Source organism: Centruroides vittatus, unplaced genomic scaffold (assembly GCF_030686945.1).
Source record: "Centruroides vittatus isolate TY-2023 unplaced genomic scaffold, ASM3068694v2 scaffold_324, whole genome shotgun sequence".
Lineage (NCBI taxonomy): Eukaryota > Metazoa > Arthropoda > Arachnida > Scorpiones > Buthidae > Centruroides > Centruroides vittatus.
In genome coordinates, this window is record NW_027122701.1 from 2,011,098 (window position 1) to 2,074,211 (window position 63,114).

The 63,114-nt window shown below is 28.6% G+C and overlaps 1 protein-coding gene across 5 annotated transcripts; it reads left to right on the forward strand.

Moving 5' to 3' along the window:
• Window positions 1-11,123: 11,123 nt before the first annotated feature.
• On the forward strand, window positions 11,124-50,266 carry LOC136988293 (cell adhesion molecule Dscam1-like). Of its 5 annotated transcripts, none has more exons than XR_010882749.1 (24): window positions 11,124-11,311; window positions 11,378-11,695; window positions 20,857-21,015; window positions 22,220-22,381; window positions 22,508-22,795; window positions 24,589-24,858; window positions 24,962-25,369; window positions 29,714-29,872; window positions 29,954-30,232; window positions 30,375-30,494; window positions 30,865-31,038; window positions 32,099-32,246; window positions 43,937-44,085; window positions 44,148-44,282; window positions 44,366-44,521; window positions 44,596-44,666; window positions 44,735-44,972; window positions 48,162-48,260; window positions 48,336-48,521; window positions 48,595-48,888; window positions 48,962-49,126; window positions 49,194-49,327; window positions 49,685-49,842; window positions 50,126-50,232. XR_010882749.1 is itself a non-coding variant. In XM_067286179.1 (24 exons), the coding sequence occupies exons 1-24, from the start codon at window positions 11,263-11,265 to the stop codon at window positions 50,204-50,206; spliced, it is 4,416 nt and encodes a 1,471-aa protein (XP_067142280.1). In that variant the 5' UTR covers window positions 11,124-11,262; the 3' UTR covers window positions 50,207-50,266. The 5 variants fall into 5 exon arrangements, 4 of the variants coding, with proteins under 4 accessions (XP_067142280.1, XP_067142281.1, XP_067142282.1 ...); XM_067286179.1 differs by having other exon boundaries at window positions 49,194-49,343; window positions 50,126-50,266; XM_067286180.1 differs by having other exon boundaries at window positions 49,194-49,343; window positions 49,685-49,838; window positions 50,126-50,245.
• The last annotated feature ends 12,848 nt before the right edge of the window (window positions 50,267-63,114 follow it).

Consider the following 63,114-nt stretch of genomic DNA (forward strand, 5'->3'; position numbering starts at 1 on the left):
ATTCTAATTTCTCTACACGGACATTATTTTTCGGTTAAGCTTGTTTCGTGCTGCTCGTCAATTTTATTGGCATATTATTACATCATTATTTCTGACTTGTGTAACTAAAATATCGATCCGAAAATTTTTCACATGCTACATTTAAATACATTGTCAACATAACAAAAATATCTTTAATCGTTTTCGAGTATGGCAGACATAAAAAGAATGCTAAATATTTAATATAAATTTTACCGTTTTACCATTAATCAATTACAGCAGGCTCTCGCTAATTCGTCCATTCCTTGCACAGAGGGGTCCAGATTAGCGGGAGTGCCGGATTATTGAAAGTGTATAGGTGTAAAGCTTGACTAAAGACAATGTGTGACGTAACCTGTCGCCCTTCGACACTGTTTTTTTGAAACTGTACTCTGTAATTGTAAAATTATATACTGTAAAGTGATACAGTAATTGTATGCGTAATTCTTCGTTAAATTTAATGTTACAAGTTTACTGTAACATTGTATGTATTTAAAACAAAGAAAACAAGAGACAAACATATGGAGTATGCCGGATAATTGAGAGGACGAATTAGAAAAGGCGCTCAGTATCTTAAAGAAAATTGACCGTATTATATATGTAAAGTAAATATAAATTTTGAAAGAATATGTAAGCAACGGTCGAGTCAAGAGAAAAAAAAAGAGCAGGAACGGTCTGTCTGTTGTATACAGCACGCATTCTGATATTGTTTTCTACAACTTTTATGATCTAATATTCGAAGTGGCACTTTTATTCTGTAGGTTTTTGAGTTTTCGATCGTGAATGCACCTTTGATAAAAAGGATGCCACGCCTGATCTGCTATATAAATAACTTCTATTTATGATCCTTTTTAACTGTGAATAATTATATTATCCAACAAAGAATTTGTTTAGCCAACAAACAGAAAATATCTTATATAATATAGCACTTAATTTTAATAACTGTCCTGTCTAAACATGATATAAATAATGATTTTTCCGATAATAATTATTGTATATCTTAAATATAATTAACTATCTCATCCATTTCCATCAATTTCTTTGGTTAAATGTTGTTATAGATAGACTGTTATTAATTTTATACGTTATTAAATAATTCGTAAACACATGAAATGATTTAATTCATTAAATTAACAAATACAACAAACATCATAATTTATTACGTATTTTTATCTAATTAATTTATTTCATTTATTATGTAAATCTGAATTTTTAAAATCATGCTTAAAAAGTTTAATTTATTCTGGTCAAATGTGGAAATTTTTATCTATTAATTAAACGAATACAAACAAATTGTCTTTTATAAAATGAATGAAAGAATGGATTATGCAGCTATTGACTGTTGCTGTTATTCAGATAAAATATGCAATGTAATATATAAGATTTTGCTTTCAGATTCAATCAAATAGACTTTATTTATTCATGAATATTAATATTACTGAGAACTTACTTCGCTCTTGCTTGTTTGTCTCTCCATAGAGTGACTTAATTAAAATAGCAATTTAATTACAAAAGATATCTTCGCCATTCTGTTTAGAACGATAATTGTTACAGTTACTTTAATAAACTGCACAATACATTTTCGTTCCCCCCTCTATATATATATATAAAAAAGAAATAGAATTTTATTGCCCAGTCATAGACTTTTGAATTATATTTTTGAAGGAACATCAGCATTGTTGTGTTTTTCTCCTTTTCTCTTATTCTCTTTCTCTTATATAATGTATAGTATATTCGTTGGACTGTATCGTCCGATATATATATGATTTTTTTAAACTTAGCTTTTCCCTAGAAGGGGATGATGGATTGGATATTCTAAGTTCGCGAATTCGACATAGTCCATAAATCTTAACGTAGTTGTTTCTCGGAGAAAAAAAAAATATATAAAAAAATAGAAAGTAAGTTGATACGGAAATTCGTAAAGAAGATACGAAAGTGCGAATTCAGAAGTCAAAACGTTATCTATAATATTCTTATATCTCGATATGAATACAGAAATATCTACACGAAAATAATTCATGGAATATATCGATGTGATAATCAGAAATATTTCTTTTATCTCATTCTTTTCAGTTTTCGTGCAATAACAATATCCAGATGGCATTTCTCTTTAGAGATGATATATTGAAATATCTGCTCTATCACCAGGAGTCATTTTATAGCAAAGCAATAGGGAACAATCAGAATATAAAGATTATAAAGTTTGTATCAAGTGTACTTAAGGGAAAGAATATGACCATTTATTCACCGACAAGAAAAATAAAAAAAAAAACTTTTCAAATTTGGCCTAGCAGATTCTTATTGTTCTTTTACAATAGAAAGCAATTTTTCCAGTTCTATACTTTGGTTTTTTTTATATTTTTTTTTATTCTTCTGTAATGTCGAGAGCACTCCAATTGTAGATATGTTGGCACACACCTTGAGGGAATCTGCAACTTAGCCACTAGTCCAGATATTTGATATTATCAAAGGAGGACTTCCTTCTCTGCTTCTCCGAATGTATTAGCCGAAGGGGATGAGTTCGGACGCAGAAATGCTTAAACTTGCTGAATATAAACGCCAGTGCAGTTATTTGCCATCCGGCATATCTGGAAGACAGCGGATCCGGAAAAATAACTTTTTGAATTGTAGTTACTAAGAGCGAATTTTATACGTTTCTGAAAACTTTTTAGTTAGTTCCTATCTCATAAAATATGTTCAATCAATAAAATCTTTTAATATTTAACTACATTACACTTTCGCTATTTCGGCCTTTAATAAACCGGCCTCTCACTTATCTGGCATACGTACCCCATTATAGTATGTTTGTTTTCCATTCACGCTTTTTAAATACGTAAAGTAAATTTGTAACATTAAATTTAATGAAGAGTTAAACTTACAATTACTGTATCACTGTACTGTACATTATTTCATAACAAATACAGTACAGTACAAGGCCACGTCAGTCATTGTCTTTCGGCCCAAACACTCTCGGTAATCCGACAATCTTGCCAGTACAGTACGTTCAAGGAATAGTCGGATTGGCAAGAGTCTAGTGTACTTCGTTAGGGGTGTATTAATTTTAACCTTTCAAACTAATTCCTTTACACATTCATCAAATATCTCTACTTAGTTATATATTTTCAAACTTTTAACGTGGTTCATTTATCTTTCATTCTTAATTTGTTTTAACTTAAAACTTGACATGAGTGTGTTCTCCTAAATTTTGTATCCTCTCATTTTCAATTTACTGTATCTCACAAGCTATACGTAGCCATGGCAACATTATACTTTGATATCTCAGGTTCAACGATACTGCATATTGTAATGGCTAGAGAATTCAGTTAACTATCAAGATGAAAATTCACTTTTCAATATTATCTAATCGATTTTCCATTAATATTCATAATGTCAAAATTAGTTACAATTGTGACATTACTATCATCTTTCAAATCCTTTATTATTTACAATATTTTAAATTTCAATTTGCATTAAATTACGCAAATAATTGATTATTACACTTTAAACGAGTAAAGTTTTACTTAACGCAGGCCCCGTGTAACTACACAAAGTCCACGAAAGCAATAAACTATTAAATTTCTAAATTAACGTTATATAACGTTCTATTAAATTAACGTTATATAAATTGGAATAAAATGATGTGATAATTATGTAAACATTATTGAAAAATATTGCTTAATATTTATTATTTATAATATACAATTTTATGTAAATATGGTAACAACGTTATAAATAACAATTTTACATGCATTAACTTTGTTTAAATAGAAAAATAGGTTTCGGTTGAACGAACTCTTGCCATTTGTACAGCCTATTGAAAAATATTTTGCTATTAATTTAGGAGGAGAATTTCTTTTATAAAGGTAACAAAAAGCAGTAGATTCTTTTAAAAATTGCCTTTAGAAGGCCCTTAATACTTTTCTTATGGAGTTATAATTGTTGGAAGTGTCTGAAAAGCATTTCTCGTACTGAAGCACAAATAGAGATGTATAGCTTTTCTTACTTTTTTATTCTTATCAAACTATACTATTCTCACATAAAATGGAAATTTGTAGTTTTGTTTCATACTCAGAATCCGAAAAGCATTCAGGCATCAATGACAAAAGAGCTTCCTTTCAGTTAGTCGAACGAATATACTAGCTTCCCCAATATTCTCTGATGTCTACGGTTGTCGAATCTGGCATCAGTCAAATTTATCACTTGACTCATTTGCTACAGAATGATTTCTTGTTCTCTCGAGATGCACCTTTACCATTTGTCTGATATTCTCTCTGTACTCCAGGCCATTCTCTTTCTCCCCCTTTTTTTCCTTTGGCCCTGCTTTTTATATCATCATTGTCATCTTCACGGAAAAAAAATCTCTTCTTCATCTAGCATCCTCCGTGGAAATATCCGAAAGGAAGATGTAATTATGATAAAAATAATTAATCAATTCGTTTATCGAACCGTATAATTAAAATTAATTATATAATATCATTAAAAAGTTAGCCACGTTGCAGATACTAATTAGTAATAACCAAAATCGTTTCGCACGCTCTATCAATGAAGGAAAATTAACATTTGTATCGCTTATTTTAATTTTGTTTATGTTAAATTTTGTAAACAAATAAAGAACCACGTGAAAAGAAACGAAAGATATTTTTTTAAAAATTAGTTTAATTAAAAGAGTGTCGACAATACAAGCTTTTAAATAGAGAATTTGGCAAAAGGAATAAACGTTAACTTTATTGAGACTGGCTGAAGTGTGAAAATAGTAATCGCACGCTGTTTGAATATTAATGGTCTGACGTCATTGCGAAAGTCCATCACGTATTTCCTGGATCAATAATCCACTGGAATATATTCTTGAACCGATAAATTCTGAATTTACAACTCCAATATCGTGTTTTAAATATATCAAGAGAATATAAAAATTAAATTTTTATTTACGGAATACGATAGTTATATTGTAATTATATAAAACTTTCGTAAACAATCATCGAGGAAAATGTTAATAAGACTTTCTTTGATGGGAAAAAAAAGAAATTTGTTTTCGAGTTAACAAATTGTTTTGCTTGATCTTTATGAAAGAAAATACATATATTTATCCTATATATAAATTGCTTACGAGACTAGAAAGTTCAATTAAAGAGAACAAGTCAAAGGAGATTTAAATAGATTTGTTTTCTAAAGAATTACTGATACAAATGTCTGTTAAAATAAAATACTTTTATATTTTTAAAAATTTTAAATTAAACTTGAAAGCTTTATATAATGAAAGTAAAAATAAATCTTAAATTAAATTATAAATTTATATAATTAAGTTCATTTTAAATTAAAATTTATCTTTTTATAATGACTTATTTATCTCTCATTGGTGAATAATAAATGCAAAAATTTTTATTTTTAGAATTTATAAATAGATTTTTTTATTATTACATTTATAATTTTCCAGAGAATTAACGTTTAATTTTGTTTTATATATCATTATATATGGTAATTATTCATAATTATGCATAAACATTACGTCGAAAATGTCGAAGTTCAATCCATATTTGTACTGTACGAATAAGCAAAACTTCATACGTAAACTTAATTAAAACAACTCGAAAATTTTAATAACAAAATTAATTTTAGTAAAAATTAAATACAGTTACTTAACTATAAATATCTTCTATTTTACAATAAATAAATTAATAAGGTTCAGTACAATTAATTTTAACCAAACCAATTTTTTTCTTTTTCCAACAAGAGCATATAATACTGTTAATTTATTATGTATACCGCATAATTCACCAGTGTATACCTAAGCGAATATTAAAGATTGAATAGTTTAGAAATTAAATATTTTAAACAATGTCCTGTGCTAATTGAATATTTAAAGCTGAATGTTTTAAAGGAGAGAGAAAGAGAAGAAAATCGATTTTTAACCATGCTTAAAGATTGAGGAACAGGGCAGAACGGTTAATGATTAAATTTAAAACGAGTGAAGTTTTGGTACGATTCAATCGATCCATTTAACTTACTCCATAATTGTTTTTCCGCCAATCAATTTCTAGTCAGAAAAAGAGTGATGTTGCTCTGACAGGTTGTGATTTACCGTAGTCTCAACCAGAAGAGGAGATCCAGTGACATGTGATTAAACCAGGAGAATGAAAGACGGTGATTTTCTGATCTGGTTACATCAAATTGTTCTCAATATGTACAGCGTTATATTGGTGCCCCTTACGTTTTATTAAGAGTTACATCCCAGGTTTTTTATGTTTTATTAGTTAATAACTATTAAAACATAAAAAACTAGGGTTTAACGCTTAAAAAGGGGGGAATCATTATAACGCTGTATATGTTATTCAATTTTTTTTTTGTTTTAATAATTATTAAGAAAATTATCTTTTAAAATTCTGTATTAAACTTCTTCGAAATTAAAATTTTTCTAATTCGAATAAATTTACTTTTGTATAAAAAATAAATACATATAAAGCTTATTAATAAATTAACACGTTGAAGCAGATATATTAAATTATTATTTATAGAGGCGTAAAAGTAAATTTAATTACTTTTAGGCTTGGTTCTACAAATAATTTTTTATGTGTAATATATATATATATATATAACTGGTTTGCTTAATGGTGGAAAAGTTTGTTTTACAAGAATTTGTTTTAATCGTCAATGTAACGAAGAAAATGGTGTGTTTTTCTACAATAGTAAAACTTTTATCTTGGAAATTCGACACTATATGTGCGTTGAAAGAAGTCTTCAGCATCTATGCAGATCGCCTACATTATTAATTTGCATAAAATCATGCCATCCATATTGACAAACTGATCTTTCTTTTTCTACTCTCCATTTCTTTCTTATCGCTATCATTACAGGTAATGCACTTTCGAAATTTAAATTCCCAGTTGAATATTATATCAGAAACGAGATTAAACATTGATCTAAATTAGAGAAACCTTAGACGAGAGAATTGTTGCATTCAATGTTATTATTCTCTCTAAATTATTTATTTAAATTGACTTTAAATCTATTCAGAAAAATATTTTAAAACGTTATTAATGTTTAATTTATTGTAAAATTTTAAACGACCGCTTTCTTAATAAATTATTAACTTTAATTCTTTTATTTTTTTCTTACTAATTGAGAATAAACTGTTATTTTATTTATTATTTTTTGCTTTCTTTTACATATAAAATTTCTCGTTATTTTAGTTTTAATAACAGACTAATCTTTTAAAAGATGGATAATGAGTAAGACAATCATTAAATAATTAATTTTTAAAAAGTGAAAAGCAGTTTATTTTCGAATTTATATATATATAAATTAAAGGATAACTTTATATAAAGTATAAATTAATAACAGTCTAAGAAAACTTGCATTGGTCTAAGCTTATTTTATAATTTACAATGATTAATTATATAAAGTATTTGGAGTGGTTTACCAGAAGAATAAACAAAGTAGAAATATATAAAAGCTGAAGATGATTCTTGCATAAGAGAATGAATTATATATTTACACATGTTAAGATTTTATCATTAAATATAAAGAAATGGAAGAAAATCCCGACGTGCACATTTAACATTTAATTATTCAAGCCGTTTTCATTACTAGATTTTATTTATAAATATTTTTACATTAGTATTTTGCTAAGTCCTTGGTGGCACTGATATTCGAGAAAAAGTCTGGAGAGGGCCAGTTATTGAGAAAGCCATTAATGGTGGCAGCGACGATTTTTCTCACCAAACTATCGATTGACAGACTTCAGTTCTATTCAAGCCAGAAAGAATAGGAGAACGATTAAGTTAGGAAGAGGTATGTACAGGCTGAAAATGAGGGGAAAAGAATGCGAAGTTTGACAGAAGACGATCATTATTAAATAGAGTCGAGGACATCGTCCTGCTTGATATCTACTTAAGGTGCTAAATTTAAACTATGGTGGATCGTATTTATCCCTTATATATTCTTCGTTTGCATGCAATGAAATATTCATATTTGTGAATAGTCTTTTCCCCCCTTAAATGCTAGCTCAATTTTACAAATCTTTAAAAGATACGGGATTAGGAGTGAGAGAAAATTTTCTTTTACAAAGTATAAAAGAAAAATCCATTTCGCATTTAAACAGGGAGAATTTCCATGAAGAAAATTCGATTGAAAGAAACAATATAAAACATTGAAGTAACACATCATTAGTAAGACGACGAGTTTCAGATGTGCACACGTTTTAAATGACGCAGACAATCATTTCTAAACATTTGGCAAACTGACAAAACATTGCCTACTAATGATGATAGTTTTTCAGGGCAATAATAAAACTTCTGAACATTCTATCTGTCATGACTGACACTTCTGAGTCGAAAACACCTGAAATTTATGAAGGAGAAGTGACGTATTTTTAAAATAATGAGCGTGATATTATTCTCATTTTTTAAAATTTAACTATCGATTTTTTAAAATTGTATGCTAGAACTTTTAGAACTCCTCTTAAATAAAAATATTATTAATTTGAAAAGTCTTGAAAATAAAATCGAATGGTTCAGTTCATAATTTTAATCAGATTTAATAAGCTCCTTTTTTTAAATGTCTAAATCGCCTGGATGCTTATATATTTCGCAATATACAAATTTAATTAATTTAAATCTAGAATTTTAATACTAATCGAGTTTACTATTAAGAAGTTTTATTATTTTTTTATTTATTTCGCTGTTAAATAAAAACTTTAATTAAACGTGGTTTATAAAGTTTATGAACTTCATCGATTTCTTTAATTAGTTTTATTATTATAAAATTATGAAAAGTATCTTATAATTTAATTAGAACCAATATATTTATTACAGATTTTTGTACATTCATGGAAAAATAATTAATTATAATGATAATTAATTTATTTTCTTTTTAATGGCGGGACTTAAAAAATTCTTTTAAATTAAAATACAGTTTTTATGAAATCTTATTCATTAACGTGTATTTAATACAGAAAAATCTACATGGGAAGTAATATTACATTCGAGAAAACTGTTATTGTTTGCTAAAAATTATAAACTAATAGCGGTAAGAAAAAGCATTTGGCTTCTGAGAGCAGAATGTGATCAGGAAAAGGCAGCTTTACAGGCTGGCGAATTCTTTGGATTTTTGCTTAGTTGATCAATTTCATCGAGTTTCTCATTAATATTCATAAACAATTCCATACTTGAAGAAGTTTTATACTTTTGTAACGTCCACTTATTACCCTCAAACGAAGAAAATTAAATTTGTATCCCGATCATTGAACTAAAGCTTGAAGTTATGCTTCGTTCCTCTAGATCTAGATGAAAAGAAAGCCGTTTGTCATTACCTTAAAGTAATTTCATTATAAATTAATGAGACAAAAATAAAACAAATTTTAATAACTAGTTAATGAGCGATAATATATATTTATATATAAAATTTTTGATACTAAGTGAGTGTAAAAATTGATCCTTAAGCTTTAAAATTGTGTCATAAATTCAACAACTTATTTTTAAAAACAATTAAAAATTTAAAAATAAATTAGAACAGAATTTCAGTCTTTTTATGAATATATTTACAGCCGTTTTATTATTAAAACATTCGTTTAATGCTTGTGTGAAAAACATTTAAGATAGTATCGACTCATCTGAGTGTGCGGAGCAATAGATCGTATCGTAATGCAAATATGAGTTTAAAAATAACTAAATTCTTACAATTTTCGTAAGCGATGCTGCACAATACTGGAATAAATGGCAATAAAAATCTATTTTACATAATTACTTTTTCTGTATTAGCAGTTTTATGCCGATTTACTATGTGTGGAGAAGTTTAATAAACGTAGTTTGAGCATTAATAGTAGTTAAGGTAATTAAAATATTTAAATGATTATCGAGTTTAACAATTTACGGGGTTAAATGCGGAGAAAACGGGATTTTCGTGTTTGTCAAAATTTTAATTTTCGTTTTGTTTAACAGAAAAATTCAAGCTGAAAGCAGTAATCTGAGGTATGCAAGTTTAACTTCTCTTTAAAAGTCAGGAAAGAGACTAGTAAATTTCTTCTCAACATTTTAACGACTTGTGGGAAGGAAGGAGAAGTGGTGGAAGAATTTGTAGCAGGTCTCCATCGAATTACAAATTAGGAAACTCAACATTCACTTATCCTTTTGCTAGACACACATTGTAAGTTTAGCAGAATCAGCAAAGCATCGTGTCACCGTTACTCGCAACTAACGCATGAAAATTCAACTTCACATTACGGAAACGAGTAAGATAATGGATGTCAGAGGTTAGTCCTGTTCCTCTCATTATGATGTGCATATCTGGCGGACACAAACTCTCGCACATTAAGTGGATAATGGTTTGTGTAAACAAATATCGATAAGAATGAGCTGGCTAAAATTTTATTATTTCAGTGACGACAGGATGAGGTCCTGTAAAAGTAGGAAAAAAATGTAAAGTAATAAACGAAGGAAAAGTTATCGAAAAAATGGCTTTTATAAATTAATTTTAAAAATAAATTTGATTCAATTACATGTTAACAAGGATATCTTCTTACATAAATACTTAAACAAACACAACTGTTCATCAAGTAAATATTTCCAACCAACTTCAATTTGTATCTTCTCTAAGAATATAAAATACTCTTTGTATGTAAAGTGTTTCACGCAATTCCCAGGGCAGACAGCAGGTGTTGCTAGAGATGAAATGGCGGCATGCACGAAAGGCTAAATCCTAAAGTAATTCCTGAAATTGTAAACGGAATTGACGCTTTTCTTCCTAAGAAAAAAAAATTCCTTTTCTTATTTCACAATTTCAATTAACTTATCGCACGTCTAAAAGAAAAAAGGAGAAAAATACATATATGTATGTATTTGTATGCAAGTGTTCTTCTATTTTTAATATTTAAAATCGAAATAAATTTATTCATGAGAGAGCGATAGCACCAAATATAAAAATGATATATTCTTTTCTTTACTAAAATGCTTTCGTTATAGTTATAAGAGCAGATAGAAATCGATAATAAAGTTAGTTATTAATAAAAATCCTATAGATTTAGTCCACAAGAAGTGCAGAATGGCCGCGAACAGCGTCTCTAGCGGACGTAAACTAAATTGCCTCGCTCACAGTTTTAAGCAGCCTTAGCATGCAATTGCATGTCAGTTAGACTGGAGCAGTCGGTTGTGCGGCCGCCAGACAGAGCAGAGACTGTCAAGGATAGCGTGCGGTCATGTCCCGGAATTCGTCATTATAAATCAAACCATGTAACCAGAGTAAAATACTCAGATGTCCGGATACGTACTACCAGTTCTAATCCTGTTGCACCGCTTCTCAGGTGAGTTTCTTTTGGCGTAATCCGTATCTACCTCTATCAAACTATCGCTAATGGGACGAATTATAGTTCCGGAAGGTTTAATTCTCGAAGGACCAACTTTTGTGGAAGAGCCGCCGGGACACGTGGGTTTTATCAACACCCAAGGCACTGAGATACGATGTAGAGCCCAAGGTTTACCTGCACCGTCAGTTCAGTGGTTGTTGCAGGATAGCAGACCCGTGTCTCCTGTGCCTCAATTGTTAGAAGTCAAGGAAGACGGCACTTTGGTTTTTCTTCCCTTTCTAACAGAGGATTATAGATCAGAAATCCATGATACTATATATCGCTGCACCGCCAGAAACGTCATAGGAGTTGTTAGTAGCAGAGAAGTCAGGCTAAGAGCAGGTACGTTTGATTAATGTACTTCTTTCTTTAAATTTTAATTATTTTTGTTATAAATTTTAACTTTCTAAGTTTAAACTTAGTTTAATATTATTCATGACTCGTAACTTAAAGTATTTATTTTGTGTCCACGATATTCCCAAAACTCATGAATATCGTATTCATGATGTATAAATATTTATGTGGTTGAAAAATATATTTTTAAAATTTTTAAATTTAGCTAAAGAAAGTTTAAACTTCTAGGAATAAAAATTAAATTAAATGATTCGCATGTAAATACATTTCGTTAAATATTTTAATATGGAAGATTGAATGGCGCAGGATTATTGAAAAATTAATGAATAGCCAATTTCCTGTATTTAATATCTTTAAAAAATGATTAAATAACATTTAAAATATCAATTTTTTTATTGGAAAAATGTTTTGTAATATATAAAAGACACACACAGGAAACTTTAACACAAGTTTTATTCTTTGTAGTTAACTTTCAGTCATTTTTCTTCGTCGCATCAAGTTAAAAATGCTCTCAAACTCGATGAAACATAATACTAAAATAATGTCAAATTATTCCAAATCTTCGACTTTATCAATTATCGATCGACAATGTTTTACTTGTTGACGAAAGCCACAAAGCCACTTCAAACATCTGTCATCCAATTTCATAGATTTTAATCATAGTTTTCTAGAAAAATTTAAATATTAAATCTGTATATCTACAATATTTTTTATTACTACTACTATAAATATTTATTAAATCACAAATTAAGTAATCGTTTAAATCAATATTTATTTAAAAATTTAATAAATAAATAAATATATATATATACATACATACAGATACACTCCAGTCTTTATCAATAATGAGATTTTGCTGAAAGTTTATAATTTTCTTAGTTTGATTGATTCACTCTCGAGTTGGGATAGTCAGAGACTCGCTAGAACAAATTATTGGCTGATGTGCAATATATGTATTTAATGGGAGCACTTTCGCAGATATTAAGAAAAAAGAATAAAAGAGAGGAAAAAATGCAAGTGAGGCTACAAGAATCCATTTAGCGTGAGATTTTATTTAATACATAAATTAACATAAATGCTAAATGCTGGATGGTTGAGTTGGGATGTGCAAGAGTGAGTCGTGTCTTCGAAAATGGCATAAATGTAAAACATCATTTAATTACGCCTAGCTAGTGGAGGAGTGGTATGGCAGCGACAAACGTTTTGTCTTCTTATCGATTAGTTGTGACACCTAACAGCTGCCGGACGTGCATACAGATTGAAGGTGTCACAGGAAACTTGTCACAACTCTTGTAAATGCGAACGTATCGACCGTAAAGATCACAAGAGACGGAGAAGCTCGTTAACGTTTTGTTTTCAGTTGGCAAATGTCTAACTAAATTCGAGTCGATGGTTGAATTTTGTCATGTATTTCGGGACTGTGTTTTATTGATTCTCGTTCTGCATTTTTCCGTTAGTGTTTCGATTTTACTTTCGCTCTCCCTCGGGGCATAATAGCCTCATCAGGCAATATATGTAGCTCCGTCAACACTCCAGCTACGCTATGATAAAGATAGAAGTGCACGGTAACGATAAGTCTGAACACGATGGGATAGCAATAACATTGCGAAATATAGATAGCCCCGGTGTGTTTTTGTAAAAGCTGTATCACAGTCCGAAATTTTCTGAATAAAATGTGGGATTTTATGGATATCGATCATAAAATGTCAAACATCTGTTCTATGCATCCTTATCTCGATACTCACAGCTGAAGATGCCACAGAACTGTTACAACATGATGAAACATTCAAAACCAATTGAAAAACCAAAAACACTCTAAATATATTTACTCGGTCGCGAATTTAACAAACTTCTCCGTTTGTTTTTCAAATTATTTTTCGATATTTTACCCCGCGGTTGTTAGAGGATCGCGACAAAAAAAAAGAAAAAAAGAAACTGTTAATTTCTCATCGGATGTTAATTATAAACTTTTTGTTTACGCCTTTTAGTCTCCAGGCAATAAGCTGTAAACTCTACTTTCAACTTCCTTCAGAGAAGCTGATGGAGCAAAGTAATTAAAATATGGCCTCTTAATCTGAGAAGAGAACGCGCAAATTTTACTTAATGACACAAATTACACGTTTAGATACGTTTTAAAAATATATTTTAAAACTGTTTTTAAATAAGTAGAACAGTTTTTGTTTATATCCAAGATTTAATAAAAATAAATAAAAAACATCGTAATCACCACATCATACTCGAGAAATAATAGTCGTGTACTATTTAAAAAATAAGTTAAAAAAGAAAATGTTATTTAAAGAAAAAGAACCATAGTAAAGTTTCTAGATTAACAACAAACTGCTCCACGAGATGCCAAATTTTCAAAGAAACAGAAAACCATAAACATTATCTTCTAGTTTAATTCAAAAATTAATCCTTTTAAATCTAATGGAAAATGGTGTTTCGGGTGATATTTTCAAACACTAATTGACTTTTTTTTATGTAATTTTCTGGAATTAATTTGAAGGAAAGAAAAATTTTAAACATTAAAGTAGTTTAAATTTGCTACATTTTTAAAAACACGTAAACATTTTTTTTAATTCCCTCTCTAATTCATAATCAATTGGAAATACGGCAAATAAGAAATTATTTACGCTTAAAATTTATGTTGTTAAGAGGGAGACGACAGAATGATATTTTCATTCAAAATATTCGTAAAATAATAAATGAAGGAAAAGTATGCAGAAAGGACATCAATTATGTTAAAATAAACGCGAGCAAAATGTAAAAATGATATATTGAAATCATTATTAAAACTTGGAATTTCGCTTCTTGTAGACGGCATAAATTTAATCAAGGACACATGCAATATTTTCCGATTCTTATACTTTCCGTCTAGCCAAATATTAAGGATATTTATTCTATAAACTTCGAAGTCATCTAAATTCCAAATTTATACAGGTAAAAGCCTCGAGAGATGGAAACTCTTTAAAAAATTTTTGAATATTTTTTTTTTTTTTCAAATTTACATCACGGTGTAACTCTGATATTTACAGCAATATATATATATATATATATACCTTATACTTTTTGAATTTAGAAGAAGTTTAATTATATCGTTCCACTTAAAACATCTGACATTCGCTGCAGCTGTGTCACAAAGAAAGAAAGAGCGAGCTATAAAAAAAGCAAATTACCCAGACAGATACTAAGAGATTATCAACATTCTTTCGATCATCTACTTCACTCAGACACCCATTACTTCTTTGTAAGTTGTTCAGCAAAATCGGAAATCAATGATACTCCAAAAGCTGCCAGCCATGTTAATTAATTATTGATGCATATTTGAACAAGGGAGTGCGTTAAAGCACAGTTTCGACCTATCAAGTAAATTCTTCAAGATGTATCTTTAAGATTAATAATAACAAGCGAGGAGAAAAAATTAAAGGAAGAAAATAAAATCCCTAACTTATCCATCGTCGATATTGCTTTGAACAGAGGAACGGGGAGAGAAGATGTGTTGTCATCGATAGAGAGCTGGTAACTCGTAATGGCATCTAGAATGACAGAAATCACAGTCCATGACTCGACATTACTCTTTCATTATTCATTATGTCAGTGAAGCAAATGTTGTGTTTTCACACTTGGCTCATACATAAATTCATGTTGGGAGAAAGTGAAGTTTTGTAATTACTGTTGTCTACAATTCGTCTGATCGATTAGAAGCCACGAATGTTAGTCAATAATAGACAGATGCTAGGTAAACATGTACTTAGTACAGCCAAATTGTATGTATAGGAAATTGCTTAGATTGGCTTGTTATAAGCAATTCATTACACGAAATAAATTATGATAAGAATTTAAAACTTATTTCTCCCTTCAGCGAACAAAAATGCTCTTTTTATTTAATTAAACTAGAATATTTCGCATAAGTTATCTTCCGAGATGTATAATTTTAACAGATTTCTGTAGCAGCTTTCAAGTTTTATATCGGAAAATTGCTTTGGCGTTCTAAGATTGAATTTTGCTTTTCGACATTGAGGTCAGTGGCAGTTTGACTGACAACAGACTACGTAAGCATTTGACAGATGCCGTACTGAATATTTGAAAACTGTAAAAAAACAGGTCTTTAGAAAGCTGCAAAAAATAGAATAAATAAAAAGTTAGATTTAAAAACCGAATAAAAAATTAGTGAAGACAAATAGAATAATAAGAAAATGTTAATTTACTGGAGATGATCATTTGTAACATGATTATTCAATAAACGAGTGTTTATTCCTCTGCTCAGTTTCTAAGAAATCCTAGCAACATGTGGTTGTTTGATTTTATAGCGTAACTATTCCATATTTACTATGGCCATAAAAGAACCATCTCGACAATTGAATCGTGCCAAGTTAGTCAACAAGTCTCTTAATCAAAATGAAAAAGTAAAAATCGAAAAGTTAAAGAATAAAGAAGTGAGCAAAGTGCTGACTTAGACTTAAGTAGAAATACATCTGCAATGATTCATTTCGATAATGTGCTAAATATACAAACGAAAATGATAAACAGGCGTACGGGCGCGCGTTCAATACTATGATGTTAATTACTCAAAATTGAGAATCAGAAAGTATTATGCTAATAATAGAAAGATTATAACGAAGTGATAAAATTAAAAATAATTGCTTAAAAAAGGAAAGAAATGAGTATCTTTATTACAAAAGTAATTCCCATGAGTGGGATTAAATATTCAGTTTGTCGTGCAACAAATGTGTTGGAATGAGACACCAATCTTCATCCACGTCATCTAACCCCCCTCAGAATTTGCCGAACCTTTCCTATGGGGAATGGCACGGCCATAGACATTAATGTGCTGTCAAGAAACATTATTGCGCTTGTCCTTTAATGAAATTTCCTAGGGAAAATGCGACACTCACGCTGAGAGATCTCATTCACCACGCGTCATATATACCTCGTACCAAATATAATTATAAACCAGCTTAATTACTTGTCTTGTTATTGGGAGAATGTCACACTGGCATTCCTTGTTAATTTCTAGCAGAAGCAAGACGTGGCGAAGTTAAAGAATGTCGACTAATTGTTAATTTATGCGTTTTATTATATGTTTTGATCTTTATATATATATTAAAACTTATATTTATATATTTATATACATCCTCGGATTATATTTAAATACTTTAAGATGATATTTCAGTTGAAGGAAATTTATAAAGTTTTCCAAAATCCTCAAATATGCTGAAGCAAGCAGAGTTTGTGAAAAGATTTCCAACTATTTTGCTCTTTTTGACATTTTTGACATTTGCTAGATGTATATTAAATGAAGCGCGGAAGAAACGTCATTTTCCAAGGCTGAATTTTCATCTACTTTTATTCGTCTATAATAATAGTAATAATTAAAGAATAACAAAAATACATTATTTTAATGGTATTTAGTTATTTAAAATTTGTTCGAGACGATCGATATTAAGGTACTCTTCTAGATAATAGAACTACTTTTATTTTAGAGATGCATTTGTCGATAAATTGATATTGAAAAATTCGATACTTAGTATTATGAAATTCTTCCGTTTCGTCTCTCAGCATTTCATATTATTGAAATTTCTCTATTTATTACTTGTTATTTAGTATTATTACATTCCTCGTTTTATGCCATCCATAATATTCAATATTGCTGCAATGTCTTCTATTACTAATGTCTTAATATTTAATATTATGAAACGAGCCATTCACCAAAATATATATATATTCAGTACTGTGAAAATTTATGTTTTTTTGCCTTCTTTTTTTTAAAAAAAAATTGCTACTATCAAAAATTAATCAGTACTTTCAAAACGTTGCTTAATTTTTTTCCACATCAATCAATTTTGTTTAGAAAGTAAAATAAAATGTTTACGCTCTATTTAAGCAAGTTTACTATAAAAAAATCAAAAGAATATCTATCGTATTAATAAAAAAATAATTAAAATGATAACTATTTTCTTCCATTTTATTTTTGGGCTCCCATTAATGGCCGAATGGATAAAACCACTGAATACTGATCGAAGGTTCGCACCTTACCAATGGAGCGTGCAATTTTCCGGTTTTTTTCGCGTGTCTAACACCTAATTAGGGACCAGTTTACCATAGAAAATCCTCCCTTGGCAGATCGCCCAAGTGTTGCGTTTGTCTTATTCCACCAATCCTATCACATCCCATTTTATTTTTGATTTTGTTATAAAAAAAATGGTTATATAATTGATCCAAATTTTACTTTTTTTAATTAACGATATTAAGAGAATGATATTTAATAGTATCTTCTCTCTATTTATTTTCTTCACTTTTAAATTTGTCATAATTTTATTTTAAACCCAAAAATCCATGAAATTTGGTACTTGTTGTAAAGAAAATTAAAGAAATGTTATTTTATTAAAAATCGTTTTGAAGCAGATAGAAATCAATTTTGATTAGCATCAGATCTTTTTTCCCAGTCTAACAAAATAGAATTATGTTTCTCTATTCATTAAAAATGACATTTATCTTTCATAAAGACACTTCAAAATAATTTAAGAAAACGTGATAAACAAATAATCCTTTTTCCTGGCGTGCTTATTAATTAAATAATAATAAGTTTGATGCTGAAATTCAACATTTGAATCTGTCCGTAACGTTCTTTTATACTGTATTTTTGAATTCTACCTGATTTCTTCAATATAACGTTGATTCGGAATTCCTTATCCAACTTCTCTATTCTTATTCCTGTTTCTGTTACATTTAGTGTTGTGGTTATTTCCCGATCTCTTGTTGCTCCTCATATAACGAATTTTCCTGTATATTATTCCCATGGCATCGTATGAATATAATGATTTTTTACTGCCGATTATTTTTCTACGTTAATTAGCTACATTATTGCTGAAGTTATTTAATGCTTTTAAAATTTCTTCTACTTTTTATTATTTCAGTAACGGCTGAGACACTTCTATCCCTGTTCTAAATACAAGAAATTATTTTCTGGAGTTTATTTTCGCTTATTTAATTTTTCGTGCGATGCGATATTTTAATTTTCTGTTGCTATAATTTTATGTAATTATTCTAAAGACTAATGCATACGGGCGACATGTTAAGACGATAATGAACGTCAACGACAGGTTAAGCCAATCATATATTTTAATTTCAAGGTCAAAAGAAACGATTGGTGGAACCAGTCGTTGACATTCAATATCGCTTTAATTTTGTCGCCCGTGTGCATCCACCTTTATTTTTCTTCGATTTTCTAACAATATCTCAATTTACATAAATTCCTATCGCTTTTAGATTCTTTACTATTAAAATTTCTTCATTAATTATTGTTCTCAGTCTTAAATTTATCTACAATAATTATTCAGGGCAGCAAAATAAATAAATACAACCAGTTTTTGCTTTTCAATTTCTCATATTTATAGCCATTAAATTATTATAATTTTTTCGGTTTACGTATCTTTTTAAATGCTGCACATTTTCTCGGCAATAATTTAATTCCTGAATTTTTTTATTGCCTTTTATATTTCTTTAAAATTGTTCTGTTTTTTTTATTTTTAAAAAAACTTCTTTTAATATTGTTACATTTTCCCAGGTAATGTTGCTTTCCTTTCGTGTAATTCTAACGTGTTCCTGTAGTTTATCCAATTTTCTTTTTACCCGGAATCATTTCAATTTTTTCAATTTATGTTAACTTCAGCTATGCTGTAATTTCTTCATTTATTTTCATCCATGGTGATGCTGCAATTTCCCTGTTTTCTTTATCCTTACCGAAGTTCTTAATCTTTATATTTTTAGTAAGAAAGTCTCGTCTCTGTATGAGTGCATTTGAACGTAGCAGAATTTAGCTTTCAAACATTTGCTGAAACGTTATATTTTCTACTTTTTTACATTAATAATAGATGCTGTTATCAGTCAAATTCCTTATCGCTTTTGTAAGAAAATTTGTATGTAAATTGTTAATTAGATAATGGAAAATTGCTGTTGAATTGTCAAAATTGACGTTCTTTCTTTGAATAATAGCATCTTTTAATATTTAAACTGCGACAATTATAAGCAAAATTAATAAAAATAAATTCTGAATTTAATATAAGTGATAATAAATAGGGAAGGGGAAAAAATAATTTTTCATATTTATTAAAAAGCTTATTTTGCACCGGTATGTTTACTCATTTTTAATCTTCTTCTGATAGAAATTAATCAAAATTGGATTTTAGTCTTCTAGTTTCATTTTCTTTTTTTTAAAGAAAGGGAAAATGATATGAAAGTAATTAAATTCTCTGACGTTTTTGAAGAAAGATAGCGACTACAATGCTTAACGACTTTCTTCTCAGTTTAACTGTATGGAAAAGAAACAACGACCATTTAACTGGCATTGCAGCTTTGGTTTTCCTTTAAAGGGATTAAGCGCCGAAACAGAAATTTGATGCATACAACATTCTAGAGTCATTTGAATGAAAAGTTTTTTCTTGTTTTTTTCCAGCTCTTTTCTGTATCACTGCCAATCGTTTAGGTAAATGGCTTCAGACAAACTTGCAGACAATCCGATAATGTTAGATATAGCAACAATAATTGATTTTTTATCATGTCGAAACTCTCGTTACATTAATTATAAAATTCTTAATTATATTCGACGATTATCCCTTCGATAATTGCTAGATTCGAAACATTTTGAATGATAATCAACGCGACAAATCGTTATCGATTTTCGTCAGTAATGATTTCATTAAAATAAATTCGACATCTTCCTATTTCGTTTCTCGAAAATTCGACTTTTTTTCCTTTTTTTGCCTTATAAAATTCTTAAAAATCAAGATATTTCTCGAGTTTTTTTCTTGTCTAGACGCATCTTTAAATTTTTGCCTTTATTTAACTAGTTTACCGAAGTAATAAATATTTATAGAAAATGCATTAAAATACAAACTATAGTTCCGAATTTTAATTTATTTTTATTTTGAAAACTTATTGATATTAATGAAGGCTTAAAAATGTACCTATAGCTAGAATAGTTTTACTTGCAAAAAAATTATTCTTGCTTGAAATAGTATGCATTTCTGTATTTTATAATAAGGTATAAAAGTTTTTGCAGTTTTATTTAAAATTTAAAGCCGATTTTTATCTTTACTAGAAGAATTTTTTAATGTTTTTTTTCTATTAACTGAGATTCTTTATTCAAGCTTTAATGCAAGATTATGAAGTACAAGTGTATGATCAGTATGCGATTTATGGTACAACAACGGTGTTTCGCTGTCACGTAAAGAGTCCAATTCGAGATTACATTCGTGTTACAGAATGGAAGATAAATGATAACTTAACAATCACTGCATCAGAAACAGGTAAGTCTTATTATTTTTTAATAATTTATTATACTGTAAATGAATGCTGCATGTTTAGAATCCTAACAGTGACAAATATCGGATAGTGTTTCTAATGGACACAAGGATGTGATTATGTCGACAGTTTCGAGCAGCTTGTTGTCTAATTACAGAGAAAACTCATTTCTTTCCCATAAAGCTTCTCATCGACTATCTCAGTTTCAGAAAACAATTAAGTAAAAGTGGAGGATCATCATCTACATTAACGATGCTTTATTTTCTACGGTTGAACAATGGTTAATATTTAGAATTCTTTGACAACCGACTCATTTACTAATTGACTTTCGAGAATAATGAAAATGGCTTCCAAAAATGTCTTATAAGTTTGCTAATTATTGTAAAAATTTAAAGAATTCTTTTACAGATAAACAACGGAGTGACTTTTTTTTACAAAAGAGCTTTTTATTTTTATGGATAACATAAAATTGCTATTCTGTACATAAATTCTCACTACATTTGGGGAATGTATTATCTATCTGTTGTTTCCAGATCTGTCCGACTTATAGATGTGAAAGCACATTCTCCACTTCATTAATTACTCTCTTTATACACACCCAAGTGTTACCCATCATTAATTTTCTTCTCGGATTACAGCTATATGGTGCTCATTAAATCATGTTTCTCATTCGAGTTTCCATTTATTGATAGAAAGTTATAATACCGACGAAAAATATTTAAAATAAAAATTCGAGCCATTGTGCCGTGATGATCATTAAAAATTATTGCTATTTTAGCCAGAAACCGTTTATAAATCTGTCGTTTAAATATTATTGATGATAATAAACTGCTACTTTTAAAATTTAATAGTTAATGTATGTTAATATATTCTCTCTTTGTGTAGCATATAGAAACTGAAATTGCTATAGTTATAATTTTCTTTATGTTTTTAAGCTCTGCTTAAACAAATTTTATTATTATTTAATATAGTTTTCATTAACACGTAATATATGTGATTAAAGACGTTTTAATCTGATACTTTTAACGGGGTAAGTTGTTTAGTTTAGTTGATAATCGCCACAAACGACGTCGTCAACGTTACGACGCCAAACTTATAACTGAATTTACTAGAAAATTTTAAAGTTTATATTTTAAAATATTCACGAAGATGTTAAAGTTTGTGAAAAATATTTTTTTAGTGTAATTTGATATGGTGGATTTTTTATAGAACCGAATGTTGTGGATAAATATGTTGCTTTCCCAACTGGAGAATTACACGTGCATCAAGTAACGCATTCCGATGGGCATTCGAAATTTAAGTGTAAAACTGTTCATAAATTGACTGGAGATCGGAAAATCAGTAAAGCTGGAGGACGTATTGTCGTCACAGGTAAGCGGAAATGGCAAACACTTCAACTTTACCAAAGTTTCGGAGAGTTGCTAGCGGAAGTAGTGCACTCGATAGCTTTTAAATAGCAAATTCATTCCTTTATATTTGTGTTAATTTCTTTCGTAGAACCTGTCGGAGGAATGTCACCAAAAATTATTCATAGTAAACCCAAAGTATGGGCTACTCACGGCCAAACTGTGATGCTTCCCTGCGCTGCTCAAGGTCAACCTCCACCGAATTATACATGGGTCAGGAAAGAGAAAGGCAGAAACACTATGAAAAACAGGATCCAACAGAGCATTCACGGCACTTTAAAAATTCCAGGAGTTATAGCCGCTGATAGCGGCCGTTATATATGCTACGTTAATAACAGCCAAGGTACAGATACAGCAGAAACTGAACTGGTAGTCACAGGTTAGTTTTTTAATGTTATAAAAAAAAATAAATTAAATTTTGTTAAACGTAAACAAACTATATATTTTTTTTATCTGTTCGATGTTAATAAGTACTTTATTATTTTTATATATTAAATTTTTTAATTAATGACGTCACCAGGCTCGCACACTACATGATTTACTGAAGAATCTTCTATCGCTAATGGAAAATCAATGGTAGCAGTTTGGTTATAAAAAAGGAAAACAGGAAAAAGTTAAAAAGTTTAGTGATGCGGTAGTCAATCGTAATTTTACCGTAAACATCTCAATTTACGTATAGACGATTTTTTTCTTCTGATGTCATACGGTATCAATATCAGAAGATACTTACGTTGGAAGACATAATGACTTCATTAAACAACATTTAAAGTACGCGTAAGAGTTACAAGAAGCGTTTTGAGAATGGCTGACGATGCGAGATTTTTTTTAAGATTGTTTCTTTATACTTTTTTTTTTCCTTGTAAAAAGTAATACTCGGTTACAAGAAAAGAGAATGTCAATAAAAAGGCAGCTGTATTGGAAGGCGAGTTGTGTTCAACAGTAACACGATACAAGCTCGAAAACAAGCTTGTCAGCTTATATTTCGGTTTACTATTTGTTTCTATATAGAATATGAATTTGAAGCAGACAGAATCAATATTGATGGATTCTTATGCCGTATAGGAATGGATAGTTCATCGATTATGTTTTAAACCGGTTTAGTTCTCATTTCTTACAGAATTAAACGAATTAATGAAGAACGATTTATCCATAGATAAAATAGGTTTCATCTTTCTTAATAATTTATAGCTAAAGTATCTGACAATGTTTTCTTTATACAAATAAATATTCCTATTTTAAATTTTAGATTTAAGGGGAAAAAATGAAATTTTATCGGCGGGTTCTGACATAATTTTTTCCTCCACCTTAATGGTATTTAAAGAGACATTAGAGAAAGACAAATTATTGGAAGTGAAAATATCGACAATAAGTTCAAGAAACGTAATCGGGGTTGGGATATAATTTCAACTTTTTTGAACAAATGGTGTATTTTGACGTCAGAGGTCACAAAATCTTGCCATTAGTCACAATCACGGATCGACTTCTCCGTTATGGCGAAAGACCACTTAGAACGAGTCGCCCTACGACAATCGCCAAAGTCGTAAATTTTATTCGCCTGACAGAAAAATGTTTCTATGACGACAGCTTTTCTCGATTCATAACAGCTGTTGTTTGAAAATAAGCAAGATCCGATGACAAAATTCCGTGACGTAATATAGGAGAAAGACATTAGAAAATAATTTTACTTTCTCTCTCGGAAGATAATTTAACTTTTTATTAAGACGTATAATGTCCTCTATACTTTATTAGAATAAAATTATTTTATTTTAAGCATTTTATAATGTTTTTATTAACTATAGTTTATTTTTTAAGCATTATGGTTAATCGCTTTTCATTTCTGTAACTATAACTATATCCTAAATGATATCAGTTTTTCCATGTCATGAGTTAATTGGGAGATATATATACACTAAAAGAGTAATTTTCAATATTTGGAGGATATCTTTAACAAAAATGTGAGAATAAGTTATGCGTTTTCTTCAGAATATTGCAAGAAAATGCACAAGAAACACTAAAACTTACTTTGCTCTTTCAAATATTGGATATCTCTTATTCAATCTCTTGTCTTTGTAGATTACAGTTTCCTTTACGCGTAAAAATATGCTCTAGTATTAATATAATATGTTTTAAACTTTACGGTAATTGGATAAAGTGATTTTCTTCTTTTTATAGTACCTGTAAAGGTGAATATAGATCCGCATCGTTTGGTAGTATTAACTGGAGAATCTGCAACTTTGACGTGTAACCAAGTGGGACATCCTATAGATTCAGTGCTGTGGATGAAAGATTTACATCACTTGACAGAAGATGGACGAGTTCAATTCGTAGGTCGAAATGTTCTACACATTCCAATTGTATGGAAGAAAGATCAAGGAATGTACCAGTGTTTCGTTTATAGTTCGGGTACGACCGAACAGGCCATTGCTCAACTAACCGTCGGGGGTAATTTATTCAAATGTCTTTAATATCTGGAAAAGCGCAGATGCCTTATTCGATCGTAAAAATTGTTTTATATTCTATAACTTCTATTATCGATTCGTTGCAGACATAGGTCCTGTGTTGCACGACACATTCGGAGAGAGAATTGTGCATCCGGGTCAATCTGTCAGCTTCCGGTGTATGGCTTCCGGCCACCCCCTACCGGAAATCACCTGGTACGTGAACAGACAACCAATCGTCAATGAGGAAAACTTGAAAGTAAGCGATTATGTCACATCCCAAGGCCAGGTTGTCAGTATGATCAATTTGACAGACGTCACTGTCAATGACAGCGGTCTTTATGAATGCATGGCTCAAAGCAGTGTTGGTAGAGCCAATCATGTAGCTAGATTAAATGTCTATGGACCTCCAGGGATTCGCCCAATGGCTAATGTCACTGTTATAGAAGGTCAGAATCTATATTTGGAATGCCCCGTGACGGGTTATCCTTTGGATTCTATTACGTGGGAAAAAGGTTAGTGCATAATGTATTTTATCATGAATCTATTAGAGATTTCATGCATTTAGTTATAAAAAGCTACTGATTAAATCTCCATTATCTTCATAACTAAATGAATTTTCTGCGTAAGTGAATGTTAATTATCATTACAAGACTTTGTAAAGATAATTATCTATTTAAAAAAAGGGCGAATTTATGGTCATTTAAGCCCTATTGTTCTAATATAACATCTTAAAATTAACCTTTAAACATTAAATAGGATTAAATAAATTTTTTTTATTTTAATTTACTTAATGATAATGGCATTTAAAATAATAGTATCCTATTGATATCTTGAAAAACAGAACATTATTATTATCATTATTATCAAACCTCGAAGCTAGGTAGGTTTTTAATTATGTAGAGTTTAACAAAAGACGATAAAGTTTCTTTCAAGATGAAAATGACTACATTATCGTTATCTTATCTGCGCTGAATAAAAATAGAGGAGGAAAAAAATTGTCTTCAAAACTTTTTGTGTTTGGCTCTCATTAATCGATGGAAGTTTTTAAACTTTCCAAAATGACTCACTTTTGAAAATAATTTTTTCTTCTACGTTTGAAGAAAAGACTATTCCAATTCGCTTCATTTATTTTAAAGGCCCTCATGGCTAAAATCGTGATCCACACACTTTCCATATTAGCTTCTATCAAGTAAAACTAAACAACCTCAAGTCCCAAAGTTGGCTATTTGCCTACATTCTAAAAAAGAAAACAGGAAAAAAAACATTCAATTCCATCAGTTCTGTCTTCCGAGTGGATAAAAACTAAACAGATAGTCCAAAAACAAGTTTGCTAACATCCATACATTTCTCTGCACTGAAACAGAACAAGTGATTATAATTTCCAAACAAAACAAGATCTTTTCTTTTCAGTTTCTATGTTGATTTTCTGTTTACACTCAACTGTTTCGATCTTTACAGATCAATCAAAAGATTACTTTTTCCTTTATTTCTTCCAAATTTAGAAGTGTTTTGGCCAAAACTCAATTTCTTGATTCCTGCATTTAAATAACATGGGAGTTGGCACAGACAATGATTGATGTCTTAACTTTGCAGCAATTCTGGTTTTCAAATACTTCTTCAGACAGATTTCTGGCCACTTTTTTCTCGTAAAAATCCATTAAAAGTTTATATGATGCCGATGATAGATAGATAATAAATTTCTATGAATATAACTGCGATAAATTTCGCGCCATAAAAATTTAAACTAATATATATATTCCCCCCTTGTAATTCGAAACTGAATTCGTATTTCTAAAGCGAAAGAGAGGAGCAGATATCTCAAATTACCTGTTTAGAAAACGAAGTTAAGTGAGAAGACTCTCGAGATGACATCAAGACCTAACTTTTCCTTTTCACAATCTTCAGTTCCCAATAGACACGTGTTCAATCCCACCTTGGTTCGCATTCCTCTCAGATTTAATACATCGAAGGTTATACTGGCTTTTATATATACGTACAGTACATTTTTTCCCTGAAGAATTATTGAGAAAATGAAAAATTACTCAGACGACCATTTTAGAGAAAAATAAAGATAAAATAGATGTGAAGTTCTAACGCTTGTTGAATGAGTGCAATGTTAAAGAAACTAAAAATAATCGAATTTAATGATTTTTGAACGTTTACAGTAACTCCAAATGATCTTTTTTCTTGTTTGGGAGGAGACTTTCTGTTCAAACTATAAATTTTATGTTTAGTTTTTTTTTCCTCTTTTAGTTTTGAGATTAAAAATGAACGAAAGATACAAAATAAAAAAGTTTATCGGAGTTTAGAGAAATTTTTTAAGAGAGAACTTTAAATATTCTTGTCTTTCTTTGTATTGTGGAAACATTCCTTCTGTGTAACTAATGATAGAAAAAATTCTCCATCCTTATTTATAACAAATCTTTTCCACGTTAAATTTCTTCCACTCGACTTACCGGAATAGAGATCATTATACAGAATATAGAATTTATTTTAAAACTTTTTCTGTACATTATCAACACAGAGATAACAAGATGGAATACAAGTCGATTGGTTCGATGTCTCTCTCCTACCCTTTTTCTTATCAGAGAAAATTAATCGAAAGAATAAAGACACACTAAAGATCCGACTGCATCATCAGACTCACTGCATCTTGATTTAACAAGATAAATATCTTCGTTTAGAACCGTTCAAATTTTTTTCTGCTTAAAATTTTCTTATTGAGTATTATTTAAGATTTGTTTTTTAGAATTTTCTTCGAAAGAAATCAATAATATCTACAGAAATTATAGTATATTCGCAGATTAAGATGCTGAGATACTTTTCTGTTATGATGTTAATCTCTATTAATATCATAGCAGCATCTCAGTTAATCAGCATTATTTAATATATCAATATGGAAGATTACAGATATCTTCATATAACGTTGTAGGCTGGGACGGATTTGCACAGAAGCTAAACAAGCTGCAGCTTAGAGCCTGGTGCTATAAGTCTACAGCTTAGTGCCTCACATTTTTACACGTATCATTAGTTAGTGGAGTGGAAGGGCCTGTTATATGTTATAGCTTAGGGCCAAGACAAAACTGAGTCCAGCCCTGGTTGTAGGCAATATGTAATAGTTTCTAAGGAACACGCTGAAAACTTAATAAAAATAAAAATTCGGATAAACTAATTTTTTTACGATCTGATTATTTTTATTTAAAATATATTCCTAACAATATTACTCAATTCCATTTCTTTAGTTGAATTTATTTATCTGTATACAGTTTTTTAAAAGTATTGAATGTAAACAAATTTATATTCAATACTTTTAAAGTACTAAAAGAAAAATATTTATTCTAAGTATATATTATTGAAAAAATATTTTATTTACTACAGTTTATTGTTTATTGTATTTTAAACTGAAGCCACGAATATAACTTTGTTATATATACATATATACCATATACTGTATACGTGTATGTTTGCGTGTGTGCGTGTGTGTGTGTAGTCACATATATATTTATTTATATAGAAAATTAAAAAAATGATACGATATAACAGATAATATATATTGTTGAACTTTCAATAACGGCCCACCTCTAAACAGCGGCCATTTGTTTGCCGCAGATTATTTGTTTTTAAACAAAGACGCATACAAAATAACCTCTAATCAACGGCCACTTTTTCTGTTCCTGTCAGTGGCCGTTTTTCAGAGGTTTCACCATATAAATCATATGATAAAAATGCTAACAAAATGTAAGACATTTACTGACTTTTTCGATATCATTTTTGCTTTAAATATGATGCGTAACATTAATAAAAATCATGTACTTTATTATTCCATATTTTTTTTTGTGGAAAAAATAAATCAGTAAAACAGCAAATATTTCACTTTTTAAACAAATAGTCGAATCAAATTCGCTTTCTTTTATGTAAATGAAAATATTTAAAATATTTTTAAAAAAGAATATATTTTATTAAAATTTATTCTACCGTTCAATAATAGAAACTTTAAAAGTTTAAATTGAGGAATTCAAACTTAAAAAATCAAAATTTTATTTTATTTTTACCTTTTCCTTCCATATTTAAAAATCAAGTTCATTCAGCGTAGTTTTAAAAAAGCATTGAGCTTCACGTTATTAATTAATTTTACTTCTCATCGGTACAGAATAATTTTTAAAATATTAATCTAAAAAAATAAATATATTAAAATTTGCAAATTAAAAATTAATATAAATAAGCGGTTAGAAAAAATTAGACAATATTTCTTTAATAAAACAATTCATTAACCGAAGGTTTGCTAATTAGTATCTTTTTTCTAATTTTTTTTTTTTTTTACTTTCTGCAAACATATTTAACCAAGTAAAACATCAATAAAATATACAAGTAAAATCCAAACAAACCTTAAGAAAGGATTAAAACCTGGACTGTTAAGCAAGTCCAGACTGTTCCATTAATATAACTTAATCGCAATCGCATTTCCTATAGCAATTCTTATTCATGAATGATGTTATAAATAACATTTAAGTACCTCTATCGCCATTAAAAGGAAATTTGAAATGAAAGAAAATAGTTTTCTTCTTACACTCATAATTTAAATTTAGAACTTCATATTTTATGGATATACTTAAGAACTTTACATATATCCTGTCCGGTGCGTGTAGACGATGAGATTGTTAAAAAGCTGATTCATTAGCAATTTTTTTATACTACATTAATATCAGCTACTAGACGAAATCGTACTCATTTCAATGATATGTTGTTACTGGTACAGGAAGATTATTATTGAGAATTTATGAATATCGTTGAGACTTTCTGATAGTCATCGATAAGAGTTTTATAACATATCTATTAATTTTTATATTTATTTTAAGGTGGAATCGAGCTTCCTCTAGCTAGAAGACATTACACGTATCCCAACGGTACTTTATTGGTGCAAGAAGTGCAGAAAGATTACGATCAGGGATCTTATACATGCGTCGTTCGTAGTCAAGGAATATCTCAAAAGAGATCGGTAGCAGTAATTATTACAAGTAAGATATTAGTGTTTTTAATAATATATATTTTATTAATTTTAATTTTAATTTTTTAAATTTTATTTAATAAATAAAAAGAGCCACCGAAAATAATCCCTTTCGAAACTCCGCGAGTACGTGAAGGTACATTAGTGGTTCTGACATGTGCCATTAATCAAGGCGATCCACCTTTTGATTTGCAATGGTTCAAGAATGGGCAATCGGTAATTGCAGAAATTGGATTGACTGTTCAAAGACACGATATGTTTTCTATTTTGGTATTTTCCGAAGTTAAACGTCATCACGCTGGCAATTACACATGTTTAGCTAAGAATGCAGGAGGTTCTGCATCACACAGCGCTCTCTTGATCGTAGACGGTATGAAGATTATTTTTTTAAAGTTTTAATCATAATTTTTTTAATATTTTCAAAGTAATAGCGTTTTCAATCATATTTGCAATTTAATTTTTAAATTCTGCTTGTTAGCAGCAACAAACTTTTAAATTAATATTCTTTGCAGTTCCTCCTCACTGGCTGATAGAACCCGAAAATGCATCAGTTATCTTAGGCCAATCAATAACATTGGATTGTAAAGCCGAAGGACTTCCTCCTCCGACTATCGTCTGGAAAAAAAGTCAAGGTGAGATAAAGTTACAAGAATTGATTATTAATGTGAATGTAGAAACTATTATCCTTCAAATAATAAAAAGGATAAATCATTCTTTTCGAGATGTTTAACATTCTTTAAATGCAAATTTTTAGCCGCTTAAAAATAATTAAAATGCTAAATCTGACAAATTATCATCGAAGGAATTCTTGAGTTAATTAATCAATAGTAAAAAAAAAAAAAAAAAAAAAAAAAGGTATTTTTCCCTGAAAAATTCTAAAAATTTTGACATTAAAATTTATTGTAAACTGACAAGTTTAATTTAAAATTTTTAACCATAAAATAATCTAATAACAATAAATATAATAGTACTATAAATAATTATTTATCGTCGCTTCTATAGGAATCATGGCAAGGGAATTCGAACCAGTATATAATAGTTACAATTACATTCTCTATGGAAACGGATCACTAGGAATTAGAGAAGTGGAATCCGCAAACAGTGGTTACTATCTATGTCAAGCCAATAACAACGTTGGTGCAGCTATCAGCAAACTAGTAACAATAACTGTTCACAGTAAGTACTTTCAGTTATTACTCTTAAAAGCATCTTTATTTTTTCACATAGAAATCGTTTTCCAAATAACATATGACACCTAAAGTTTACTAAGTTTAATTTTAGTAACTGCCATTGTTATCGCAGTGTATGGGAAGTAGCAGATAAGTTTCTGCCAACAAGATGACATACAACCTGACAAAAATTGATTGATAAAGCGCGAGTCTCTGGACTGTACTGGACTTATCCCAAGCTATTGTATCATCTTTGTATAAACAAAGACCCCCTCCGTGTTTGGCCTTCTAATTGGTGATTTATTAAAGATTTTATGTTCTTAAACGTCATTTTTTTAATATTTGTTTAGTTCTACCTCAATTTAAACGGAGTACTCGGCGAACATATTTTTTTTTCTTCTTTTTACACTGGCACAATGACTTCGACCATCTTATCCTAATTGTTTGAATATCTTTGTGTAAATAAAAATTCTCTAGCAATTTTAGCTTAATTGAAAATTTTTATATTCTTAAATTTTCTCTTCTTTATCTTTGTCTCAACTAAAATGGCGAATACTTTTGTTATCTTTCGATTATTTGTTTTTATATATAAGACTGTTTTCATTTGATAATTTCATTGCAGTCAGTTGAGCTTTCATATAGTAATTTTATATTCCAGAATTCAGTTTCTTTCCCTAATTTTTTGTTATAGAGCTGATAATAGATAAATTCGGTTAATTCATGTTTCAAGCATAGAAAAACTCAACAAATTCTCTTTTCTATTTTCTAACTCATACACTTACTCTAGTTCTTATAAATTAACATTATCTACATTAAGGAATAGCAAAAGTTTTTCTGTAAATGTACAGAGAAATCTCCCTAATTTAGCCTCTTATTAATGATTTTTATGTATCAAACTTAGCCTTTTATCAGTTTAGTTCAATTTAAAACAGACTGGAAACGTATATTTTCTGTGAAGCTTTTATGTTTGGCCAGTTTTTACTTTAGTATAAACAAACTCTCCTTAAAGTTTGGTCTCCTAATTGATGATTTTATATTGTTTAAACTTGTTTCTTTTATTTACTTAGCTCCTCCCCAGTTTGAAACAGAGCACACAGTGGAAACATTTCGCCTTCACTCTCTACTAGAACTTTTATGTTCAGCCAGCGGAGAATTACCTTTAGAAGTGACTTGGAGCAAAGATGGAGTGACCATATCCAATCGAACAGACGACACGTAAGTGGAAAGTTTTTTTATAATTCAAGAAAGAATACTTAAAAATTCAAGAAAATTGTTTCTTTTTTGTATTTAAAAATGCATTATGCAAATTGATGTATATCTATTTCTAACAATTTATGTAAGATTCAAAGGTTGTTAATCTTATTCTAAAACATCTTAGATAATTTGCATCAAAGTTTTACATTTCTCATGCATGAAAATTCTGCTCCTTCGACTGATTTGTTCTACTCACGAAACTGTTTGATGGATTTCACGCTGAAAGATTAAAAAATAAAAAAAAATAAAAAATGAATGTTTAATTTCTAAAAATTCTTGCAGAAAATGAATCTCTCTTAGGTATTTTCTAATTATTTTACCGAGAGAGCAATTACCGTGATTTTATATTTAAAACTTACGTTTAAATCTTAAAGTAAAAGTATAAAATCCAGAATTTTTTTTAAACATTTAATTATGATTTATTTTTAATTCCAAAATTTCCCTTTGGATGTTTTTAAAAGAAAAATAAATAATTAAATCGTTATTTTTCTCTTAAATTTAAGGAAACATTTACATTGCATTAAAGCATTATTATTTTTTATTGTCTTACCTTATTTTTCATGTACATATTTAAATATATTTAAGCAGATAATAAGATATAAATTTTCATATTTTAAAATTGAAATTTCTGTTTAATTCTTCATTAGAGATTATCTTAAATTATTATTATTATTTTATTTTTTATTCAGTATTTTGTCATGAATTTTGAACGAACATTGGAAATTAACATTGGAAATTAATGACCATACAAGATTCATAACATAAAGAATTTATGATAAATATAAATAATAAAAATGAAATTTTCAATATACAAAATTCTTTTTTTTATTTTATTTTAATGAAAAATACTAAATTTAATGTTGTTTTCTCCGTAAATAAATGTTTTAATGCGAGTTTTGGACTGATCTATTTAATCATAAAATAAATAATTTAAACTCAGATAAATTCGTTTCCTAGATGAAGTTTACGAATCAAAAACAATTTGTATTAAATATATTACAAATTCCGTATTCTCAATATGTTTGTTATTTTTTTTTTACTTACTTATTTATGTATACATATTTTAAATCAATGAAAAACCTGAAAATAAAATAAGCAAAATATGTCAGATGTTAATTGCAAACAAAAATAAAACAAGAACACAACACCCACACACACAAATACATATTTCTGTCAACAAAATTTCATATCTTTTTAAGTAAAAATACAAACATAAAAACAAAAATATCTGTTTGTTTTGCTTACTCGACAAGTTTAAAATTAATTGTAGAGTTGTAAATTTTTAATTCAATAAAATATTTGCATGTTTCCCCCCTTTTTAAAAATTTGCTACTACATATATAATTTAGAAAATCAATAAAACCAAGAAAGAATATCAATCACTGACGAAATTACTGATGAAAATTTAAGATTTTAAATTAATAATCTCATTATAAAATACGTTATCATTATATATACAGTTTAAAGCAGAATTTAACAGAATTAATTTCTTTTTAACATAACAAATTTCCATTGAAACAAAGCTATTAGTTCATGACATCATCTTGAATGTAACTCAGTTCGTAATCCATATTCCATCGAGCGCCGTTATTATCTCTATCTTTACAGTTTTATTATCCTTCATAATTCTCGTTTGACTCGTCTCTTATTATTCTTTATCCAAGCTTAATTGTTTTCATAAATTATATTTTCCCTAAGTAATAGTAATTTATTTTCCATCTGCTTTTGAGATGCCATTTTTCAAACAGTCCTGACAGCTACTATATTACTTACAGTAACTTACATGATTTAACTTTCCTTCGTTTCTGTTCGAAGATTTTTCTTATCTTTAATCATTATCGATAGCTATTCTGTTAAGGAATTGTTCTGTAAAGATGCAACTAAATCTTTTCTTTGAAAGTGTCATTTAGTCTTACATTTTACATACTGTATGTTGTCTATCTTTATAAATGATGAAAAATTATGATTTATGTAAAGTCAGATCAATTCGCGGTTATATATGACTAAAATATTGAAATTATACATTTAAATTATTTATCTGTAAAGTAGTCTGTGTGATTTAATGTTTTAAATATACTTAGTCATTTATAAAACCGGCACCAGACGTATGGGCACTTCGTGACACTTTATTGGATCTTACTGTACAACATGGAATTGGAATGCATTTCGGGATTTTAACCCTCTTCAACCAACCATATATGCCAAAACTTGAGAGGTAGTGTATATGGTAAGCTGAGGGAGGTTAAAAACCCCCAAATTCATCCCAAGTCCATTTCGTATAGTGTCAGGAAGTGCCTGTACGCGTGGTCATGACCAAGCATATTTTAAATTTTAAATTGTTTATTTATTAAGTTATAAATTCTTTTATATCAATTTAAATAGGTGTATTCGTATAGAAAAACGGAAAGAATTATTTTAAAAAAAACATAGTTAATAGTTTATGTATGTTTTCTATTAGTACAGATAAACAATATGCATAATTCTGATAGGGGTAAATACTTTGTTTTGTTAAAGTAATTATAAAATGAACAAATTTAAAATTTATTTAAAAGGTACTTTATACAAGTATAAAATAGTTTTTTAACACGTCTTTATAAGAAGTGATTAATAGAAGGCAATAATAACAATATTATATGTAATATTATATGTAGGTGCAAATGTCCTCATACGTTATTTTTAAAAGGCGTCTTCCCAAATTTATTTGAAAATTTACAGTACAATTTTTAATACTTTTAATACATTTTTTATATTTGCAAACTTTTATTAACCCCTACTCAAACTTTTATCGACCTCTAAAAGGTCAATACCGACCCGTTGGGAAGCAAACCCTGGTTTATACAATGAATTAAGTTAGATAGACTATATAAAAAAGACCAAAGTATTAGGCCTATGTCAGCAGTTTATGGGGAAGGGGGTTTCTTTATATCTGATGATTGCTGACGATAGGGGAGGGAGAGTTAGTCGTTGATGACGTAAGATATTATCCGTCGCTTATTTTTCTTTCCAGTCATCACAAAATTGTCTGAAAATGATTCCTGTGTATTTGCGAATGGTTTAAACTTCTGGCCTGATGACATAATTAGGGGATGGAGCACCTTCATTTCTAATGACTGGCGATGATGAGGGGAGGAGATTAAAAAAAAAGGAAATTTATGCTGATGATATTTGAACGTCTCCAATGCTTATAATATAATTTTAAAATATACAAAATCAATTATGATAAAGCTACAGTATATAAATATTTTAATAAAATATTATTATTTTACTTATGTTTTATTTTATCAACAACATTGCATCAAATATTGTCCACTTTAGAAACTTTCAGGATTATTTAATACGTTGAAATTTATATCGACGTTCCAAGTAATTTACTTTATAGACGTTCGGTTGCTACAAACAAAATACTTTATGGTAAGGACAAAAAAACCAATTCTAACACTTTATCATAAACGTAACTTATTTAAAGCGCTATCTACTTTTTCTTCTTTAATTTATATTCCCTTTAAAACATTTCAACGAAATATTTAATATATTTTACTACTATCACACATGACATATTTAAATCGCTTCTGATTTAAAATACTCTAAGTTATAATCAGGGCTGTCGAGAGGGGGGAAAGCTGGGATTTTTCCGCGAGCCCGGGAAAAACTTAGGACCTACAGGACCCACTCCTTTAATATGTTAATTTTACTAACAAAAATAAAACTTTCAAAACCGATATTTATTAATAAAGAAACATTCTCTACGTACTGTACCTTACGTGTTTAAAAAACAGGCAAAAAGGGGCCTGTTACAGAGAAAAAAAGAGTCCGCACTACTCCGAGCCTCATGCCAAGTTTTCGGCGGCCCTGACCAATAATAAATTTCATAAAATATGGCTTTTATATTACGTAGAAACAGGACATCAAATTGTACTTAAAACAATTAAATTTGAAACGATTTTTATATAATTTTATTTCATCGTAAATTATTTCATGTCATTTTTATCATTTATATAATGGAATCAAAGAATTAATTATAATACATTATAATAATTAAGTATTATATTAATTATCCTAGTTGTAACTTGATCACTAAAGTTTGCTGCAACAATAAAATGCTCTGGGACTTCATACAATTTGAGTCTATGTTAAGGGACGAATTTAATATAGGAAGACCAAAAGATGGCCTTTTGATTAATAAAGTTCCTTCTTCTTACCTCGTTTATTGACTCAGAATTTATAATATGATACATTCGAAGTGTTAACACCTAAATAAGGGCCAGTTTCTAACAAACCACGTGGAGTTTTCCGGGTTTTCTGCATGTGTCTAACACCTAAATAGGAAACAGTTTCCCAAAGAAAGTTCTCTCGGGAGGTACCCATTTGCTTTATTCTATCAAACCAAATAAACCATTTAAAACTTATATATTGAAATTTTTTAATTAAGAAATATAATAATAAAATATGTTTTTGCATATTAGAGAGACCAGATATTATATAATAATAATAAATTGTTAAATTTTAGTATTAAATATTTTTGATTGAGGATAGTATTTTATATTTAATTATTTTTATAATTAAATATACATTTTTACTTAATTATAATTTTAAAAAAAACAATCATTTCTAACTACAGAATGTTTGAATTTGATATTAGTTAGATATAAAATATTTTTTTATTTAATTTGTTTTACAATATTTTTCAATTTTTAATTTTTGTTCTACTCTTTCTTAATAATGGACAATGTAGAGTGTAGTCGAAGAGTTTTTCGATTTTCTTTGGTAATTAAATTTATTTTATTTAGAAAATGTAAATGGTATCGATCCTTTGTCTAATAAGCAATAAACTGATATGAAGTTTTTTTGTAAATTCAACATTTTTAAATTATATTTTTCGTTTTGTTTTAGGCGAAAAGTATCCTTTGAAAAGTTAAAAATAATTCTGTTTGAAGTTAATTGCTTAATTACAATTTCCTCCATTATTTATTGATGTTTCTTTGAAATTTTAACCTTTAATTTCGAATATATTTAGATTTTCCTTTGATCGCCCACCAGCGACCGAGTGGATAAAACTACTGAACACTAGTGGCCGTGAATTCGCGCGTGACTAATGTGCTGGCCATGTGGAGTTTTCCGGGTTTTCTTCGCGTGTCTAACAGCTAAATAGGGGCCAGTTTCCATAGAAAATCCTCCAGAAAGGCTCCCCTTTGGCAGATCGCCCACGTGTTGCGTTACCTTATTCCATCAATCCTACAAACCTTTGGTTTATCGGCAAAATCCTTAAATATTTTCAATAAAATATCTATTAGGGAAATCAAATAAAAGGTATATATATTACCTTGGTATGTGATAATTTGAAATTAATATCGATTTTAAAATATTGTGCCATAGAATAATTTTAGTTAAAAACTTGTATTAATAGAAGCATATACATTCGAATTGTTATGAAAATGCAGATTCTTCGATTATCAAATCAGAAGATCGATATTTCATTGCCTTAACTTTCAGTTTTAACCTTTAACCTTTGCCAATAATTTAACATAAAAAATAATGTGATTTTTTTATAGGAAATCCATCTTTGAAATATCATATTTAATTTGAGAAAATGACGTTTGTAGTATTGATGAACTACCTACAAAAATATATTATCTCAGCTTATTTATGCACTGTATGCAGGTTATAAATCTTATCTATAAAATAAAACTTACAATAGAAACTGTTGCATTGTTTAAGGAATATCAAAAAGTAATTATTTTCTAAAATTATTATAACTTTACGTAAATAGTCTTTATTTGGCATTTTATGCGTGAATTCTATTGCAAACTATAATGCAATCCTATCAAATATATTATAATGATGTAATATATAATTCAAAGTAATGATGTAGGCCTATGATCTTTTGATAATTTATTAATTAATAACTTCTTAAAACATAAATATACTACATTAAGCTAATTACTGCAAATCAGCTTTAAAAACTATTAATTATTTAATAAAACTTGTCTGTGATAAAGTTAATTAGTGAGAATTATTATTACTAAGCGGATAATCAATATTAAAACAATATAACAATGTTTACTTGTATACGATATGAATAATGAATTAACTTTTGTGTATAGAATAGACTGTTTATTTGACTGTTTTAATTTATCCATAAAAATTATTACAAGGTATAGATAGAAATATATACAGTGTCTGCTACGAAGTACATAAGATAATCCCCAACCCCTTTCGTATGGGATAAATCCTATCTCGGGTCCTAGGGAAAATAACGGCATAGTTTAAATAACAGCCGCGGAGTGTATTAAGATCAGTAAAAAACGTTTTTTGTTTGGTTAAAATACGTAGTGGAGAAGCGGCTGGACACTGTCAAAAAATGACTGTTGAAACCGTGTGAGGCTTCTCTGTAAGGTTACATAATACAGTACTGTATATGGTTAGACGCCCGGAGCAATGTTGGTACTGTATCTACACTCTGTATATAAGATACCTATTAAAAGTGATCAGAATTAAAATTTTTATGTATTCAATGAATTGAATTGGTTACTTCTGTAGAGGTAGATGGATTGATGAAATAAGACAATGCAATATTTGGGCGGCCTGAGTAGAAAGACTTCTCCTATTTAAGTGGCTTCTATTTAAGTGTTATACACGCTATTAAAACACGAAAAATTCCACGCAGTCAGCCTGCAAACTCTGGACTAACTAACAGTGTTGAATGGTTTTATCCACTGGCTACTGGTGGACACATCTTTATGGAGATTCTGATATAGATCGAATATGTAGTAAATTTTGTCTATTACAAATGTGCTAATTCGGATCTCGGTTGGTTAATATGATTAATAGACGAAGAGTGATGCTTCAATCTATAAAATCGAAACTTAATATTCTAAAATATGATTTGAATTCAAATCGTTCAAGATTATAAAATAATTACTTACGGATCGACTATCCGATCAAATATTTGAACATTTTTAATTTAACTTAAATTAATTTCTAAAAGAATTTATAAAACAATTCGCAATTTTTAAAAAATTTAATAAACTATTTATCTACTGGAGATGATTTTCAATAGATTCGATAGGAAAAATGGCATTTTTGTCATATCGGACGCATTCATCTTTATTTATTAAAATCTCTCTTTCTCTCTTATTAAAATTCTTAATTAAATCTGTTTATTAATTTCGTTGAATAAAAATAAAAATAAAATATCTGCTTTCGTGTCTTGATAAATTTCGTTTCTCACAGAAAATGCAATAAGCAAAGGAACAAATAAATAACATACAAACCTATCAAATGCTAAAATCAAAAATGACAAAGTATAGTTTTAAATTGATTTAGTCTGACAACATTGTTGACGAAATCTAACTTTAATTATCCTACAGACGGAAAAGAAAAGAAAGTAACGCTTTCAGTCGATACACGCAATTTCAACAGGAATTTTCATTTTTCTACAATCTTTCTTCTTTTTTAATAAAATTTAACTTTGAATTTATAACATTTATTAAGTTTAAGAGTGAATAAAAATTCGATATTTTTAATGATAATTATCCAACTTGCCATTAAGTAATTACAATAACGGAATTTTATTGTTTATCATTACCATTTTTTGCACGTTAATGGACCATTAATAAATTGATACAATAATTTATAAATAATGTTTGTTTTTAAGTGCAAGAAAGACGACACTTAAGGAAAAAAATACATATATACTTCTTTTGATAATACTCAAAATGCATTTTCAAGTAATATGTATTTTTTCCTCCTCCCTTTCGTTCAAATAAAATATTATCTTTATCCCTTTCTTTCATTTTATATCAACTGTTTTCGTTTTTATCGTATCAAGCATCAAATGATAAGTTATTAATTTATTTAAAAAAAACAAAAAAATAAATTTTATGTGAGATCTGTAATAATATCAACGTCTTTAATAATAAAAAAATATGGATATTGATCAAATAAATCTGCCAAAAATATACGAATTTTAACTCGCTTCCAGTCTATCAAATGCCTATAATTATAAACTTAAAAAAATATGGAGTTTATATGGCATTTTATTAGCTTTTTTCTGTGAATTTTTTATTAGGATATGTATTTTTTATAATGCGGAAAAATATTATTTATTTTACAAAGTTAAACTAGATAATATTTTCTTAAAATAGATATTTTATATCGTAAAATAAAGAAGAAAATATAAATTTTAGTACATAATGTTTCAATTTTTAGATTGGTTTTCATCTTATTCTCTTAAATAAATTCGATATTTTATAGAAATTTAACTTTATATCTTATAATTATCAAGATATAGTAAATGTGTGGTTGATTTTCTTGTATATTTTTATAGTATCATTTGTTATGTTTTATATCTTTATTGTTATAACTATTTGTTTTAAATATTAAAGTGATTTTCTATGTATAAGATTGAAAATTTTGCAGTTAAGGAGATAAAACTGTCACAAATAAATAAAAATAATAACAACTTTTTATATACAGTAGAATCTCGTTTTAACGGATCGCGGATTTTTTCTCCAGGTACCGCCAAATCAATGTACTGTAATACAGTACATTTACTTCTTTTTAGCGGATCCGTAACTCGGAATAACGGATTTTTTTCTAGCTCCGTTTTTGGTAAACATTGTATTTTTTCAACCTTTAATTAATAATTGGATATTTCTGGATACTTAATTTAAAAAAACTACATTGCACGCTGTGCCAACTAAGCGCATAATCGTTACTATTCTCACTGCTAACGCGTTAGCGTTCTCTTGTAACGCTTTGATTAGAAAGGTCTATAAACATAAGGTCAGAACACCAATGTTCCTTATGGAGGCGCCATATTGGGTCCTTAGTTCCAAGGTCACTGTATAGATTTCATTCTATGTACTGTACAGTACGTGTAGTAAACTGCACGTTCCTTTGAGTTCGAGCCACGGAATTCCTTTTATAATTTCAAATAGAGTATCTTTTCATTTAGAGGTTATTCTGAATGTTTGCAAGAGATAACAAGAAGGTTCTTAAAAGAGAGAAGTTATGCATATAACCTAAATTTAATTATTTTTTATAGAGAATTAAATAAGTATATTTATAAAAATTTTATTAAACAGTAGACAATACTAACAAATAGAAATATCAACTTTAACTTTATTTATTGTTTATTTTATAATAAAATGATCATGCAATTACAAATGCAATATGCAAGTTGTACTATGTTGCATTACTTTCAATTAATATGAAACATTAATTTAAATGACTGAAAGTTTTAATCTCAATTACTGTATTTCATTTTAAATGTTAAAGTATGTTTTTATAAATAACGCATTATAACATTTATTCTGTTTAATAAGTTACTTAATGTTGTTATACAACCTGTCAGAAAACTAAAACCTTACCACAAACAGTCTATAAACTAGTATTGATCTGAGAACCATGTTTTAATATAATTTAACAGGGTTAATTAAAACCACTTTAATGATGCATATTGCAAACATTTTAGAATAAGCGTTAAATATTAAAGCAGTTTATATAGTGGAATTTTGTTTTCATCTAATAACATAAAATATTTAAAAGAAATCGCTATTAGTAACCTGATACAATATTTTTCAACTTCGCTGATTCAGAAAATGCAATACGCTCGTACTAAAAGACAGTATATGTAGCAAATAGAATTATTTGTATCAAAATATGAAGTTATAAAAGCAATAATAATTATAAAATATGCACTAGATTTCAGTTGAATGTTTCTTATTGAATATATTCAAGCAATCTTGTATGGCTGTTGTTCCTGCTAAAAGGAAACATCAACTAGAAGAGGAAAATAATTTTCTGTAGTCTTCTAAGCAAGTAATCATTATTTATTAAAACATTTGTTATTAAATTACAAATCTCACTCAGTAAAAATCTTCACAATAATAAAATAAATAATAATAGTAATTTAATTAATATAAATAAGATGTTTTTGAAAAATAATTGATTAATGAGTATTTCTTATGATAACATTATGTGGTTCCTGTTATAAATATTTTTTTTAAATCTGAAAAAGCAATGGTAAATGTCCTAAAATCATTTGTTTAAAAAAAGCTTCTAAAATGTAAGCAGAGCATGTTTTTTTTTTTTAATGTACTAACATGGAATAAGAAAGTTGAGTACATTATTAAAACAATAAAATGTCACTTTGAGACAAAAATTCTTTAAGGCAACATTTCTTCAATAATTTACGATGAAAATTTATTATCATTCAATTCTAATAAATCTGGTTTCTCTGTATATAACCATTAATAAACCATTACTTATATTAACTCTTAAATCATCACTCTCATCGATCTGTCAGCGGAAAAACGGAACAATCTTACACCTTTGACTGAAGAATTTTTACAGTTCGATGCTGACAGGGCCGGATTAACTCACTTTGAGGCCCTAGACATTTTCTTCTTACCAGGCTCCCTCCCTCTCCCACAAGAAATAGATCACACAAAAAATATAAAACAATAAATAAAATAAAACTAAATAATGTGAAAAACTAAAACAAATCTTAAATTTTTATTAATAAAAAATATTTAATATACAACAATAAATTTTAGTTTTTCTAGAAAAGTTTGAACAGTTTGTTTATAAATTTAAAAAAATTGAAATTTATTTTATTAAATGTCTAACAAAAGTTGTTATACAATAACAATATTACCTTAAAATATTAATTGTTTAATTTAACCTTTTTGGTTAATATTTAAATAATATAATATTTTACTCATGAAAGGTAAATTGAATAATGAAAAAGATAATTTAAATAAAAGCCAAGATAGTTTTAAAAAAAGTAAGTACATAAATATGAATAAACTTTATCTAAAAATTCAGAAAAGTATACTATCTTATTTACAAATCTTTTCAAAATAGACAGTTTGACCGGGCCCTAGATGATCCGGCCCTGGGTGCTGAATGCCAAATCATAAAAAAAAATAAAAATAGATAGAAATTCAACTAATTGAGATCGAAAAAACAAATAACCAAATTTGCTCTAGAAACACCGTACACACAACCTGAAAGGACCCAATATGGCTACTGCCGCAATGTATCACGGTATCGTGTCCAGACCTTGTGTTTATAGACCTTGTTGATTAGTGGAGGGAAACTACTTCCGGCTTAACGCTTCCAGATATGCACGTGTGTTCGCACCTTTGTTGCAGACACGTGTTCGGGAATATAGCACCTTGAAATCGTGCTCGCGTAACAGTAACATTTCGTGCTGACGATACCATCAAAAGAAGTCCAGAAACGTCGCATCATCATCAAACCAAGATGGACGAGATTTTTAACATATCGTGAAGTGCTAATGATCATATGTACTATCGCGCCTCACTAACAAGCTGGCTACGTGGACTTTTTCGGGTTTTCTCCACGTGTTCAACACCTAAATAGGGGCCAGTTTCTCATAGGCAATGTAAACTTTTCCGTGTTTTCTTCGCGTGTCTAACATCTAAATAGAGGTCAGTTTCTCATAGAAAGTTCTCCCGAGAAGCGTCCCTCCTTGGCAGATTGCCCATGTGTTGCGCTGTTTCATCTCACCAATCCAATAAGTTTTTAAAAAAATATCTTTTAGAGGTTTTCTTTAAAATATTTTATTACATCAGTTTAATTGCATAATTATCTTATAATACTGCTATTTTTTATTTTTACAGATTTCGTTTCGGGTTTCAAGAAATAAATACTGGTATTGAAGCTACTCTAATTAAATCTAAAGTTGTAGGAAACGATTCTGGTTTATATGCTTGCACGGTAGGGAATGCTTATGGTGTTTCCGAAGCAACATTCCAAGTTATAGTGCAAGGTAAATTTTTGATGAGTGAAATTATATTAATTTAAAATCTAAATAAAATTTATCATCACCAGAGGCTCCAGCATCACCTTCCAATATCGAAGTGGTAGCTAAAACAGGAAGGAGTTTAACCATCTCGTGGCAAGAACCATTTGGAGGACATAGCGCAATTACGGGATACATTGTTCTGTATAAAATAAAAGGAGGAGGTATGTTTCCTATTAATAGTTTAAATTTATTAATAATAAAACTAAATTGAAAAGTATTTAAATATTTTCTAATTTTATTATAGACAAGTGGCAAAATATCAGTATATCTGGAGTTTCCACTACAGCTACAATATCTGGCTTACAACCCGCTACGTATTATGTTTTGCGCGTTTTAGCAGAAAATGCCATAGGCAAAAGTAATTTAAGTAAAATTATAACAACCTCAACGGACGAAGAAGGTATTTCTATATAAAAACGTAGTTTTTAAAAGTATAACAGAATATATTACATGCATTGTTATCTATTAAAACAGTACCCGGAGGGCCGCCGCTGCGAATAAAAGCATCACCTACAGGACCCAATTCTATTAAAGTATCATGGGAGGTGGGTTATGGCTTTCGCTCGGTAATTTTGAAAAATTGATCAGGATTAAAGCATGATTTCTTCTTCAGCCTCCTAATAAATCACTGTGGAATGGCAACATCACAGGATATTTTATTGGGTACAAAATCCTTTCGTCTAACGATCAAGCCTTGTTTAAAACCATTAACCTGAGTTCGGGAAAAGAGTTAGAAGTTCATCTGACTAATTTAAGAAGATCTACTAAATATTCTGTTTCCGTTCAGGCTTTTAATGGGAAAGGAACTGGACCTCGATCCGATGAGTTGGTAGTTCAGACATTAGCAGATGGTGAAAATGCTCCTCTATTACTTACTATTCTTTCATTTAATTAATGAATTTTTCAAAATTTTTATATTATTCTTCGACCCTATTCGTGACTTTAATTTATTCAAATGTGTAATTTATTTTATGAAACTGCAGAAAAGAATTTTCGGCTACTTTATTTCGTCGTAATTAATTATTGTCTTTCGCGCAACTGAGAATAATTAAATGACTTTTTTAAAACTTAATTACAAACTTTTAACATAATTATAAATTGTTTTAATTAAAATGGAACTTTTAATAAAGCATAAAGTCGTTTCTTATCTGTGAGATAAAATCGTTAAATGAAGAGCTTCTTGCATCGTTTACACGGGTTGACTCTATTAAATTTCTTAATTTCTCTTAAGAATTTTGGTTATATTTTTTTGAGTAAAGATAAATTCGCCCGCGAGAAAAAAAATATATTTCACGTAAATAAATTTTACCAATGCAGAATCAATTTAAAGTGAACCAATTTCGAAACATCCGAAGGAGAAAAGGTCAAACTGTTTTCAATAAGAATCATTTGTGGATTGGATTGGTGGAATAATGAAACGCAATACATGATCTGCCAAGGGGCATCTTGCTCCTATTAGGTGTTAGAAACGCGAAGAAAACTCATGGCCAGTATGGGGATACTTACCTCTATTTAGGCGTTAGACACATAAAGAAAACAGGGAAATCCACGTGGCCAGTATTAAAAACTTGCCCCATTTAGATGGTAAACACGTAAAATAAAAACCCCGGGAAACTTCATATGACCAGTCTGTTAGTGAGGTGCGAACCCGCGACCAGTGTTCAATGGTTATATCACTGTGATACTGATGGATACATTTATAGATATAAGGAAAAAATCACCAAAATAAAAATGTTGCAATAAATTTTTTTATAATCATTAATAATCTCGGTGTTAGAGAGTATCTAAAAATTTTTGTTATTGTAAAAAGCTATCAAAATCTTGTCATTAAAAAATTAATTTTCGTAAAAAATTATTAAAAACTGTTTTTTTCCTCTTATGATTATCGTCACGGTGGTTATTAGAATAATATATGACAGTTAATATAAACACTAAAATTGTGTTAGAGATTACTGGATGATCTCAAATTTATACAATAACTACTTACAATTGAGACCTCGTGGATAATTATTACATTTAGAAGGATGTGTAATAGAAAGCAAAGCTATAACGTCAATTTTGTAAAACTTATGAAAATATAGACCTTTTAAAAATGTAACAAAAATTCGAAATTAAATAAAAGAACTTGAAACATTAATAAAGAAAAAAATTAAGAAGACAATCAAAAAGTTTTTTTATGTGTAATGAACAATTTTTAATCATATTTTTAATTTGTTTAATTTAAAATATATGCTCTCCACCTCAAATTAGTAGTGTCTTGCCCCTGTACATCATACTTTTCCTTTAACAGTAGAGTCGTGCCGGTCATTTATTAACTGCTTTTAGGGGATAAGTTTTAAATTAAAATAACGTGCCTTCTGGTTTGTATTGGAAGTTTGTATATAGAGTTAAGCAGGGTCTCCTGCCCCTAAGGTTTCCATATCTGTCTCGTCTTTCATTTATCTTACTCCGTTCTCGAGATTAAAGAAAGAAAGGCAGACGGACGGATGACAGTGGGAATTTATAAGTCTACAATTTTTTAAAATTGCAGCCTAAACAGTTTAATTTACAATTGAAGAGGGCAAAACTAGTTATTTGGTCGAAATGCATACTGTAAAAAGAAGTATGATATTGAATAAAACAGCTTTCTAAATGCAATAATTATCCACAAGGTCTCAATTGTAAGTGGTTATTGTATAAATTTGAGATCATCCAGTAATCTCAAACACACTAATTTAGTGTTTATATTAATTACTAAAAAGCCAAACCTCTTTGTTTCACAATTATTGTTATTCTTTAGTAATAAGATCCAACCGTTAATCTTCTTTAGTAATAAAATCGGCGTGTTAATCAAATTAGTAAGTTCAGGCTTATAGTCACAAGTGAAGTGCTTAACAAAAGTCACCAGCAGCACCGGCAATCGGGATACGCCCCCTTATTGATAATATATAAGGGGGGCGCATCCCGATAATATTATTATTATATTATTGTTATTGATAACTAACACTTATTGAAATTTAATGGAACATCACATGTAAATAATATAAATAAATAAAATCATATAATATAAATACTGTATTTATTAAAAAAATAATTTCATCCTTTTGCTTAATCTATCTATTAGATATTCTTATAACATTTTAAATATATCAATATAAGTGATGTTGCTGCTATACTGTAATAGGCTAGTAAATAAATTTAATTCTAAGTTTAATAAATGCAATACTAATATAAGTATACTTTGTTAGTATTATATTTAGAAAAAAAGCGTTTATATATATAAACTTATACTCAGTAACGATGGTTTGATAAGATATGGCAACGCAACTCATTCGCGATCTGTTAAGATGGGAAGCCTCCCAGGAGGACTTTCTATGGGAAAATATCACGTATTTAGGTATTAGACACATGAAGAAAATTTGGAAAAACTCCACGTAGCCAGCCAGTTGGTGAGGCGCGAATCCGCAACCAACTATCAGTGTTCACGTCCACTCGGTAAACTCAGTAACTATAAGGAAGATGTGTTTTAACTGTGGAATTTCTCGCCAAATTCTTAACTTTTTCCGTAATTCCACGAGAATAAAATAAAATAAATAGAGATAAAGTGTAATTATAAATATACGTGTATATAACCTTACCTACTCGTGAAGTTAGGGAAAGTGTAAGGTATGTATTTAGCAACAAATATCAAAATATCATAATTAAGAGTTACTGAGATTATTTATATAGCTTAATATATAAATACATCAGTTTGTCTATACATTACACAAGCGCATTATACAAATTTATGCATAAATGTAGTCGAAGTTGTCTATATTTATGCATTTACTATCTATTATTTAAATTTTTAAAAATTTTGACAATCGCAACTCAATTTTCCTCAAGTCAATTTATTATACAATTAATAATATGAAGCTATATTTAGCCATAAAATGTCGTATTCTATCAATTTGATCTGTCGTATCGTTTCGGTTACGTTTCCTTCTTTGATATTTCAAAATTGGCTCACTTATATAATAACTCTCATATATTATAAGTCTGATAGCCATTTTTCCATATAGTACCTCCAACTGCTCCATTTCTTCACATTGTGACATCAACTACTTCATCCATTACTCTTAGCTGGTCTCATAAAAGGACGTTTTCAAGTCCCGTAAAAGGTAGGAAAAAAAGATAGTTCCGAAGACGTTGTACTTTAAGCGAATATAATATTTTTGGCCAATATATTTTTACAGAGTGCGTCCTCCATCACAAGAGAGAATATGGAGAATGGAAAGAAACCAAAGTCATCACTCAAACCAGTACTTATACCATTTCAAGCCTGGATTGTGGCACCCGTTATCAATTCTTCATGGTTTGCCACAATAGCGTAGGAAGAAGTGAACCTAGTGAAATTGTTCAAGCAACAACATCTGGTGCAGGTAATTGTCATTGGTTTCGGTATGTCTTGTTTTACAAAGTGAAATGTTCTTAAAGAAACTTACTCGCATACAGCACCAGTATCACCTTCTAAAGAAGATTTTGTCCAACCGAATTCGACTTCATCCATTCTTCACCTATCCAGCTGGCAAAATGGAGGATGCCCTATCAAAGAGTTCACACTCAAGCTCAAACCTAAATATAAAAGTCAGTGGTCATCTTTGGAAACGAAATTGCCGTCTGATCAATCAAAATATGTGATACAGTCTTTAACTCCTGGAACTTGGTACTCAATAAAAGTAACTGCGTATAGCAGTGCAGGAGCCACTGAAGCCCAATACGAGTTTCAGACTTCAAACGAAACGGAAGGTAATTTCAAAACAAAAAAAAAAGAGACATATAAAAATAATTATCATCATCTAATTTCAGTATACACTTTCAGTTATTGAAATTCATCAGCCTCAATCCTCAGAACTCGCCCCGTTCTATTTAGAGATTACGTTTCTGATCCCCGTTATCACCTCATCTGTTATTGTTATCATTATCATTATTGTTGGTTGCGTTTTATGTAGAAGGAGAAATTCGCACAGAAGCACGATAAGCAGTGGTAAATATACAAATTCTCCATTCATCTTTTAAAATATTCTTAATAATAGTTATTTTACTTATTTTAGATGGTTCCGGAAGCTCAAAATCTCGCCAAGGAGGTCTGGAAGCCATGGCATTGAAAGACATAACTAACAACGGTTCAAATCAACAGCCAATAGGAATCTCAGGAGATGACGTCAGCCGTCCCGTATCATCCGTGGTACCCATTACAGGAAGTTAGCCTATCATTTTCTTCCGGTGAACTTTTGTTGCTGGTTGTTTTCTCAACTTTTTGTTCTTTTCTTTTCTGTTTTCTTATAAAAAATCAATTATTTATTTTTTTTATAATTTATTTTACACTATCCTTTAGTAAAACTTTATTTTTTTTACTATTATTTGTTATTATACCTGTGGCGCCATCTGTTATGTTTTATCTACAATAATATTTAAATCGTGTACAAAGAGTTACTAAACTAAACATCATCCCTAAATTTAAAAATATCGATTTAAAAATATTTTTAAAAATTTTGCTGAAATAAAAAATTGCCTTTATCTTTTTCTTTAATTTCGTTTACAGTGGCAGGCACCAGAGAAGAAACACATTGTTACGCCACACCGTATGACACAATACCCGAGATGTCAGTGGGAGATCAAACACCAATATCCATCGTTCGGACATTAAATCGTCCAGCAGTTCGAGACAAAAAAGGAGACAACTTGTACATCACCAGGCAGGTATATTTCGATTAATGTGGCGGGTTATTAAATTTTAAACGACAGATGGCGCCACCAATTAAAACGTTAATCGTCAAAATCCCATAAAAATCGAAATAAAAATAATAAAATAATTCAATTTACATAATTGTTAAAATAATTAATTAATTAAATTTTTATATAATGTTTTAATGCCATATAAAGTTGTTTCAGCATTAACTTAATTATCCTTTTAATGTATTAAAAAACGAAACTATAAGTTTAAATGTATGTATTTTTTATTTTTGTTTATTTTAATTATTAGCTCTTCCAAGATCGACCGTATGAGGCCTTGAAGGCTGACGTTCAACCACCGTTTCCCTTATTTAGGGTGGAAGACGTCTGATCCATCGCCAAAATGTTCTTTCTAACGCAATTCGAATAAAATAAAAGTTTAAAAAAATTGTTTTTACTTTATTAAAACTTCATAAAATTTAAATATTAAAAAAGCCATTAAAAATTTGGGTAAACTCATTTTGATAACTTAAATATTAATAGAGAGGTTGCGGCCGACGTTTTAAACGTGAAAACGTGTACGTCGGACGTTCAGCGCCGCCTTCCTGTAAGCCTAGAAGTTTGACAATGGCGTTTAGAACGTCAGTGGAATAATGCTCGACGTTCCAAACGCCATTGTCAAACTTCTAGGCTTACAGGAAGGCGGCGCTGAACGTCCGACGTACACGTTTTCATGTTTAAAACTTCGGCCGCAGATTCTCTAATAACTCAGTCAGTCAAACCTCCAGTAACGGCCACCTCCCACCAATGGCCACTTTTTCGGGGTTATTTCTTTTTAAAATGCATACAAAACAACCTCCAAAAACAGCCATTTTTTAATGTTTTCGTTAGTGTCCGTTGTTCAGAGGTTACGCTGCATGTTAAAAATGTCCGAGATAAAAAGGAGATAATCATGAAAATTTTTAATATAATTAAATTTTATTTTAAAAATATAAAATTAAAAGGTATTAACTTTATTTATTTATATGCAAAAATTCCGTAATTTTTAAAAAAATGGAGAAAAAATTTAAAAATAAAATATATATATATATATATTAACGTAAATGAACTATTTTATTTATTCAAATTATTTTTAACCGTAAAAATTCTGTTTAAATATTTAAAAAAAAATCAATTTTCGTTTCTTTAAGAATTACGAAGAAAACATTTTAAAAAAATTATAATTAAAAACGTGTAAAAATTCAATTTTTTTCACTAATTTAATATATTTATTTTCCTTTTTTATGTCTTTGAACGCACGCAATTACAGTAAAACACAGTTTACTCGAGGGTTTGACCGATTGCAGTCGGTTAAAATAACATTATTCTATCGAAACTTAAAATTAATTGAATGTTATGACGTCATTCACATGATTTATTTGATTATCTAAACATAAGATTTATGATAACACGCCACACTTCGTTAATAATATTAAATACGATTTAGTGAAATGCAAAAAAAAAAAAAAAAAAAAAAAAATCTCACGAGCTACTAAGCTAAGGTCGAAGGTTAACAAATTAATCAAAATATATTTTATTATATACATTTATTAGCGTTTTGATAAGAGAAGTGAATAAATTTTCTGTATGCAAATTATTTGAGGATTTAAAAGTGTTTTGGAAGGGTGAAAATCCTCTTAAATCCATTCTTCAGTCGTTTGTCATTCTTCGGGCAGACAGTTCTGATACAAGGATTTACATTAGGTCGATAGAGTATAATACATCATAACTGTCCACCAAATTAATCAGACGATATTTAAATTATTATTTATGTATAAGATTATTATTTTGTCTAAAGAAAAAATTTATTTATTTAAATTTTTCTCAGCAAAATGATTCCCCCTTTCTTTACGTGGTGCCATCTGTGAATGATAATATTTAATATCCTATCCAGTATCAGAAAAAAATTTAATTGTGTCATTTAATATTAAAAAAAAAGTCGAATAAATTATTAAAATATTTAGTTTGTTTGACATTAAATTCATTTTCTTAATAAAGAATAAAGAATGATGTATTTTCGTTTAATATAGGATAGTTCATAAAGTACTGTACGTAACGCTTCTTTTATACTTTTCAACTATCATTCCACCCCTCGTAACGCTGTCGCACGTACCCATGCCAAAATTACGTAACACAGTAAAGAATAATACACAATACGAAGTACCAAAATCCACATTATTTTATCAATTACATATATTAATATAAGATACAAACCCTAGATCCTAGAGTTACGTAACGCTTTTGTAAATATCCCCATTCAGTTATAACGCATCGTAACGATTACCTGTATATAATAGGGGATCTAGAAATATTTAGAGGGGTGCATGAAGGAAACAATACGCCTTACAAAATTATTTACTACTTGAAAACTCCCAGAAACGGGGTATAGTTGAGCCCCGAGTCCCCCTAAACCCTGCATACCCATTTACGTAATTTATAGACAGACCTTACATAAAAGCGTTTATGTAAGCGTTTTTTTTTTTTTTTTGTTTTCTAAAAATGTTAAATTGATTTATATATTTTTAAACATTTAATTTTTCGAATTGAAGGTAAAATTAAATTTTGATTAATATATTTATTTAATTAAATTACAATATTATCCAGAAGTGTATTGATTTAATTAGTGCAATAGATTACATCTGACATTGTTGAGCATGGAAAGTTGCAAGTTGGAATAGCATCAGGTGTTTGAGAGAAAAAGTTTCCCAGAACTGTGAAGAAACAGCTAATGTACTTCACTTGCAAAGTAACATTTTCTTTATTTCCTATACAACTTTTTCCTTTCAAATCTTTGTCTGTTTATTCAATTTTCGAAACTAAGAAAAAAACTGCCTCTACTAATAAAAAAAATTCAAAGTTAAGTTTTTATTACAGTTCTCTTTCGATGGGTGCAGGACATCTCCATTTTGAAAAAAAAAGTTTATTTTTTTTCTTCCTTTTTTTAAAATTCTCTCGAGTAATGTTACTTGCTTTGCGACTCTACAGAATTGCTTCTCGGAACCGCTATTTCTTTGCTGTGCAAACAGACAAGATTGCAGTTTGGGGATTAAATAGCAAACAAGATCAATGGTAAAACCCAATGGTCTAGTTCTTTTCTGTTGTGACATCGATCTGCTTCCTGTGTCTTAGAGGTTACTTTATAATATAATCGTTGGGGATGAAGGAGAACGGTTTCTTTTACTCTTCTCTTAACTTCGGTTAACCGAACTGTAAATAGACCATTTTATAATCAACTATACTATCCGGGACTTACCCCGAACTCGATTTTATTATTTTTTAAATTAAATATATCGTAAAATATAATGTAAAATATTTTATTTCTTTGGAGAAAGATGACGAGTGAAATACTTTCTATTTTAAACAAAGCTATTAAGAAAATGGGCATAAAAAAAGGTGAGAAGCTTTCTCTGGTTTTGGCTTTCTCTTAATGTCGCATTATGACCGGTAATCCCCATGTGAGTGGCTACAAAGGTATTTCTTATATTGGCTGGTCACGTAGTTTTCTCATCACCTATCTAACTTGTTGCCTTAAAGCTATTTCGACCACTCAGCGAAGATTTTCGTAAAGAATTTTTACTTGTTACTTCAATGAAGATATAAAAGGTTAAGCTAATCTATAAAAAAAAAGTTTACATTATTTATGCAATTGAAATTGTTTTTTTTTCTTTGTTATTGCTTCAACACTTCTGCTATTTTATACAGAAATTACTCATTTCTTTCAGCACATTGACCATTAAATATTCATTAAATATCTTTGAAGATTGTTTCCTATATTATATATTTAGCATCACATGATGGAAAATACCACGTATGGTTCTTCATCAGGAAAATATGATAGAATGGAGTGACATATATTGTAATTTTGTATATCCTTGATTGGTAGATCAGATCGCAATGACTTTCCATTGATCTGTTTTTCAATTACCTTCCTGATCAAGCCAGACAATGGAATGGTTACTTAGTGCTCTCCATAATCATCTTTCAGGTAAGCACCAATAGTTTCTGTTGACATATCGAGATTATATATATATATATATGCATTATATATGCTTTCATATATATATAAGTAATCTTATCGTTTCTGTATCACTAATTATTAATCTTTATACACAAGAAAATAGAAAATGAGATTATTATTTCTAATATTAAAATTTAAACTAAATTTTTTTTAAATTGATAGTCTAAACAATTTTTTAAAAATAGATTTTTTTTTACTTTACTTACTTTAATTTTATATCTCGTATACGTTGAACAAACTTTCAGCATTCTCTGCTTCCTTCATTCTTATACTTCTTTCTTTTGACAGATACAAACAAGCATTTTGGCTGCCACGGGATCTATCTTTTATTCATTTGTAAATATAGTTTTTTTACCCTATTGGGATTTAAAGAGTATATAAGTCATCAGAAGAGCCTTATTGCCTCATCCATAAGAAGTTCTTACATGAATTTTTTCTGTACTAAATCTTTAAATTATAAAACTCTTCTGGGTAGCAACATCATTTATATTAATATTTAAAGTAACAATTCCATTATATTTTCTGGTTAAATAATTAATTTATGACCAATTTAAAATTTTGAATTATTTTAAAATAAAAAATTACCAGTCATGCAATTTCCTTTTTTTTTTTTATCGATTCACGGTTGGGGTCGGTTTGCGCATAAGCTTAGCTCTTAGGGCCTTACTCTTTACATGTATCATTACTTGGTGAAAGGGAAGGGCCTGTTATAAGTTATAGCTTAGGGCCTTACAGTTTTACACGTATCGTTATTTGGTGGAGTGGAAGGGCATGCTATAGTGTAGACAACAACCACAAGTCCAGCCCTGTGTAAAGATTAAATAAAAAATTTCTTCTGAATAATTGGAATATTTTTAAGAGAAATTGTTACTTAAATAATAGTGATAATAATAATATCTATATATGTAAATTAAACAATTTATTCCAATAAGATGTTCAGGAAGTTCTTGTAATTAATTGAAAGTCATATCTACTCTTATGATTCTTCTGATGGGAATAATCAGCATGTTTCAACTTCTATTAATCATCATTTTAATCAATCATGTTCTTAAATAAATTTTCATCTATCGAAATTCAGTAGTTTCCATAATTAATAATTGAGAATTACAATCACGTTCGATGTTTATCGGTAATGACAAATGTTTATTCAAGAAAGGACGTTTATAATTGAAATTAATTGGATCCCTTATAGATTGATGGGATGTATGCAACGCTTAAAAGTATTGACAGTAAAACTTTATTATTTTGCATAAATACATAATTAACGACTAGAATATATTTATTTTAGAGTTCAAACTTCTATCTTTACACAATAAAAAAAAAATCTTGTAGTGTAAATGTAAGACGAAAATATCACCTGATGATAGAAAGTCTTTAATAACTTCACACCTTACTAAAGTCTTTCTAATATCTTCTAAACATAGAGATAATTAATCATACATTTCTATATATATATAAGACATTATGATATATTTATTTTAGATTTAACAAGTAACTATTATAGTAATAATCCAGGTTAGATAATGGGATCTTCGGGGAAGTTCGAAGGGCAAATAGGATCTCATGATTATGATAGAAAACTCTTAATAACTTTAACACATCTATCACTTTAAAATGATTTAATTCACTATTTATTAATAGAACTTTAATATATTTATTATGACTTTTATAACTAGTTTTCTACCGGAAAATAGGGAAAATACTTCGCGTAATACTAGAAAACTTCACATAGTTTATTGCAGATAAATGGGCTCATGTAGGAAAACAATAAGGTAAATAAGTAAATATAATGTTAAGAAATTACACAAGTTTAGTCGAGTCGTTTTTGTAGGGATTCTTTATTTAAGAATTCTCATAAGTGAGAGCAAAAGGAACTAACAGCTGAATTAACTCTAATATAGATAGAATTACATACTTCGTTTAGTCTATGTGCATCAGAGGATAAAGACGAATAATAATCGCTCATATTAATAATAATTTATATAAATTTCTATATGTTATGATCAATTCCTATTGTTAATGTCATTAGCGTTAATTTAATATTATTTTAAATAAATTTCTAGAAGTAAAAACGTTACATTTGTGGCTGTAATTCGCATTATATTTTAATTTCGAAAGATTCCTAAACATTATCGTTTCTCTATTGCTAGAGACAATTCAATTAATTAAGTTTAAGTTGACAATCGACAAGGGAATTATACTCTTTCTATTATCTAAATTTCATCTATATCACTAGCTTCTGATTTAATTAAATTAGACCTGAAAATGTAAAAGTGAGTGAAAGAGCAATAACAATTGATCCTATTTTCTTCTTCATTCAGGTAATGCACTTTAAAGGTAAACTAAATAAACAATGCTAATTCTTTTAATTCTCTCCACATGTTTTACTATACCGTTTTATATTTAGAGGAAAAGATAAAGTGGTTTTATACATTCAAAAATGACGAGATAAATGAAAGGGTATTGATGACTCCCGGAAGAATAGTTAGAAACTTTACAAATTTGTGTAACGATTAATAGATTCCAACCAATGGTAAACCACTTATTGAACCAGAAAGATAATATTAACCAGCTCTCGACCAGAAATAGTGATATCACCCGATCATTTTGACACGAAATGACACGGAATTAAGCCCTTAGAGATTACTACTTACTACAGGATTGCAAACTAAATGACATTTATAAACTTGTTACATTTTCAAATTTTAATTATAAGCAAAGAATTTTTTTAAAAATTATAACATTTATTTGTTAAAAATTATAAAAAATTTGTTTTCCTCTTTTGAGAATCTTATCATCAATTATTTTTCGTTTTCTTTAGAAAATTAGAAAAAAAAGGAATTTAAAAAATAGGTTATAAGCAAGATTCAAAATCTTGGTTAAGAATGGTGTTTTTGCCATAAAAATTTCAGATGAATATAAATTATGCGTTAAATTATATGGCAAAGCAAAAACTTAAAAAAGCTTAATTAAAATATTTATGATAATATGATAAAGACTTATGTTAAAGGTAAATCAGGGCCTCCAGGAGGAGCAAAATACATATTAGGGGGTCTATAACAAATTAAATTAGTATATTAAAGGAAGTAAACAAAAAAGAAAAAACATTATATAGTGGCCTCTCAAGCCCCAAGGCAATTCCCCCTTTTATCTCTTCCTCTCTAGGCGTTCCTGATTTTGATGGGTTATTATACATTTGAAAAATAAATTATAATATTTGTCACTTCCATTTAAATGCAAATGATTTTTAATTCCGCATCAAAGTTAATTTCATAATCGGATAATGTAACATTTTGATATAATTTGATCTAACATTTAATTATAGTTAAATGACAAATATATTAATAATTTATCTCTTATCTCATAGGAAAAATAATACGAGTAATCAATTATCTTGTAATATTATCATCGAACTCTTAGATATTCAACTTTGTAATTCCTGTTGTCAGCATGATTATGATAATTCGGGAAGGAAAATCGGATCCAGCTAAACAAGAAGACATCTTTTGTCGTGGTTTACTTACAACGTTGTCAACCTCATCCTTGAGGCTTTGGATGCTTACCAATTCGAATTTATTTCACGTAAAAATGTATTTTTAACGTTAAAAAAACTTATAAAAACGGTAAAAGTTTTTTCATATTTTTTAATTCTAAGCTTATTTTCAACAGTTTGGTGATAAAGGAAACAACATTCAATGCTATTTAACACAATTTAATTATGTTGGTGAGTGCCTGACCGATCGTTACGGTTCTCAGCGGGATTTAACCTTTGTAAAAGATTATCCGATTAGAAGATTCACTTCATTAATATATAAATATGAAATTAAAGTTTTAATTTACCGGTTATCTAGGCGAAGGTATTGTAAATAATGATCGGTGGAGACGTTCTATCGTCTAAGATGGATAAAATATTCTGAAATTAGAATGATTTGTATCTTATCGCTTGCTATTCCATAAAAGTGTTCATCACCTCAGTGGTTACCAAGACGACTCGTGATAAACACTCGAGAAAAGGAAAGTTCGATCCATCCCTAAGCATCTCCATGACTACAGAAAGAAACAAGATTTGTAGGAAATGTTTTAATTATACTTTGTTGATAATTATACATTTTTTTCCCTCTCTCACGTAGGTAAATGCATTAACGCGATAGACAGTTATCTAAATTTATAATTAATTTTAATGGAATTGTAATCATTCCAATTCTCTTCAAATCAATGTTTTTAATTTCAGAATAATAATAAAAAGAATCAATTTTTATTAAAGTGTTACAGAAGGAACGGTTTATAAGCTTACGACACGACACTTTCGACTCTAATAATTTGTAATGGAGGGAAAATAACTGGAATAGAAATTTACAATAATTCGATACTTCATCCAGTGAGATCTTCTGTATTTTATTTTATTATTATTTTTTTTACTGTTAAAGTACTATTTTCGTATGCTGTTTAACCTTTACTTGTGTATTTGAAGTGCATCTTAGTGGAGTTTGTGGTGTCATGTAATTTTAAATTTATAAAGTGAAATCAGAGTTACAAAACGTGTTTCATTAATTTAAAAGGAATTTTTTGGTCATTATTGATGACGAATGTTTTAAAGTACAATTTAATTCCGATGAATAAATATAATTAATTTTAATTAAGTTTCGAATGTTTATCAACATTTTAAACTACTTTAAATCATTATCATTATCAAAATTATTTTTAGCTTTATATTTTTGTTTATTTTTTCTCTTATTTACAGCAATAATTGTTCAGTATTTACATTAATTAACGTATGAAACCAGTTAAATGTCAGTGAAAAACTATTTAACAAATAAATAAAACTTATTTAAAAATTTTAAAATATTTAAAATAAAAACAAACCATCAAAATTATTTTATGATGATGCTTACAGGAAAGTTACAATAAAGTATTTATTTTAGCGTCTTTACTAATAAACAAATCTAGTTAAATTATATTAATTACAATAAATTAAATTGAATTAATTAAAAAATAAATATATCATTTCTCAAAATTGAATATGAAAATGTTAACGATCGAAATCATATTAAATTACATACAACGACAACAAATTTATATCTTATATTTTCTCGTACAGAAACACTAATTATCTATTTTAATTAACAAATTAAATAATTTTAACAAATAAAAATATCCTTTATTAACAAACAAATTATCAAATTAATTAACATTTATTACTCTGGTGTAGGAAATTTTATTGATAGAAGAATGATAGATAACAACTTTGGTTCTAGAAAATAGCCTATATTCTAGATAAGAACAAACTACAGTAAAAATAAGATTTAACAACAAGAAAAATATATATGAAATTCCAATTTTGATATATTTAGATAATTTTTCTCACATAATTCGAATGGATTATATAATTTTCTATGACATTTTATTACACGTTAAGACAATAAATTACTGTAATATATGAATTTACAGACTGAGAACAAAGAAGTTACATTTAAAGGTAAGAAAAATGAATGTAGGATAGTTCGAAAAAACACCTAAATAAGATATTGAGATTTTTAATACATATAAAATTATTAAGACTTATAAAAGTTTCATCGATACGTTCATAATGAATGAATGTATTTATATTTACGATGTAATCACCATAGACAAATCTACTAGTAAGTAAATTGAAAATAAAATAAAACTTTTGCATAATTATTTTCATAATTTAAAAAAAAATAATAGACTGTTTTTAAAATATTATATTCAGTTAAAATTTAAAAAATTAGTTTAAAATTTTATTAAATTACATTCTGCAACAAAAACTTAAAATCTTACTATGAACTTTTATCATTAGCATTGTAAATTCGCACACCTGTTACTATTCTACATTATGTAATTAATGAACAAGAAATGAATTCTTTATTCAATTTTATAAGCGTTTTGTATATGTGAATTAATATATTTTCTTAAAAGGAGTAAACATATTTAAAGGGTAACATCTTTCTAGCATAAATATAACTCTGTAAAATACTGTAGTTTTGTTATATATATGTATATATATAGTGCCTTCGAGTAACGATGACATAGATATATTATATTTCTAAAAATATATCCAGGCTTTATATTCCAGAATGCACTTTTCCAGAATGTGAAAAATGTAAACATGTCTTACGGTTCTTTCACTTGTAGAACCTTACGTTTATTTGTTTAATGTTTAATGCATGTTTACTATATTTAATATAATAATAAAATTATTTTAACATTTTTAATAAATTAATTTAAACAATTTAATTATTAAAATAATTAGATGTTTTATAAAGTGTATGAAGAATTTTCTATTTTTCCATTATATATTTATATGTATCTATATGTCGCCGACGTTTGTTTGTCTCCGAAATTAACACTAAATCAAATGTAGCGCTAAACCAAAGGATCACAAACAATAGAATTACATAAAACATTCAGGTCTGAACATAAGTTTGAAGTGTCTGAAAGTCACGTGATTTGGTGATAACAATGCTGTTGGGAATGCAAAATCTCACGTTAAGTAAGTCACATAGGCTGAATTTAGTTTAATATTTAAGAGGAAGTGAGTGTTCATTGACGTTATATGTGAGTGGTTCTATATACAAAGGCTCTATATCGAGGTATGACTATATAAACTCGATGGCTTTCACGTGTGTTCAATATAGAATTAAAATATCAAACTGTAGTATAGATTTTTGAAAAACGTTATACCAATTTTGTACGAAAAAAATATTAACTGTTTGAATGAATAGAATAAATGATTTAAATAATTGATAAATTTAAAATTAATTATAATAAAATATGACAAAATATGTTATTGTTATTGCAATGATGGAGAAGACAATACAACATATGGGCTATGTCCAAGGGGATGCTTACCGAAGACTTTCTATGAGAATCTTAGTCCCAATTAAGGGACATGGAGATATGAAAGAATTAAGGGACATGAAGACATGAAGAAACACATGAAGATATAAGAAACTGGCCCATATTTAGATGTTACACACGTGAAGAAAAACCGGAAACTCCACGTGATCCCGTTGTTGAAGGGCGAACCCGCGATCAACTACCAACGTTATATCCACTGATGGGTCTTATCATATATAGTATAGCCTATATAATATTTTAATATTTTATTTTATAAAATTTTTCGAATTTTTAAACGTTGCTGAAATGCTCAATGTTTTTTCACACAAAGTAGATCAATTATAAAATTACGTAAGATAAAAACAGAATTTCTAATGTAGTATTCATATTACTATGTGAATAACCTTATAAAATTAATTCTTAACCATAAGTGAATAATTAAAAATTAATGTTAATAATGTTTTATTGAAGAAACTTTAATTCGGTTATATTAATTTTTTAATATAATATCTTACATTAAAGCTATTTTAAGATAGAATTGATTTTTCTATTGCCTGAAGAATATTTCCATTTGCATACCTATCGATATCCATCTGTGTATTGTTCCATCTGAAGACACCCTAAAAGCATATATCTTATTTTTTTACAAAGGAATTTTTTTAAAGACAAAATAAAGAACATTCTAGGCTATACTTTACATAATTTATTAATATTATTTAATTATTTTCAACATTATAAACAACATTTTTCTGTTTTACATGATTCGTAGTTATTTCTCTCTATTGTTATTTTTATAGTCTTATTGTATAAAATTAAATAAGTCTCTAAATTCTGGAGATATTTATGGTTAGAGATTTTTGAGTTAACTGAATGAAGCTGAAATAAATATTTTCAACAATTTTTTTTTTACCAAGTTTACTTTAGATTTCCGCTATTTACCACTTGGCACATTATCTTAATAGTCATTTTTCTATTGCTAAATGATGGAGAAAATTGTAGCTATTTATATTTTTGGATAATGATGTTAAATTGAATATTTTTATAGCGCACTAAAGCTTCAAAAACATTCATTTTTCTCCCAAAATCAGCGATTATTGATTTTAAGACTTCCCAAAAATACTTATTAGAACTGTATTTAAAAGCTGTTACTCTTAAATGATGTTATAAATTACTATTATAAAGGTTTATTAATCATTTTTAATTTATTATTTATTAAATTTGGGCAATCGAAATTTGTTCGAATCGAACAACTTAATCGAATCTAATTAAATCCTATGAAAATAAATACATTTACTAATTTTTTTTTAATATAAACAGAGATGAAGATAAAAGCATCAGAAGGAATGTACTGTACAGTGTACACAAACGATAAATGGGATAGCAAACTAATCTAATATATTGCAAACAATTCAGATATGGCAACAACTCTACGTTTACTGTGAAATATTCATAAACAAAAACTCTTAGTAAAGTTTAAGAACCTTAAGTAAAAACTTTTCTAAAGCTTAAACTTTAAGAATGATATTCTATAATAAACTGAATCCTTACATTTGAATATGTATTTTCTTAGCACAGTATTGCTGTTGAGAACATATCAGACAGGAAACACTTCCAGAGAAAAAAGGTTGGTTTATTGGTGTGAACGGATACGCATTTCGGGCTTAACTCCCCTCTTCAGCCCTATTATTACATATTTATCAGCAAATTGATTACAGTTTACAAATTTACAGAATGCATTGAAAAAATTAGGATACGCGTACAATGATTTATACAATAAAACTTAATTACCTGAGATAGTGACAGTTAAACCAACATGACTCGTAAGAAGATATACACGTAGTTGAAAAATGGAGGGGAAATGGACTAAAAATTCTTTTTGCTCCACACTTATACACATTAGGACAGTATAACATGTGTTAAAATAAAAAAAAAGGGTAAGCTTAAATTTAAAATTAAGTATATATTAAGAGGCATAATTTGTATAAAATTAATAACGTGTTAATAAAAATTAATTAATAACCTGTAGAGTGTGAAATAATTCTGATGAGATGTACAGAGAACATAGACCAGATATGACAGGTTAAAAAGAAGTGAGTATGCCAGATGTCATTTGAATGACATCTGGCAGCCATTCTTAACTAAGTAGCAAAGCCCATTAAGATGTTCTACCGCCCTCCCTCTATCATACCCACTGTGCAAGTCACACCAAACTTTCAGTGTATAATACAGGGAATACTCACTTCTTTTTAACCTTTCATATCCGGTCTAAGTAATGATGATTCAGGAAACGAAATACAACAAGCTGTATTTATAAATACCATATAAATTTAAAGTATAGAACGCTATAGAGTGGAATTTCTTTAATTATAATTATAATTATATAG

Excerpts from the sequence above, each read along its gene's own strand:
- LOC136988293 (XM_067286179.1), top strand. The coding sequence starts at position 11,263 with ATGTCCGGATACGTACTACCAGTTCTAATCCTGTTGCACCGCTTCTCA. Across the intron at positions 32,247-43,936 it reads TCCAATCGAACAGACGACAC|ATTTCGTTTCGGGTTTCAAG; the intron begins GTAAGTGGAAAG and ends TTATTTTTACAG. Across the intron at positions 44,522-44,595 it reads AACCTCAACGGACGAAGAAG|TACCCGGAGGGCCGCCGCTG; the intron begins GTATTTCTATAT and ends CTATTAAAACAG.